Raw genomic sequence first — 72,089 nt, 5'->3', positions numbered from 1 at the left:
AAAAAGAGGAAAAGACTATCGAATTGTACTTCCTACGAAACGAACTTAGAAATTTATTCCAAATTCAATTTGTGAAACATTTGAAGTGATCACAGCGAATGTGGATACTTTCGTTTCTTCACAAATGTGCTTCTGGAACACTTATTTAAACACTGATTTTGCATATAATAATAAGATATCCACTCCGTTAACGTAGGATTTGCACATACTACATTCGTATATAGTGAGATTGAGTGTCCAATGGAGCTATTTTGGTGAAAATAAAATATTTACTGAAGGACATGAACATAAGAGTAGAGAGGGAGAATACGCTAATAGTCCAAACCTCAGGCATTGCATAAAATGGTTAAGGCCGATTGAAGAGTCAGAATGAGTAGTGAAAATCAGAGGCAATCAGTTAAGACAGAGTAAGACATCACTTTTTCTTTCAAATTTGCAATATTCGGTTGAAATAATACCATACGCATGAGATGAATTTATAAACGTAATTTGCAGAATTCATAACATCAGAATGTCGGAGGATTTTATTCAGTCACACGTAAAAAGTGTGGCTGCAAGTAAGAAGCCCATGACCGGACCATTGTCAAACTCTTGGAATGCAGACCCATAAATGATAACATTTTTTTCCGTTTTGAGAAAGAGAAAGAAGGAGTAAGAATTTTCAACAAAGAAGACGAAGACTATAGAAGATGGAAGAGTAAAGCAATGGGGGAAAAGTTTTCGACAAAACATGTAAAATTACGAGAATGCAGATGCAGTGAGATAGTAAGATCAACTACCCTGTAAACATAGATCTTCCCTTCTTACTTTCTATTAAATATTTTAATCTTCTTGTTTAGCGCACCAATTTCACCCTTCCTCTGCAAACTTTCTATATACTCGTACTGCGTCTACCACCATGCTTCTTTTACTTTTTTCGTCAGCCGTCTCAAATTATTATTTAACTCATAGTACTTCCTTTTGCCTCTTTGTTTACATTGTTCAATTTCTTCTCTCGTCTATCTCTCGAATCATCTAATCCGTGATACATGGTTTCCTTGTCCTTTTACCATTAAGGGTTTCTATCATTTCTTCTGCGCCTTTCTTTATTTTGCCCTTTCTCGATAGTACTCAGCTCTTTTACCGTCATCCATGATTTTCTCTACAGACTGCTGATACTCCTTCCTTGTCAATGCATTAAGTACGTCTAAATTCCATTCCCCAACCTGCCACACCCGCCTCTTCCTCTTGAAACGAACGCTACGCCTCATAAAAACTAAATTGTGGTCATAATCCGCATCCTCTCCCGGGAAGCTGTGCATGCAAAAATATATTCAGTAAAGGAACGAAATTCAAATCATTAGTGAACAATATTATAAAAAAATCGGTCTATTCATGATACATGCATGATATCGATAGAATATGTACGTTACCAATACAAATTATCTTATACGCTCCTAGGATCTTATTTATTTTTATCTCTAATGTTTCGAGGAAAAAACGACATTTTAAATCCATCAATGCTAAAACTAAGCCTATTCGTGACGATTCCTTACCCTCCCAGCCTATTCTAGGTGGGGTCTTACTGTCGTAATAACAGTGCTCTTTTAACCTCTCATTACATATCCGAAGTATGTTACTAATATCTCACTGCATCGCCAACAATATCCTTCTTTTTTTTCTTTTCCCAATTACTACTTCTATCACGAAATAATTTCATACGTGCATTATGCTGCGATGAACATTTATGTGGTATAATTTTTTGTGAAATAAATTGTTAAACTCTTCGTGAATCTGCAGTTAAATGAACGCGTTTAATTTATATAAACCTAAAGAGCTCTCTTTTTTTTATAGATCTGGATGATTACGTTTCTCGGCCCTTTTTGGTTTTAGGATCCTTTTCAGACCCAACAATAATGGTTGATAAGGGTTAAACCAACACTTTTTACCCTGAAAATATAACACGACTTTATTTTCCAAAGACAAGTGTTTTCGCGGATTCGAAATTTCCATGATATAAGAATTTTGAAGTAGAATATTATTTCATTTGATTGTCCTATGAAAATAATTTCAAACAACAGTAGAAATATATAATAGTATCATTCCCTCCCTAAGAGCTGCAAAAGAAGTCAGTGAAATGGACAAATATGGGTACATAAATGTTTACACTTGATTGGATATTAATCGATTAAATCCAAACATTTGTAAGCCTAAATCAACTCCGAAACGACTACTTATACTAATTATTATAATAAGCTATCTACCAGTTGGGATAAGAATTTCAGAAAGAAAGAATGTAGGGTAAACATAAGGCAATTCTAGTGATACATAGAAGTGAACATACGTGGGGATCGGGATGGTGTGGCTGCTAAGGCACTGGCTTCCCAACTCGAAGGCCTGGGTTCCAATCCGGAGGGTGGCCGGATTTGTCACTAGTATCCCGATACCTACTTGGGGGTGCTATGGGGATAGTACTTCATCTCTGTGTACTTCCTTCCTCCCGTCCAACATCCCGCTCTATCCCGTTCCTGCTCTTTCCTCGTTTGCCTAACATATCCCCTCTATTACAGTCTTCAACATCCCACTAACCCCTTTCATCGCCAACCATAACTAGTACTTCGTCATTTGTTTTCTTTTCGGTCCATTTCACTTTTCCCATTCTTCTCCATCCCCAAATTTCAAAAGCCTCCAACCTACGTCTATCCTCCTGCTTCAATGACCACGTTTCCGCGCCGTACATAACTGCGCTCATATCATAATATTAACGAGTCTTTTCTTAACATCCTTACTCCATGTCCATGTCATCAATTCTCTCCTCCTTGTGAAATCTTCTTTGCCTAGCGCAATTTTTCCCCTTATATCCCTACTACTTTGACCATGTTCGTCCAAAACACTTCCGAGATACATTCACTGTTCCACCTGCTCTCTTTTCCGCCTTCCTATTTAAACGTTTAGCTTAGCCTTTCTCTTTTTGGAATACCGCATAACTTTTGTTTTATTTACATTGATTCTCACCATTTATTGATTGCACGTGATTTCCAATTCATTCAGCAATACTTGCAACCCCTTGATTGACTGATATGATTTCTTTTATTCGAAGATAATAAAATTTTCGTCAATCAAAACAAGAATGAATCGCCAGTTTAGCTTACGAAATACATGTGCGTGTAACTGTGCTGACAGCCCTGCCCGTGAATTCTGACTCTTTGGGAGAAGGCCATCAAGATGAGTTCGCACCATCTCGTAATAAATATTAAAACGAAGAAGGCGGCCTCATAAAAGGCATACTACTTTCAAAATTAATCAAGGGAAAGGAGACCTTTGCCAAGTCGAATGACTTCCTCTTTCTTTTGAGGCAGGTTCAACAGCGATCGAAGCTGCAAGTGAGTGTGAGGGAAAGTAGGACAGTATTCATGCAAGACTCGTAAAAACTTTGCTATGGAGCGTAGCTATGTACGGCGCGGAAAATGGTCATTGAAGCAGGAGGATAGACGTAGACTGGAGGCTTTTGAAATGTGGGTGTGGAGAAGAATGGAGAAGGTGAAATGGACCGAGAAGAAAAACGAAGAAGTACTTGGTATGGTGGGCGAAGAGAGGGGTTTGTTGGGAGCAATCCAATGGAGACAGGAGAAGTGGCTGAAGGGGGTATCGACCGGCAGTGGGATGTTGAAGACTGTAATAGAGGGTAGAATGTTGGGCAAAAGAGGAAAGGTAAGGAACAGGATAGGGATGTTGGATGATATGAAGGGAGGAAGGAAGTACTCAGAGCTGAAGCGGGACCTGATATAGAGTAGGATGTTGTGTTTTGCTATGGGCTACAAATTATTTATTTAATTAGTAATTACGTCCATCCAAAAACCTACCTTAACCGGTAGATTACCTTATAATAATAATAATATACATGCAAATGCATTAGCGCATCGATGTTCATACCACTAATTAGATTGACCATCAAAAAAAATTTAACAAGTATATTTGTAACGCAAATTATTCCGTAATAAGAAGGAAAATTGGAGAAGAGGAAAGATATATAGTAAGGTGGGAGAGATTAAATATTTTTTAAAAGGACATAAAATCGGATTGAAAGTATGGGAAAATGATTCCTAGCACACAAGAAGTCCACGCGACAATTAAACAAACCTCAGTTCGCCAAAAACATAGAAAATAGCGACTGCACTTGATAGATTTTCTTAGACGATGACCAAATCAATGGTTATATGCAAAAAATGTACCAAACAAAATTTAGTGCACAGTGAGGTGGATAACTTCGTTTGTGGGTGTAATTTTCCATGTTGTTGTTTTTCATGTGGTATTGTTCCTTTTTACGGTTGGTAACCTAACACCCACCGCCACACGCCCTTGCGGCGGCTTGCGGCGTATTATGTAGATGTAGATGTTTGCTAACACACAACTTAAGGGCTCCCTAAACATAGCAAGGATTCCTCGGCGGTCAATAATGGGCAGGTCCATTTATTCACCTTGCACCGCAGTTTGACTTTCGACTCTTCTCTTACCCATGCCTTTTCAAAACCAATTCCGGATGGGCACTCGATAAGAGGGGAGAACTTCGGGAGAATAGGCCATCTTCCCTTCCTCCCCTCCCATTATGAATCTTTAATACACATGATGGAACCCAAGCTCCTGATTTCATCCTCGGTGTAAGTGCCTCGTAAATGTCCATGGGTTCTCCTGCGACCTCTGCCCCTTCAGACCCTAGCCTCAGTCAAGGCTGACCCTTGGAAGCCGAGAGCGCTGTGTGTTTTCATTGCGCGTGAGTGTAAGGGAGCGCTTTCTACCTTTGACTCTCGAATCCCTCATTCAATTACCCCTGTAATGTCCAGTCTACCTGTTTCACTGAGACTTCTAGCCTACAGTGTCATGCAACTAAAAGCTAAGAGCCAATTAATTTATCCTCAAAAGAAATTTGTGAAAGCAATAGGAAAAATATTCTTAACAGCATGCATCAACTGTAAAAAAAGGAGATAATCTGGTGTTGGGAAAAATAATCTTGTCACTGGAATGCGGTAGAAAAGTTGAAATGTCACTGTTTTTTTTTGGAAAAGGATTTTTTACGCCAGATTATGCAGTGTTCGGGCGGTGATTTGTGCCCTTGAGGAAGTCTTTCAAAAAGAAGGCAACTTTTCTCAGTATTCCGTTCAAGATCTGAATCGATTTATTTAATTACCTGGGCGTTACCCTCACTCACGACCTCTCCTGGGTGAAACACATATGGGGACTATGTGAACAGGCTAACAAAAAAATCAGGATTAGAAGAGCACTGGGTGAATGTCATGAAAAGGGCAAAGAGAAATGTTATCTGTCCGCTGGTTAGGCCTCATTTAGAATATTCTGTAAGGGATTCTCGAAGTTTGTCGTAGGAGAGCTAGATTCGTAAAAAGTTGTTATGATAAACTTAGTAGCGTATCCAAAATATTAGAGCAGCTAGACTTAGAATCACCTTATGGAGCGAAGATTAAATTACAGATTAACTATCTTGCTTAAATTGGAAGGATGTTTCATTTTTTTTAGCGATTTTGTTGGAAATGAATTATTACCCCCATCTAACTACGGCAGGAGAGATCATGTCAAAAAAAATTAGAGAGATTAAGTAGGGAACACATAGATTTAAGAGTTCATTTTGTCCACGAACGATAAGGGATCAGAATAACATTGTCCGACCGCGGTAGGGTCATATTCGGATCAAAATTAGTCTGGTGTGTATTCACCCCCTGCCACACACTCTAGCGGTGGCTTGCAGGGTACCAAAATAAATAAATGCAATTTGTAAAATTTAATGGGTTCTAAACCTATGAACTCATGGCTCTAACAAACGGGAATCAAAACTTTCCGTCCCTTACGGGTTGGGATGCGGAACAAGTTTTAAAGTATTCCCATCTAATTTCTCGTGATTGAGAGTAGATTACGAGATATATTTGAGTTTAATAGATGCCAGCATTCTTTATGAATACGAAATAATAGATGGCTGCACCGCGCCATTCCCTGGATTCTTATAGCTTATATATTCTTTTAACAAATACCTCTTTCCCTAACGCAAATATTCTACTAATCCTAAATAAAAGTGGCATTAAGGGGGTTTATTAAAATGTTCATTGTAATGAAGAATAGGACAAGAAAAAGGAAATAATATAGGCTGAACGAGATAAAAGTTCACGCGACACGCAGAATAAACCGTCCGAAACGTATTTTTAATTTTTGGATAAATTTTAATATGATCATTAAAGGAGAACAATGAAACACGTGCGACGATTTGAATTGTGATCAAGCACGCTTACGTAATGGGCACCCAGTAAAGTAATCCCATCCGACACTCCGGCGATGCGACACTCCCAGGCATCGCCAGCGTGGGAACGAGATTAGGGTTATGGCAGAAAGAGAAAGGATGAAGAGGGGAAGGAGGTGCGTGGGGCGGTCTGAGGGTACCCGGAGAGAGAACTTAAAAAAGGGCTTTTTCGTTCCATTTTCTTACCTCCCCCACCCTTTAACCTTTTGTTTTCCTTTTTTCCTTCGCTACTCCCTTCGCGCCGGGCAACCGAAAGCGTTTCTCCGAAAAGGTCGCGTCAAAGGAGCAGGGTGAAAAGGCGGGAATACGCGCACGCTATTAACTTTCCTTTGATCCGACAGAAATACGAAGGGGATGGAGGGGGGGGGGGGAAGAAGTGATGGAGAACGGGGTCGACGGCAGGCGCTCTAGCGCTAGCGAAAATTGCTGGAACCAACAATGCCGGCCTCGCACGCAGCGACCTTCGATTGTTCAGGCACGCGTCTTAAAACTTCGGTGTCACGTCATTCCGCGCCACACGCAACTACTTCGGTGTGACATCACTGAGGAGGGTCGAAAACACCATCATACGGAAAAAACAAAGAATTCCTTTTTTCTTTTGACGCGACCGCTATGAAATTCGACAATTGATACATAGCAACGAACGAAGCCAAGTTTCAAAAGCTTAGTTAGGAACATCTGCCTTTGCAAGATTCAAAGAGATAGCCAGAAATGTCGCGGTTGTGACATAGAGGAAAAGTCGGCTCACGTTCGACGATGCAACGATTTGGGACAACGGGGGAACGTGAATTGTTTTGAAAAAAAAATCATTGAATGTAAAATGAAGTGGCGAGTTTATGTTGGCGAAAATAAGTTCTCCGAGAACGTTATTTTAATGGAAATATCACTGGAAAATAGTTCCCTTATCGGCAGTGCAATAACGTCTTCCGTGAACTATCGGGTTGTTGCCAGGCAACGCTTCTAGGTAAATATGAGTTATTTTACGCGTGCATTAGGGAAATGATGCATAATTAATTCGTCGAAAATATAAAACGTCAATTTATTCTATTTGTTTGAGCGATATACGATACGTAAAACACTTTCAGTGATGAGTTCAATATTTATGTGACAAAACACCATAAAGAGACATCAAACCAATGAGAAGGCGTTTAGGAAGAAGTTAATCTTGACGATTTTAAGACGCATCTGAAAAACAATAACTAATCTCATCTACCAAATACAAAGTTTGATAAAAAAAAGACCGGACTGATTATATTCTGCGCAAACCGTTCAACGGATAGAAACGAAGCACAGTGTGCCATCTAGCGACACATCTGACGACTAAAACGAGAGGTGTTGTGCTTGTTTACGTCGAGTCGTTACGCAGCAGCAGCGGTACGTGTCTTAACCTGTTCGTCGCCGCGTGCAACGGCAGACATGAAGGAGCTAGAGGAACTATTGATGAAGCTATGAGTCGAAGCCAGTGTTTTGAGTGGTACAGTCGTTTTAAATCGGGAAGAACCTCGACAGATGAAGATTGGCGAACCTTCCACTTCGACAGACACCAACCATGTCCAATTGGTGAACGATTTGGTGGTTGCAAATCACTGTTTAACTGCTAGGGAGATAGCCGAGGAAGTGAACATTAGTTTTGGATCATGTCAGACAATTTGGACAGACATTTTGGGCATGACGCGCGTCGCATCAAAATTCATCCCGCTGATTCTGACTGATCAACAGAGACAAAAACGTGTGGACCCTGAGTTTCGTGAAACCTTCTTTTTGTTCCCAAAGTTAAAATCAACCTTGAAAGGGCGCCGATTCGACTCTATTGTGGACATTAAAACTAATTGTACGGCAGACCAGAAGAGGATCCCTAAGGTGGCTTACCAGGCAGGGTTCGAGAGCTGGAAGAAACGTTGGCAAAGGTGTGTCGTCAGCCAAGACATGTGCTTTGTGGGCAACAAGTTCGATTTAGCTGTATCCGTCGAAATAAACAAGTAAACAAGTTATAAAATCAGTCCTGTCTTTTTTTGATAACACCTTGTATGGATGTGTATGTGTATATATATATATATATATATATATATATATATATATATATATATATATATATATATATATATATATATATATATACACACATATATATATATATATATACACACACACACACACACATATATATATATATATATATATATATAATCACACACACACAACAGAACGCTCTTCAGCGACGACGCAAATATATAAAAACTACCATATCTTGATTCTGATGACGGCCGAAACGTCGAAACTACATAGGTGAGTGTCTTTTCTTCGTGTTTAAATGTTGTAAACAAAGTTTATATATAAATATATATGATTTATTTAAATCGGCATTTCAAATGTTTAAATTTAATTATAAAATAAATAAATGAATCTATAATTCAAATTCATATTTCAAACTTTAATTTGTACCCTTAACCGTCAACGTGGTTGCGAAATCTTGAAACAGGAGTAATAAAAGTCGCAGACGCCATTAGCGTGGTCTACAGCACCGAAAAGTCCTTTTTTATTTTAAATTCAAAAGCTCTAAGAAACCCACAAGAATTATTGCGTATCGATAAAAGAGTCCTTAAAATCTGTCAATCGTCTTAGGTTGACAGTAAATTACAACTTGGAGCAATTTCAAAAAGCTATTGAAACACATAAAAACATTATCAATCCAGGTTTTACGGCATTACATTGTTTTCGAGCGAAGAAAAATTATAATGAGTGTGAGCGAGATAAACTGCTCGTAAAATATGATTTTATTATCATATAAAATTAACGATACCATCTCCGACATTCACAGGACGGAATGATGAACCAGATAAAATAGAAGAATTGGAAGACTTTTTTTCACATATTTGACAACGTGTCTCAGGTAATAAAACATATTGCATCTTTTCTTTAACGGGTCTGCAAACATCTTTGCAGACCTGTTAAAAGAAAAGATGCACCAGTGAATAAGAGCAGACTTCGTTTAAAAACAAAACTACGCGAACCTAAAAAAAAACAAACAAAATATAATCACATGGCATTTAAACATATTGCAATTTTTAACGCGAATTTAAAAAAAATCTCGTAAAATAAGAGAAATTAAAGATCACTTCATGCATTGATAGATAAGTTCCCTCAGCCTGGTCATAAATAGAGCAAAATTCATAGAATTAAACACTACACTACACTATTACATACACTATTTTTTTCAAACTATAACGATGTGAAATGCATTATCAAAAATGTGTACGTTCTTCTGATTTACCTCAACAGTTCTTAGCATTCCTCAACCGTATCCAATCATGAATTCAATATACACTTTCAAACTTAATTTCCCTATTACTTTCCAAATCTACCTTTTAAAAAGTAAGAATTTTTATCTAGGCATTAAACTTTGTACAGCATAAACTAGGGCAGATAGAACGGTTCAGTATTTACGAACCGAATTAGACAAAAGGCATTTCTCAGTCAGCCAAGGGGTTGCAAGCATTGCTGAGTAAATTGGAAATCCAGTGCGACAGGTATGGGATGAGAATCAGTATTAATAAAACAAAGGTTATGCGATTTTCCAGAAAGAAAACGGCTAAGCTAAACATTAAAATAGGAGGGCAAAAACTAGAGCAGGTAGAACAGTTTACGTATCTCGGTAGTGTATTGGACCAACACGGTCAAAATAGTAGGGACGAAAGGAGAAGAATTGCGCTAGGCAAAGGGGCTTTCACAAGGAGGAGGGAGTTGATGACAGAGACTTTGAGTAGGGATATTAAGAAAAGACTCGTAAAAACTTTGATATGGAGCGTAGCTAGGAGGGTCATCCGGAAAGTAGTACCCGTTCGTGAAATAAAGACACAAAAGTAAATATTAACAAACATAAAAAATTTTATTTGAAAGAGGATACTTTAAACTACTTCTCAACATAATCTCCAAGCAAATTAAGGCATTTGTCATAACGTGTGACAAGTTTCTGTATTCCTGCTGCATAGTCCTTCGCCGCCAGCTCATTGAGATACGCGAGGGACCCACCTTGCACAAATTTTTGCATAATGCAGATGGTGTTTAACAATTTCATGAACAATTGTTCGAGAAACATTGGGAAAATGCTCACAGATGTCATCAATTGTGACGCGCCGATCGTTCCTCACGAATTCGTCAACTGAGCTCACCAGTTGGTCTGTAATGACAGACGGTCTCTCCGAACGCTCATCGTCGTGTGTGTTCCCCCTCCCCATGTTGAAGTTGCGACACCACCGCCGAACAGACGACTCGTCCATTACATTGTCTCCATACACCTCCTTTAATTGGCGATGAATATCACATGGGCGAACGTTTCTTGCATTGAGGAATTTAATCACTGCCCTCACTTCACAACTGGCGGCGTTCTCAATTTTTTTAAACATTGTAAACAATCACAGAAACAACACAGGCAATGCTAGCGTCACGCAACTTGGCTCAGAGAAGGCAGACAAGCCACTGAAGCTATCTGACCTCGTCCAGCGGCTACTCGCGTCGTCAGCACTTCATGCGGCACGAACGGGTACTACTTTCCGGATGACCCTCGTATTTACGGTGCGGAAAAGTGGTCATCGAAGCAGTAGGATAGGCGTGGACTGGAGGCTTTTGAAATGTGGGTGTGGAGAAGAATGGAGAAGGTGAAATGGACAGAGAAGAAAACAAACGAGGAAGTCCTTGGTATGGTGGGCGAAGAGAGGGGCTTGTTGGGAGCAATCCTATGGAGGCAGGAAAAGTGGATGAAGGGAGTATTGACCGGCAGTGGGATGTTGAAGACTGTAATAGAGGGGAGAATGTTATGCAAACGAGGAAAGGGAACGAACAGGATAGGGATGTTGGACGGGATGAAGGGAGGCAGAATGTACTCAGAGATGAAGAGGGACCTGATTTAGAGTAGGATGCTGGATTTTGTGTTTTGTTAGGAGACACAAAATTTTTTATTGAGTAGCTGTGTCCATCCAAAAACCTACCATAACCGGTAGATTACCTAATAATAATAATAATTGTATGCTCGTAATGCAAGGATAAATAATCGTCTGGGGCAGACGGTATTTTCAAGACTCGAAATTTTCTTCCATGGAAAAAATGGATTTATCGCGTTGTGTTCGGCTTTCTCGTATACTCCAATAACCTCGTTGGAAGAGAGAAAGAGACAAAAAAAAAGTTTCAAGTGGAATTCATGTAGACAAAAGAGTAAATACGCTGTTTTCATTGAAATCTGATGCATGTAGATAAGAACTCAGTAGACTACCGAAAACAATTTCCTTTTTCAAATTTTGATGGTGATTTTTTTTTTTTTTGAACTTTGATACTGAGCGAGGGCACTTAAATTCCACCCATAGAAGATTAGTATTTAATCAGGACCCGAAAATGTGTCGAGCACGGTTCAGTGCTTTATCAAATATCCTTTATCCTCCTAAAAGCTTCTCTTTGATGTTTCCTACACACTATCTACTAACTCTTTGCTATTGATTTTTTGAAAAAAAATGAAATACCAACATTTTTTTTTCAAAAATCATTATTCTTTTAAAATAGCACTCGAGGACGTTTATTTATTTTTTTGGCAGGGATCTTTCCATTAGTGGGTGACGAGGCGACGTAACTGTTTTTCCACAACGCAGAGGAAAATTTTAAACAAGATAATACGGCCGAAGACATCAAAAGAAGTAGCCTTATTTCACCCATACTGGGAAAAAAGAGAATTTATTGCCCCCTGACGCCACGAGTGCAATTAGGCACCTAGGATTTTTGGTTATTTTTTTCTTCAACGATAAGATCTAATCTTCTCAGACAATCGGTTCTCAGCGTGCATGTGAACCGCAATGCGCCCACTACAACAGGGAGCGAGTGACCATTACGAGTTGTTTTTCTCTTTTAAGTTAAAAAAAAAATTATCCTTAAACTTTAAAGGTTATCGAAACACGCCTCCGGTTTGGGCAGCCACACATGAACAACAGCCTATTCCCTTCCCCACACGATAAAAAACGTCGCCTCGCTACCGCAATCATTGTTAATCTTCATATAAGGGATATATCGTATTAATGAATCAAACGCAAAAATATAAACCATACTTTCCTCAGATGATAACATTTGTTGGGTCAACGACGGTATAAAAAATCGTATTAAAATTCTGTAAATGTTGGAATTTCAACTTTCAACTTTAAATCTCATTACTGTGGTGCGATGATCTTCCTTCAAATGTTTTTTCATCTAAAATTTGTCAAGAGAGATGTATTGACTATATTAAATAATATTTCCTTAAGCCGCGGCCTAAAAGAGGCCGTAAGAAGTTCAAATTATCCTTACCATTAAGAGTAATGTAGTTTTTAAAAAAGCAATTTTACTTATATTAAAGGTCCATAAACACTTAAATATTTTCCGGAATAGTAAGACCGACGTAATAATACGTACATTTAAGTTGAAATAACGCATTTCCGATCTTCATCGAGGCACTGACAATTGAACACCAAGGCTACGGCTTTTCAAATTAATAAACATCCAATGTTACGGAATTTCAACCATCACTATGAGTCGTAAAAGTTCAAACATATTCGATTCTAAAACAAGCAGTTTTAAAAATACTCCTTTTTTCACAAGGAAAATATAATTAAATTCATATACTTCATCGATTTTATGCATTGCATCAACATAAATTCAATAAGTAATTTTCAACACGCCACAGTAAATGCAATTTAAGTCGCAGAAATATGGAAAACAATCGAATAACATTTATAATTTTATTCGTATTAAAGATGTCATCGTATCAAAGATATTAAAGATATAAAAAGTAAAGGCTACATCATGCGAGGACTACAGGACGATAAGTTTGATATCTTTCTGAGTCACCTGGCATTTCCCATGTATACCTGCGTCTTTTGTGGTGTCTAAACCAAGTGTTGGTGATGACTAAGTCCTGTCTCCTGCAGAACTCCACTGCTTTCTCCCCGCGGTCATTCCTCGTTCCTAAAGCGTAGTCCACGACCTCATCACCATCTCTTCCTTCGCCTACCGTCGCATTCCAATCCCCCATCACTATCAAATGTTTCCCTGCAGGAACACACGCGATTATGTCCTCTAACTGATCGTATATCCTATCGACCTCTTCTTCCTTGTGGTTGCTCGGGGGCATGTATACCTGAATAATAACCAAGTTCGTCGGTTCTGCCTTTATCTCTAGTAGTAGTATTCTATCCGTTGCCTGCTCTATGTTGACTACGCTTCTTCCTACCTCTTCATTTAATACCATGGCAACCCCTCGCTGGCTCTCGTCCCCGCCGCTGTATATTATTCTATACTGATCACTCCAGTAGTCCCCGCTATCCTTCCATCTCACTTCGCATAGACCTAAAATATCTATTTTTCCCCTTCCCATCCCTCTCTTAACATTCTCCAATTTCCCTGTCCTCATCATTGTCCTAACATTCCACGTTCCTATTCTAACTAATTTGGTCTTCTTCTCCTGCGTCTTCTGTCCTGCTGCTGCTGGTTTTCCCTTGCAAGGGTTTCGGGGGATGACGACCGCGGAAGCCTTGCATCCCCCGCTGCCGGGCACGACACACGGCCGACTGGGCCGAGCCCCGTAGTTGCCAGGACTAAAAATCTCTGTATAGTCCATCATGTTAATCTTGGGAATGATAATTGAGGTGGTTTCCCGTTGCCTTCCTCAATAGTGTTTTTAACGTGACACCATCACTTACTGGCCGCCCCACTGGGGTCAGACGCCATTGCAGCCGCCTCACTGAGGAACAGACGCTGCGTGGACTACCTTTCGTCTGGCTCCTAACCTTCGACCTATCTGGCATGGGTGACCCTACCAGGAGCAATTTTTATTACTCCCGCCAGCACAGCTCTAGGGGTCATCGGAACGCACAAGCCCTTCCACCACGTCAAGGTTGTAGTCCGGGGAGGGATATATATATATATATATATATATATATATATATATATATATATATATATATATATATATATATATATATAATTATATAAAGGGTGCGTAGCAATAGTAATGCAATTGAATTTTCCGCGCCGCCGCTACTATTGTTCGGAGTGGGATTCAACGATTTCGTCAACCCTAAATGCATTCCTTTCTTCTCCAAAAAAATGTGCTTCATTGATACGTTACATTAAGTAAAGCGCTGATAACCACGTAAGTTAGGCGGAGGGAAGGGTACCATTTTACGGATCCTTGCTAAGAGAAACTTACCCGGAAAGGGTAAAAAAAGAGTCGGAAATGGCCTTACTTAACTTAGGGACGGTACTTACTCGTGGTAAGAGTGTCTACCATTAAATATTACCAAACCAGATACTCCTGTTTCATTCTGGTCCACTGTGTTTTGTATCCAATTTCATGACAACCTTATTGTTGCTCTAATCTTTTTGTGTTCACCACAGACACTCCGATTTTCTAAAAAATAAACAATGACTAAAATGTTACTGGCAATAACTCAAAACCAAAAATATAAAAATCCGCATAGAAACGGGAGTTGATGACAGCCAGTGAAGGCGTAAAAAAATATGGGAACGCCTTTACGTGAAACATTTTTTATGGCTTAGAAACTTGGTCGTTTTGGCAAGGGAATAAGCATACGAAAATTGGAAGCTTCTACGATATGGGTGTTGAAATGAAAGTATAATAACAAAATTCTGGGCATGGTAGGGGAAGAGAGACGGGAGAAATTCGAAGAAAGCAGGACAAATGGCCGCAGGAGATTATTTGTGAAGAAATGGGATGCCGAAGAAGAAGTTGATATATACGAGGGGAGAATGCTGAGAAAGTGGAAAAAATAATAATTTTGAATGGAATTAAGGGAGGGAGAAAATGCGTACAAAACTACAGAATAAATTATTGGCATATGCAGTATAGAGTTTAAGGAAATTTTGTTTCATGTTAGATAGATCAGTAGTGCGTAGTGCTATAAAGCACAACAGTCTATAATAACCCAATTGAAACCCTAATGATTCCAAACATTAAAGGGTTAGCTAGTTTGCGTTTGAAAAAAATGAAAAATAAATCGGGAGATGATTGAACCACATATGGCTGGAGATGATCAATGATCCACATTAATCTCTGACAAATTGCGGGTTGTTTGGTCAAAATTGATCACAGAAATGTCTTCCATAGATATCCGCTGGCGAAAGTCGGGCTGGAAAGCAAACTGGTTTCCCCGCCAGAAAGAAAAATAATTCGCGCAGCCACGGCTTTTCTCAATTATCGAGGATTATCGCAAGAAGGCGGCTTAGACCCTGACAAAAGGGGCGAAGAGAGCCTTTGACGAGATTAAAACTTGCACTGAGGTCGTTTAAAAAAATAAGCCAAGGGCTCCAGCGATCAAAAGCCCCCCCCCCCCTCGTTCGCCTAAGACGAGAGGTGCCTGTCATTTGTTCGTCTCACGCGCGCGAAACGCGTCAAACTCACGCACGAAGCCGCCGGTCGATGCCAGACGGCGGGCTTAGGTTTTTTATTATTATTTTTTTTATTTATTCACTGGCCACGCATCTCACACGTATATGCGGCACACGCATCATTCAGGGTCTCCCCTCTTTGCCGTACATTCCTCGCGCCTTTCCCGGCCCCCTCAACGAGACAGCCCCTGAAGTGCACTCTTTGGTAAAGGAGGGCGGCTCAGACGACGAGGGTAAAAGGTCGCTCCGACGCGCCAACCCAAGGAATCCGCCCCCCTTCATTAAGCGGGTTAAAAATAAGAATGGAAGTTGCAAGACGGTATTGAATTTCCGCCTATGGATCGTCTTTCCTCTTGCAAAAATGTGCAGCACCAATGGATTATAGGCCGTGGTGAATTCAATAGTGAAAAATCTTGTGACTAACGAACGATATGCGTAAACTTTACCAAGTACGACAACAATTGACATGGATAAATAAACAACCGAGAACGAGACGATTGTTGAGTAACGACGTTCTTTTCTAAAATTAAATTTCGTAAATAATTATTTATTCACAAAGAAACGCAAGGCGAAACTTGGAAGGAATCAAGCATACAATTTCAAAAAATAATTCCATATTCTGGTAAGTACCAACAACTTATCACTAAGAAAACATACATATTCATTGCATCAAGTAATCAATTAACTCTTATCATTGCCAAATGCGACATTAGAAGTACTACTATTTATCATTTAATACTACCAAGAGTGATGTGAACACATACTCCTTTATGGTAAAGACTATAAAAAAAGTAGTGAGAATTTATGGTTTACCCTATTGTGAAATGCTAGCCATTAACTTCCTAGAAGGAAATAGAATCTCACCCAATGACAACTGTACTAAAAAGGATAAAAGCATGCTATGTATCAAATGGAGAACATTCCAGAATTGCAGGTTACCACAATGCAATTAATTTTAGTTAACTTTTTGAGTTTTGGTTTCAACACAAACTTTCAAAAATCATACAAAATTTTATAAGCCACTAAGCCAAGTTAACATTCTAACAGTGCAACATAAAGAAATGCATGAAGTAATGGACTAGAGAGACTGTGACATTTTAGTTCAATTGCAATCTTTCAAATCTCAATTTGATACTTATAATCAAATATCATTATTGATCAATTTTAAAAGATAATCAATTCATCCCTATTGGTGATTCATGACAACATTAATATATCATTACCCCAGGACAAAAAAAATAAATTATCAAGTGAATTTGCAACATTTTTGATATTTAAGTTTGCCATAATTCTATTTTTTATTTCAATTTCAGGGTTTTGGATTAGGAAAACATATGCTTATAGAAAATTAAAAGTCATTAAGTAGCCACATCAGATTAAATATTTTGACATGGAACTAACCTCAATGGTATGAAAATCCTTGGAGAGTCTTGAGAGATATTATGGATCCCTTCATTAGGCATGTCAATTTTTTCTTTTCACTCCTTCAGGGGAATAAATAGACCCATCTTATGGTAGAGTTGAATTTGGTGTTCCATTGTGGGATACCTACATTAAAATTTGGTTCATATATAAAGGCAATTTATGACCCACGGCACAACTTAAGCAGTGCCATTCAGTGGTACTGTTAAGTGGTCTGAGATTTCAAAGAGTGACAAATACAATTTTTTAATTGAGAAGACTTTCTTCCAAAGCTCCCAATTACAGTCTTGGAGCACCTAAAGCATTATCACCACCTTTCTGGTTCTGTTCATACCCAAAACCTGTTCCACATTAAGACTTTGAGCTTTGAAATTTTCCTATTGATCAATTTCCATAAGATCAATTAATATTGATATTCATTAATATACCTTGTATCACTGAAAGTTTCTCTTGACCAGGGAAAATTACTTGCTTGTCTTGACCACACTTCCATTTTGGAAACTAAAATAATACTATTGAATGACCATGGTAATGTTTTGAATGCATTGAACCAGATATCCATGGCTATGTGCTTCCAAGGTAATGCCCTTTGAGGGTATGGGACGAAAGAACAGTGGAAGTCCTTTTGGTCAGCCACTCTGAGCATGGGATGGATATTTCACTCTCAAGACCTACCAGATTCTGACGAGAGAGAAACTGAAGCTTTCCCTGCCTTCAGGGAACTTCAAGAGGGAAGCAAAACACTTGAAGACATAAGATGCACTGCTCATTTTTCAGGTTAGAATTTACAAAAAATATTTGGATCACACAGAAAAGGATCAAAGTATTTTAATGCAACACTTCATACGAAGAAACTAGAATTGTTACGTTAAAAAACTAGCTACTGGATCAATGGTTATTCATCATAGAATCTCAGAAATTCACATTCATTGCTGTTAAATCATTTCTGTGGTTATTTTCACAGTAGTTATCACTTTCTTCACACAAAATCTCATCTTCACTTCATCTAGCGCATTGTCAATCCCACATTTTAAACAGGTATTATGATAGTGTCGCTTTTAACTTTTTGTCAGTATTTATTAGCCCATTCCCAAATACTAGAAATTGACATGTTTCATTCTTTCCATCTATGTGATGTCATTAGTTGATGCATCAATCTACTCTATCCACTCTTGCAATAAATCCCTTGAATGGTTTCTTAACTGAAACGTCCAGAGGCTGCACTTGAGAAGATGCATCTCTAGTTCAGTAGTAAGGCATTTTGCTGACTCCCTTCACATAAGCATTTAAGCAATTGCACACTAACAAAGACAATTTCTTCAAGAGACCACATGGATCACAGCTTCATACCCTCTCCATCCATCTATCCTTCGGGATGAACATGAATTCGAAGTGAAATTGTACATTTAGGCAGCGTTCTTCAATGGAAGATTAACAAATGAGGGAGTTTTGAACCATCAGGGCAACATGCAACACCAACAATGCAGTACATCTTCTCATTACCAGAAGTCTTTCTCGTTACTGTCTTAGCACCTTTAATGTTCAATTCTTTATTTGATGGCAGGGCAAACGTCAAGGACACAATATCCATGTTCCTTCTTTGTCGTTATGTTAAAAAAACCCCTTAAGCAAATGATGTGTTTGTTGAATCCTATAATCTCTCATTCGTTTATCTAGCGGTAGTCTCTGTGCTACTGTAGTTCTGGTATGTATGCAAAAACCAATTCTCTTCATGAATCCACCATCACATTCTAGAAAAACCATCAATAGATATTCTAATAACTAATTTTCTCAATTATTTCATTATGACAGTAATCCTGAACTTTCAATTCTTAATTATCCAGTTCTTAACACTTTCCTCAAGCTTCGGATATTAAAGATTGCATAAACGTGACGTATTTTCACTCCTATCCGCATTCACTGAACCCATCTTTGGCTTCCTCATTCTTCACTCCCCACTCTCAGTCCAAGGCAGGCCAAAACAACTTCCAGCTACCCTGTTTCTGTGATCTGCGGCATGATTCAAGACAAAAAGTTAAAATGCAATACTGTATGACAATCTTCTCTCTTTAGATCCAATGAAGTTATTCTAATATTCAATTGTTCCTGGCTCAAAGTTGTGGAAATTCATTTTAATTAAAGAAAGAATACAAAGTGGAAAGGAAAGGACAGTGGAAAGATGCTTTGTATTCTTAATTTAATTAAGTTATTCTAATTTTAACCTTTTATGCAACATATATTTTGCTATCATTATTATATCAAAATTTGTTTTATAGGCAAATATTTTTCATGCCTTCACGACGATCTCAATCTACTTGAGATTGAAAGGCCTGTAGAATCTTGACTTTAATTGAAGGGATACTAATTTAATGCCAAATGCAATTGCCATGATCAGCATTTGAAGTAAGGCAGACGATTTAAAATATAACCAAGGAAGGAAATAGGAGAATTTTTCTACTCTGGATGGAAGATCTCCTTGGTGACGGAAGAAAAGACAATGATACTGTACAAGCAAAGAAGGCTTTCTATCAGAAGAAGCAACAATACTCAAGTAGAAATAAGGAATGATTCTAAAAAATTAGAAAATTATTGGATTTATTTTCTGATGGTTTTGGAACATCTTTAACGGCGAGAGTGGAAGAAAGAGGATTGGGATTGAAGGAAATGAGGTGCCATTAAAGACTGATGCAAATTAATGGAATAAATGACCAAATGCACTGGGTGATCACTCATTAATCATCACACCGACAGAACCTCAGCTTGTGAAACAAAAGGCTACGGCCAGTTGCCATGAATCCAATGCTGTGCTGCTAAACAGGAGTGAGTGTATGAGGAAGGACATATTGAGGTGAAGACAGAGCCTGAGACTTCACACAAAGGAACATAAATTACAGGTTAGGAAATTCATGGAGGAAGAGGAAAGAGTGTTTCATCCAGTGACCCACGAATTGTGTACCCAAACTCATTAATAGTGTCAGAAACAAATTGAAGGGGGGGGGCAGTTCCTTTCCCTGTGCCGGCCATGGTTTCCGAGGGAGATCTGGTACCTGAAAAAATCACATAGCTTGGGTGGAGCTGCAGGTACCCAGAGACTTGCCCGGGAATCAAACCCAGGACCCTCCAGTCAGGAGTCCAATGCTCTACCCCCTGGACTACCGCGACCCACCCATTTTCCTGAGTATAAACCAATATTTTATTGCAATTCATAATAAAAAAATGAGGGCTGACCGGAAAGTAACTTAGCATTTCAGCTTAACGTGGTGGTGTGTAGGACTAGAGCCACCATCTTGGTGTCTAAACATCCCTAACTCAGTATGCATCCTGCTGCGGTAAGGTATAGAATGTGGTTCTTATACTTTGCTTCCTGCAAACTGTTATCACATGCACTGAAATAGAAAATCTCGCAAGTTGTGAAGTGCAATCTGAGTTTACGTTTTTACTGGCAAAACACCACGAGCCAATTGAAATTCATATGCAACTATGCCAAGTTTATGGAGACATAATACTGAGTGAAGGCGGAGTGAGGCAGTGGTGTATTTAGTATAAAAATGGCCGCAGCAATGTTCGCGACAAGAACCACAATGGTTGGCCCAGCCTTGCAGCAGATGAACTGACGGATGACCAGGGGACCAGTGTCAAAGATGACATATGTGCGATCACTCTTAAACTAACAATACCACGGACACACAACACTGTCACTCATCACTTAGTAGATACACTGCACAAATTTCCTGAAGAATATCAGCAGCTTTGAAGTTTATTGCCTGTAAAAACCTCATAACTAAAAGGATTTAACATTTGGCAGGATTTCCAATTGTTTTGTTTATTTTGACTTACTGCAGTACACAAAAAAAGTGGCGCGGCCTTTCAAACATTGCAGCTCAAGGCATACTGCCCTAGTGTGCGTGTCAATAAGGCAAAACATTCAGATCACGCAAATGGTTCACAACAAGGTCCACAGTGGTCAGCCTAGCCTTGTAAAAGATGAACTGATGTTGAAAATCAACAAAAAAATTTGTGAAAATCACCGATTTACGATTAGAGATCTCTTACTAGATGTGGCTTTTTACCTCCCAGACAATTTTTACAACCAGACAATATTTACCTAGTGTGAAGGATAGAATGAAGATCAACTTTAAAACTTACAAAGGTATTATGCAAATTTTAACGGGCCACGGGGAGTTTAGATCATACCTCAAGAAAATAGGGGAAAAAAAGGAGGGGACGTGTGAATGCATAATGGAGGAAGATACGGCAATACACAGAGTCCTTTATTGCCCAATTTATGCCGAGGAAAGATAGGCGAACTAGAAGCTATCCTTGGATACTTGCATAATATTCAACAAATTAGGCAATACTTACATGAGGAACCGATTAGGAAAATATTGGAAAGATTTATCAACAAAAGATATAATAAGAATGGGGAGAGCCAACGGAAAGGAATGGCATGTAACTCATATTTTGTGTTTTGTAAAATTAACTAAACTGTATTGGGGGTTTAAACATAAGGCAGCCCAAAAAAACTGAAATTGAAACAATAAATTGCCCAAACGGGCCCAATTATTATTATAGATGTGGCTTGCAATATAGAACTCGGACAGAGACACAGAATTGCATACTGGTGTAAACAAGTGGTTAAAATGCAAGGTAGCAAATTTCTTCAGAGTTGGAATTCAAAGCTCGCGTGTATCATTATAACAAATGCCTCAATTGGAATGGCGACAATGCAGAAAAATAATTTAAGAATGCGCATTTAAAATGCATATAATAAAACTTTTGTCTTGTCACTAGGTTCATATTTTATTTCAAAATGTAAGTTACTTTGTGGACAGCCATCTTATCAACAGTCGGCTTGAATTCAAGCATCAGAAAAAATCTTCCAATTCCATTGAATATAAATGTGATGTCCATCATTTTATGGATGAAGGGCGTTTAGACTGGCAGTGGGATGTTGAAGACTGTAATATAGGGGAGAATGTTAGGCAAACGAGGAAAGGGCAGGAACAGGATAGAGATGTTGGACGGGATGAAGGGAGGAAGAAAGAACTCAGAGATGAAGAGGGACCTGATGTAGAGTAGGATGCTGGATGTTGTGTTTTGCTAGGAGTCACAAAATATTTGTTTGGTAGTTGTGTCCATCCAAAAACCTACCTTAACCGGTAGATTACCTAATAATAATAAAATAATAAATGTATCTAATCATTTCAATACCAGTTTTTCATATTTTTCTATTCAATTCCTAGGCAACAATAAAAAAACTGGTTTTTTGTTGAACATGTGTTTGATAAAAATGTGATTGATTTTGATGCTGAACTGTTTGAATTCCAATAACGTAAACATGGATGCTTGTTCTCCAGTGATTTTACCGACATTTGGAATTGTAATTGATCTGAAAAGACACAGAAGGGCACCAAATGCAAACTTATAGTCGATTCACAGTGGTGCTTGAAAAGTAAAAATTAAACTGCTTTTGACAAGAGAAGAGCAATCACAATGTAACTTTTTGCATCACGTGTGACTAACGAGAACCAATCCTCAGAATAGGATACGCAAATGTGGAATTGCATCTTTACACAAAAAGTGAGGATGACATAAAGCAATAGCAATCATTATTTTACTCATCCAAGAGTTAAGATGTGGTTTCAAAGGAACTGAATGATGCCATTGAATTAAAACCAAGGTGGCAATGTGAAACCCCACGACTCTGCCATACTCTTTATGTGTGCTTCTGCTTTTGAATTCCTTCATAAATAAATTAATGTCTCCATGGAAATCAGTCCCAAAGACTACTTGAAATGGTCCACAACATAGGGAGATCCATTGTCCTTAATTGTCCTAAGTGAAAATGATTCGGCAATCAACATATGCACACTCTCACAGGTTTAGGCTATAAAACCAGGGCATGAAAAGTTAAATTCAAGTTAAAAAAACATCCCTATATGCCTATAATTACATCATTTCTCTAGTTAACATTGTAACAATGGTATTACAATTTATAATGTAACAATGTATTACATATTTTATGTATCCTGTGCACGCCTGGACCATTTCAGGTTGTTTTACTACTCTTTTCCAAAATTTGTCGGCAATTTTTATGTGAGGGTGGTCAGCTAAAATCTCAGGTGGTCATCAACTCATACAGATAAGGTATACTACCTACATTTAAGATAGCAAGTTATAGTATTAAACCAAAGTAACACTGGTTGCATTTTTAAAAAACTTTGGTTTCCCACTGTACAGATGTACACCAATGCTTACCTCACCTCATGAAAACAATACCAGCTTGTCAAGAAAACTATGGAAAAATACTGTGAAAAATTTAGAAATAATCTCATTTCACCATCCGAATTCCAGATGAATTCCTCTTTTGCTTTCCAAAACAAATAAAACTCTTGTATATTGACCTATTTTCTATAAGGGTCATATCAAGAGAAGTAAGTTCACCTATGCCACTGAACCAATTCAACCAGAATTCTAGAATGCAAACCAAAATAAAATAATTGCTTCTTGAAAAAAAATTGCTATATTAGTTATAAGTTAGATCAAAACTTTTATATGATCATTAACAGAAATACAGACTGAAAACACTCTTCAAACAAAGGACAAACTAAAATTATAAGACTGACTCCGAATTTTCTTTAACTCTTGAAATTGACAAAAAAATGGACACAATGGCTCAACAGTGAAAAAGGAAACAATATTATAGAATAAATTTCAAAATATATGTATATTTCGTTTTCCACATCGCACTTAAAGACTCATTTCCAGATCATACTGTCTGTTCATGCGATTGGCACTGTCAAATTCTCATACTTTAAAATACTCAAGAAGTACCTAATATGAAGTAGCACAAAAACCAGGAATTACCATATCACTTTCCATTCCCAAGGTACGGTCCATTTTCACCAGTGAGGGAGAAATGGCTACTTCATGGGTTTTTCCCAAAAAAGTCCAAGAACGACAACAGTTGTCAAGGAAGGATGGATCTCAATGTTCATAAACAGGCTGATGGAAAGCCAACTAATCAAAGTACAGGTGGCAAGCTCGATCATAGTCCCTTTTGCACAATTCTAACAGTTTCCCAACCTCCTTCGCCTTGCACTCTGCCAGATTAGTCTTGCGTTCCACCATTAGCAGCACGTTCATGTGTGCATTTAATATGCGAACTATTTGCATCACCTGTAAGGAAAATATACAATAATTAAGTTTAGTCAATGCATCGCAAGGACTACATTTCAACATCATCATATTACTTCTTAAAAATAACAGCTTGCTTAGTATCTCATGTCAATTTAAAAATGACTTTGTATTCCAAAATAAAATGGCTCCTTTTACATGATAACAAAAAATATATATTAAGAACATTATCAACTCTTGATTTGCAAAAGACATTATCAAAGTATTCATATTAAAAAAAACCATAAACACAGTAATTAACCCGAAGGTCTGTTTGGTGGGTGATGGTAGAGTTCACCCAGTACTAAGCCCAACAGCATGTGAAATTCACATGTCAGGGTAGGGGGGCCAGTTCCTTTCACTGTGCCGGTTATGGTTTCCCAGGAGGATCTGGTACCCGAAAAATCACATAGCTTGGGTGGAGCTGCAGGTGTCCAGAGTGCCTTGCCCAGGTATTGAACCCAGGACCCTCTGGACTACCGCGACCCACAATATTCATATAACAAGTAAATATTCATTTAAATAAGCCTTTGAAAACTTATTGCATAAAGGTGGTAATATGCTTAGAGAAATTACAAAACTTTACATTCTTAAGTCATTCTTTTTCCCCATATTTTCTTGAGATAAGAATCTCATTTTCTTAGATATCACATAGTTATTTCCTCACACAAAGTCCATTGTGTATGCATCTTTATTTAGGGTCGTGACTTGCTGTTATAGTGGAATTTCCTAGAAATCTGGAAATCAAGAAATGTGATTACCCTAAACACTCTGATATAAGATCATGATTATCTTGAGTAGCGTAAAGTTTCCAGTCTCATCAACATTTATGAATGTGTGACTTTCAGCAAAAAAAGAATAAGAGTGTTTTGCAAAGATGTTGAGGTGATGTCATTTGTAATTGATGAAGCGTGCTAAAATTTTAGGAATAATAATTTTTCTAGCTCTTCAAAGATACAAGTTTTAGCAATAAATGTGGTTCTGACAACAAGAGACCCCTAGCTACTTCCAGTACTATGTCCAACAACGAGGTATTTTATTCTATATGTTTTCCATTTTGACTCGTCCCCCTCTGGTACAAAGGAATGTAACTTAGGCTCCTAAATTTCTTATCCTTGCCAAACAAGACAAAATCTGCCACCCAATTCCACAATTAATTGTTCTTCAATTCCACATCCACGCCACCTACCTTCATTCCATCCAACATACTCATTCTCTTTTCCTTCTTATATATTGTCTGTCTAACATCCTCTCCTCTACATAACAGTTCAAATTAAAAGGCTAAATTTAAATTTTGCATGATGTAATGAAATCAAAGACAGCAGTGCAGTCAAAAGGAAAGTAGTCCAAAGCTGAAGAGAAATTGGTAATCCTTGCCTGAACCAAATAGTATGAACAAACCTCATCACTAGAAGGAAGATGTTCTCATTAGAAATTCCCAATGCCAACATCATTTTCCCAATCCACACGTTAAATTCCAAAATTGTTCAAAATATTTCAGTGTTTTCCACATTGTTTCTGCAAAATTTGCATAATTACTGAATTATTCCAAATCTTTTCTACAGTATAAATTTTCCCAAGTTCCCACCCTGATCTTCCCCTAGATTCAGTGAACTTACTGGTGTATGATTGCAAATATTACACAAAAATATATCTGTTAGCAAGGGAACCGATGCCCAGGTATTGCATCATGCAGTCATGAGAGAACAGAATAAGGGTTCGCCCTAATCCGTAATTTTTAGCTCCTCCTCTTTATTAGAAAAGGTGGTTTCCTGCTTATAAGAATTAATGACCATAATGTTTTTAACAGAGGTTTTTGCAGTGTTTACAATTGATATAAGGGGCTTTTGCAAGCTGCTGCATTGTCCCTAATGCTGGCACAGCTGATCCAGGAAAGCCACAACTCATGGTCACGTAGTGAGATAATCCACTTTTGGACTTTGAGAGGAATAAGAGAACATGATATCATAAACATTTTTCACCATATAATGTTAACTGTAGAAGCCTATTCTTTTTGAGAGATTTCATCTAGATGAGAAGAGAAATATTTATTTCCCAATTTACTCCTAAAGATTAAAAGTTTCGAAATATGAACATCACCTGTGTCTACTGCATGATGACATCGATATGTTGAAACATTTGTCATGTTTATATTCATAAATTATGAAACTTTTATTCAGCACTTTCATATCTTTCCACATAAACAATTCACCATATTTGTTGGACTAACATGAACACAAAATTCTTCTCCCTCAGCTTCAGCTTCTTTTTGAAAGTCGGTAATTGCCTACTCCCTTTTTCAACCATCAAATATACTTAAGGAAGTAGTGATTTGCATTCAAAAAGTTCAGATGTCTAATACTCCATATTACCATTATAACTGGAAGCAACTATTTCCCACAGTGACAGCATTGCGAAGGTTGCATTTTCCCTTATGCTTGAGTTCTGCTTTTTTTCAGTCTCATAATGTTTCATTTTTCCTAATTTTATAGAGAAGACTCACTAATATTGATTTCACTTTTTCCTAAAATTTTTTGTCTTTCATATGGCAAATGGGAGCTTTTTAAATGCTCTTTCAGTTTCATTTTCGATCATTCTCTCACATCGTTACATGGACATATTGTATCTATATTTTACTACATTTCATTTCATTCTAGCATTTGCTAGAATTATGCATATTACATTGGCAATCAAAACACCAGTATTTTTTGCCTTTGTGGATTACTTGCACAACTCTGCTCCCTCATGCCACATTTGTATTTCATTATGTCTTCAGGAAACATAACTCGTTTCACAGATTGAAATAATGCCCTATTTTGCAGAATTCATGACACAAACCAAAATAATGTTTTCATTGCTATTAAGGTACATTGTTAACCCTCTAGCAAATGCTAGTCGTCATCTTCTCAGTCGAAGTTGGGCAAAAATCTCTATCAGCAGCCTTGTTTCCATGTTATGAAGTGTAATTCATGAATTCAAGTTCAAATTCCATACTGTATGACAATTTCTCTCTAAAGATTCCATTAGGATTTTTATCATTTTAACTTTTTATGAGACCATTAATGCCTGTAATTCATTTTGATGCTATCAAAATTTTTATCAAAAGTAATGATTTACTATACCTTAATGACATTATCTTACTACTTAATGTGGAATTCCTGTAGACTCCAAGTTTATACGGAGAAATATGGATAGGGAGAAGTATGGATGAATAGGCAGAGGGCTCAGGTGTGAGTAAGGGAAGGAGAGTCCAGATGGGCAAAGCTCGGAAGAGGAGTAAGGTAGGGATATCCATTATCACCTGTCCTGTTCAATGTATATGTAGAGTGAATGATAAAGAGGGCATGGGGAGAACGAGATGGGAATGAAAGGTGGCAGCGAATTAATAAAATCAGTTAAGTTTGCTGAAGAACAATCTTTAGTTAGTCAGTCAGCCAAGGGATTGCTAGAATTTCTCAGCACATTGGAAAGTTGGTACAACAGATACGGAATGAAAATAAATGTAAATAAATCAAAGGCAATGTGGCTTACCAGGAGGAGAAAGGCTAAGTTCTACGTTAAAATATGAGGCTATACATAAACTAGAGCAGGTGGAACAGTTTACGTATCTCCGAAGTGTTTCAGAACAAAATGATCAAAGTAGTAGGAATGTAAGGAGAAGAATTGCATTAGGCAAAGAAGCTTCAACAAAGAGGAGGGAATTGATAACAGGGACTTTGAGTAAGGATATTATGAAAAGGCTCATTAAAAATTTGATATAGTGTGTAGTGTTGCACGGCATGGAAACATGGTCACTGAAGCAGAATGACAGGCATAGATTGGAGGTTTTTGAAATGTGGGTGGTACGGTATTTTGGGCGATGAGAGGGGATTGCTGGGAGAAATCATAAGGAGACAGGAAAAATTGACGCTAAACGTACTGATCGGCAGTCAAATGTTGAAGATTGTGATAGAGGGGAGAATGTTAGGCAGAAGGGAAGGGGCAGGAATAGGATAGGGATGTTGTACAAAATGAAGGAAGGTATGAGGAGATGAAGAGGGGCTTTCAGCAGATTAGGATGTTGGTTTGTGTTTTGCTTGGAGAGACAAGAGAATTATTTGGTACTTATGTCCATTCAAAACCTACCTTAACTGGTAGAAAACCTATAATAACAATTAACGGAGGGTCGACATCCCTGTTAGCCCAACTCATAATATGTTTTGTGGCAGCACCTCATGCAAGATGTAATGGAATCGTGCTACATTGCTACGTGTTACGGGAACTTTTCTAGGAAGTTCTTTCAATGAAATATTAAAACTCTGCAGCTTACTATTGACTCAAAACATTGATATTATCAAAATTTGTAATAATGGCAACTGCTTTCCATGTCTGACGTGGGAAAATTACATAAGTAAATACTTAAAAAGTATTTTTCCGGAGAATCGGCTTAGGCTTATGGGTCGGTGTAATACCCATATACCTCCAACCCATAAAAAACAGGCTTTGAGCCAGGATTTTTGAGCATATTTTGGAGTAAAAAGTGCACCTTACGGGCTGGGAAATACAGTAATTATTTCCTATTTTTATGTTATTGGACATAGCCCAGTGGGTAGAATGTTGGACTTCTGACCGGAGGCCCAGAATTCAATTCAGGGGGGATTGGGATGGTGCGGTGGCTAACTTACTGGCTTCCCACCGAGAGGGCCCGGGTTCGAATCCTAGAGGCGGCAGATATTTTTCAGTGGTATCCCAATCCCGACTTGAGGTGCTTTGTTGAGAGCACTTTGAGTGAGTACATCTGTTGGATGGGACGTTAAACTGCTGACCTGTTGGCACCTTTCAACAAGAGTTGGCTAATGCCTATGCCGGGTTTCTCTCCACCCTTACTTTCCTATCCATCCCTAATGGTGCAAATGACCTCAGCTGTTGGTCGCCTCTCCTAAAACTACTATTACTTCAATTCAGGGCTATGCCATTGATCTTCCTCAGCTCCACTCAAGATGTTCAATACTTCAGGTACCGGATTTTACTGGGATACCATAGGTGGCACAGCAAAAGGTAACCCCATACCTTGATGTTTGATTTACAAATTCAATTGGATTTAGTACTAGGCGAGCTCAACCTTCACCAATCAAACTGAACTTAAGGCTGATAACAGTGGTTTGATATCTCATAAACACTTAGACATAAACACCCAAAACAAAGTATTTTCGTTTTTAGAGAGGTAAATGGGATCTAATTATCAGGTTTCAGAAAAAGCGGTCATCCATTGACCAGATCTACCCCTTGCATTTAATGCAGATGGAATTCAAGCCAAATATGGTAACTACTCAAGAAAATACCAAATGATCATAGATCATCGAAACGCTGGTGAAACCATGTCTACTTGTAGCAAATTTAGAGTCGAGGTTATGGAGCAGTACTTACCGGATTGAACTCATCATTAGGAGGATAATTCATAGCATTCATGTGATCAACAACTTCCTTTAAATCATCTGACATAAGCTTCAACTTATAATCCAAACTCTCGGCAACCTTGTACCTGAAGATAAAAAAGAAAATTTTGATTGGAAACACAAGGAGAAATAATAGAATTGTAGAATGTACGTTTCCCTGTGCATTACTTGGAATTACTGTCTACAGTAGAGGGATTGTAGGAACTTTTCATTCAAACAAAGTCTATGTTGCAATCACAGATGAACATTTATAAGCAAAAAATTCTCCCCCAGACTGTTATGTCCAAACAACCAAAAAAAAACCTCCAAACAACCAAAAAACCAAAAAAACAACCAAATGTGCTAAACAGTCTTATGTCCAAGAAATCATTCTTAGAGATAAATTTCCAAGGTGACTTAATACAAGCCTAAAATTTCATCTGTTTCGTGGCAACTAAATGTGATTACTTGAAGAAACAGAGGGAGATGCTATGGCAGTAAATTTTAATGTAGTCATCCACTACATGTGCATTACAATGTAACAATTTCAAAGAGTCCTGGTCAAGGCAAATTATTTTTTTACACAAATTGTTGCATTGCAACTAAATATGAGATGTATAATCCTGCCTCTGCAAGCCATCCAGCAATTACACAAGAATTCAATGAATATACTGTATTTTCCCATTGATAATGTGCACCCAGAACTTTGTGGTTATCATGAATGTGTATTGATGTCACACATCTGTATATACATATATACATATATATATATATATATATATATATATATATATATATATATATATATATATATATATATATATATATATATATACACACATATATATTCATATACAAATATATTCATAATATATACAGGTATATGCGCATAAAAATTATATATAGTGTGTGTAAAAATACATCTATATTGGATGTGTTTTTGTAAAAATACATTTCTTTTTGGATTTTTTCAATTTCCATTACATAACGTGCATCGTCATTTTTTCGATCATCTGAACATTTTTGTATAGATAAAGCAAGCTTTATCGATGGGAAAATAACGTTAATTATTTAACAGATTCAGGCTCGATGTAGTTGAAGTTTGTCATTATGAGAAAAAAAAACTTGCACTTTTCCACAAATCTTTCAGTGAAAATCTGTGGAAAAGTGCAAAATTGTTTTTCTCATAATATAAATTATATTTTAAAATATATAATTGATAACAATTTTAGTAATACACACATTGGAGCTCATTGTTAGTATATTTCTCCTCAGATGTTGTTTCAATATTTTAAGCAATTTATCAAGGTTGCAATGCCATTACATTGAAATTATGTTAGTTTTGGTGTTTTTGGTCTTTTTTTTCAATTTGCTGGGAAAGAAACACAAATTTAGGCCTAATTTGTGACATTAAGGGCAGCATTAATTTGGAGTTTGGCTGGCAGTCATGCGTGCTATGAGGTGAAGCTATTGTCACAAGATCAGAAGTGATGGAGAACTGCTGTCAAAGCAACCATTCGGATGACAACTAAACAGGATGTGAAAAATCTGAAAAATACTTTGAGGGGACTTACGTGTGCTGCCTCTCAGGATCAGATGGCGGGACCGAGCCCCATTCCTTTTCAAGCCCCTTCAGCATGTAATCCAGCTCATTTTGCTGGGAGAGAATGTAATCCAACTCCAGATCCAGATGCCTCTGCTCCTTGCGAACCTTCTCAATTTTTGAATTTAGCATGTGGAGCTGCATGACATAGGAAGAGAAGGGATTTGAAATCGACTGCTTACTTCAATTCTATTTGTACATATAAATAATTAAAATTAAAAGATAAGCTCAAACAGGCACTCCTACAGGTGAAAAACTGGGACTATGGGACAATTTAAACTCGACCAAAACAGAAAACTAATTTTGATGTTATGACTGCAAATTTGTACTTTTTTATTTTGATGGGTTAAACCCTAACCTTCACACTTGTCTGACCTAAACATAACCTACTAGCATTTTGATAAACAAATGAAAACCTATGTACCATTCCACATTAATTTACTTTACATATGAGATGATAGGGGATATAAAGGCCCTACACAGGAAGGTACAAGCACTATCAGGAAGTGAAGAGGGAATATCTATTCATAATAAAAGAAAGGGAAAAAAATTAAACCAGGGAAGAGTCAAAGGAGATGGAGAGAATACATGGAGGATCTATATGGGAAGGATGTTAAGCATAAGCTTTTTAGACTTAGAAATATGATTGGACATGGATGAGGATAACTTAGGTTGAAGTATACTTCATTTTAAGATAGGAAGGACATTACGGGAATTGAAATCAAATTAAACCCAGGGGGAATAGAATATCACAGCAGAATAGTTTAAGATCTAGGAAAATACCATATGATGGCATTATACGAGGGTCATCCGGAAAGTAGTACCCGTTCGTGAAATAAAGACACAAAAGTAAATATTAACAAACATAAAAAATTTTATTTGAAAGAGGATACTTTAAACTACTTCTCAACATAATCTCCAAGCAAATTAAGGCATTTGTCATAACGTGTGACAAGTTTCTGTATTCCTGCTGCATAGTCCTTCGCCGCCAGCTCATTGAGATACGCGAGGGACCCACCTTGCACAAATTTTTGCATAATGCAGATGGTGTTTAACAATTTCATGAACAATTGTTCGAGAAACATTGGGAAAATGCTCACAGATGTCATCAATTGTGACGCGCCGATCGTTCCTCACGAATTCGTCAACTGAGCTCACCAGTTGGTCTGTAATGACAGACGGTCTCCCCGAACGCTCATCGTCGTGTGTGTTCCCCTTCCCCATGTTGAAGTTGCGACACCACCGCCGAACAGACGACTCGTCCATTACATTGTCTCCATACACCTCCTTTAATTGGCGATGAATATCACATGGGCGAACGTTTCTTGCATTGAGGAATTTAATCACTGCCCTCACTTCACAACTGGCGGCGTTCTCAATTTTTTTAAACATTGTAAACAATCACAGAAACAACACAGGCAATGCTAGCGTCACACAACTTGGCTCAGAGAAGGCAGACAAGCCACTGAAGCTATCTGACCTCGTCCAGCGGCTACTCGCGTCGTCAGCACTTCATGCGGCACGAACGGGTACTACTTTCCGGATGACCCTCGTACATCAGAACTGGCAGTGCTCTCTTTTTTGCAGTGGTTTTCTTACAGTGGAAATATTTAAATATGGTGGAAAGGTCATTGAACAATCCATATTTCTTTAAAAATATATGCATTCTACCACAGTGTGATTACATCAGTTTTATCCTTTCAACCAAATCAGACCTTTTCCATTTACCTTATCTGAATTTTCAACTATCACACGGTCCCACCCGTTCATCTCAGTCGCTTGGTGCAGAAATAATTTTTCCTGCTTCTCCAACTCCATTGCCCATTTATTGATGTTTTCCTGCAGTTTGCTGTACGTCATCACGTCTTCTTCCGTTGCCGGAGCAGGGGCAGCAACAGCAGCGGCAGGAGTTGTTGTGGCAATTGTTGTAGGCGCAACACTACAGTGGATGGATAAAATGGAAAACTTAAAACAAAAAAAAACCTAAAAGAGAACTATTGCGTGAAATAATTACACAAAACAAACTGATGGGTGAAGGTGAATGAATCATAAGTTCTGATTCAAAGACACTAGGTTAAATAACTGGCAGTGTATGCATTGTCAATTTTTCCAACGACTAAGACCCAGATAGTATGCTGGGTGATAATCTGACTGCCTGACCACAAAAAGAGGGCATAATTCTCACAGATTTGAAAACTGGGCTCAAAACCAACTTTTCATTAGGTATAGTACCAGCATATAATTAAGTACACTAAGAGGTTCATCTGGCCTGAGCCGTTGGAATGCCTTAAAAACTATAATTCCTGCTATCTAACAAAATCAAGAGATGTATTAACACTGAAACAACAGGAAAACATTCTGCCTTCCATATATATGCAGAATTTAATCACAATGATATAAATAGGTCAATGGTGGGAGGTCTCCTGGGGGTTTCTCCTATGTTTATCTTTTCAGAAGACAATTCAAAGATATGACATCAAGATTTTCAAAAGCAATCCTCTATCCTTAACACCTCCACAAGTTCGGGGCATAGTGCCCTATTCAGGGCACAGAAATTTGTAGAAGTGACCTAAAGAAAATGTATAGTATAAAAAGACTGGAACAATGGAATGGATAATTTTTTTTTAACTTCAATATCAATTTCCTCAAAGAACTAAAATAACAATATACGAGGGTCATCCGGAAAGTAGTACCCGTTCGTGAAATAAAGACACAAAAGTAAATATTAACAAACATAAAAAATTTTATTTGAAAGAGGATACTTTAAACTACTTCTCAACATAATCTCCAAGCAAATTAAGGCATTTGTCATAACGTGTGACAAGTTTCTGTATTCCTGCTGCATAGTCCTTCGCCGCCAGCTCATTGAGATACGCGAGGGACCCATCTTGCACAAATTTTTGCATAATGCAGATGGTGTTTAACAATTTCATGAACAATTGTTCGAGAAACATTGGGAAAATGCTCACAGATGTCATCAATTGTGACGCGCCGATCGTTCCTCACGAATTCGTCAACTGAGCTCACCAGTTGGTCTGTAATGACAGACGGTCTCCCCGAACGCTCATCGTCGTGTGTGTTCCCCCTCCCCATGTTGAAGTTGCGACACCACCGCCGAACAGACGACTCGTCCATTACATTGTCTCCATACACCTCCTTTAATTGGCGATGAATATCACATGGGCGAACGTTTCTTGCATTGAGGAATTTAATCACTGCCCTCACTTCACAACTGGCGGCGTTCTCAATTTTTTTAAACATTGTAAACAATCACAGAAACAACACAGGCAATGCTAGCGTCACGCAACTTGGCTCAGAGAAGGCAGACAAGCCACTGAAGCTATCTGACCTCGTCCAGCGGCTACTCGCGTCGTCAGCACTTCATGCGGCACGAACGGGTACTACTTTCCGGATGACCCTCGTATATCCTTGTATACGTGAATAAAGAGAAATAAAAGCTTGGAAAAAGGTCCAATACAACACTACACTGAATTTAGGAAAGTGGTACCATCTTTTACTGCAAATAAAACACACTGCCAATAGTTTGCACCCTCATTTCAGCGGGACATACACAAGAAAAATTGTTTCAACGGTTGGCGCAAAAGCAAGACACCCCTCCAGCTTAAGTTATTGTTCCTTTTAGTTCTTACCATTCAGAAAATCCAAATAGACGACACAATAATTAAAATAGTTACCAAAAAAATTTATTTTTGATAATTATTTCAATTTTTTAAATTAATATTTTATTATGTTCTGAAAAAAATTAATAAATGGAAAGTTACGAGTACAGTTGAACATAATACAGAACAAGGCACAGAATAGGGAGAAAAAAATCCCTATTATGAAATAAGACTCCAATCACTTTCAAAACCACAAAACTCATTGTCATAATCATTATCATTTTTCACCAGTTAGTGGATCATTTCCATGCTCATTAACATAGTGTAACAAACTTACTTTAAATTGAATTATGTAGCTTAAACTCTAGCCTCCTGCAGTTTTATTATTAGGTTAATTATTTTAATACCACCAGGCTCTTAGACTGAACTATATTGAGGATGATAGATTTTTTTACAGTCTAATGATGTGACAACAGCTTTAATTTGGGTATAAGTGTTTGTCAGATGGTTTTCAAGAAGCAAAAGTACTCCTATAGTTTACACATCTTTTATTCTGTGCATCCAGGGCCTTCCAATAGTCTGTTGAGTGTACTGCTTCACCCCAAGGAAAGAATTTGATGAGCAAATTTTCTTTGCTAAGCCTCGAGAATTTTAAGGAATTTCGTCAACATGAAATAACAGTTAATTTGTATTTACAAAAACATTCATTCTAGAAAATCTAGTTTTTCTTTATAGGCAACAAACAACAACATCTGGTATACCTGTGTAATATTGTGGCACAATGAAATCTATGTAATAAAAAATTAATTATGCGGAATATTAAGTTATGGTGTCATTTCATAAGCAATTCTGATCCATTATCCATGACACCTATCTCTGATAATAGGGCTCAAAATTTTTTTTACTGCATTAGCGATATCACTTGGGAAAAGTTAATACCCTAGCAGTTCCCACTTGGTTTTGGGTTTTGTCTTGTTGGTTGGTTTCTGAACAATTCACAAAAGTTCCATTGATCTGGGACAGCTTTGTAGGGATATTTCATGAAATGAGATGAGATTAAATTATGAATCATCAGTTCAATTCAAAATGTATGTGCAATAAATTGCAATATGCACAAGGGAAGGATTCAAGATAGCAGTGAAAGTAGGTTGGGAAAGAATAAAATCAGTTAAATTTGATGATGGTGTAGCTTTAGTTAGTCAGTCAGTCAGAGGATTGCGATCATTGAATCAGGAATTAAATCATCAGTGTTAGAAGGCTTAGGATGAAAAATCATCATATAAAAACTAAGTGATAATAGGATTATCAGGAAATAAAGTCAAGATAAACATAACACCTGGGAAACACAAACTATAACAGGTAAAACAGTTAACCTAAATGGAAAATAGTTTGAATGAGGGTAGGCAGAGTGGTGGGGACATTAGAAGAATTTTGTCAGGGCAGAAGCATTTACAAAGAGGTGAGAGTTGATGACAGGCATCTTAAAAGAATTGGCAAAGAAAACACTATTGACAAATTTGATATGAAATAGTTTTAATTGGCTTGGAAACCTTGTCTTTGAAGCAAGAGGATAGGCATAGACTGGAGGCTTTCAAGACGTGGGAGTGGAGGAGACTGGAGAAGGTATAATGGATCGAAAATTAGCTTTGAAGTACCAGGCTTAATACAGGTGGATAGATGGCTACTCAGAGAAATTCAAGGAGACACAAAAAAATTCAATGGTATTCCGAAGTCTGAAGACTTAAGATATACAGAAATGACTTGTGAAAACTTTTTTGGGGAGCATAGTTTTCTCTGGCTTGGACACTTGGTCACCGAGTCAGGAGGATGAGCATAAATTGTAGGCCTTTAAAATGTGGGTGTGGAGAATAGAAAAAAATGAAATCGACAGAAATAAAAACAAACAATGAAGTTTTTGCATGGTATAGGGAAGAGAGACAGTTGTTGTGGGAAATTTGAAGATGGCAGAACAAGTTAATGTGGTAGGCACTGAGAGGTAATAGGAGGCCAATGTTGGTTATAGAGAGTAGAAAAATGGGAAAGCAAGGCAGAGGGATGAGCTGAATAGGCATTTTTGATTGAATTAAGGGAAGTATATAGATCTATTGTAATATGTGGTACATAGTAAAGGATGCTGGGTGCCATATTAGTTAAGGCTTAATAGTACAGCAGTATCTTGTACTAGGGCCCACCAAAAACATACCCTAAAGCCAGTAAACTACTGCTAATATTGGTAAGTTTCCAGTTGAAGATAATGCACTGACCATCATCAATGCGAGAAAATGAAGAAAAAATAAATAAATAAAATAACAAGCGAACATGTGGTTTTTAAAACCATTTTAGTCAATTACAAATAAGACAAAAAATCCCTCACAAATGAATTCCAATGAAAAGTTATCAAACCTTGCACTGATTGATGTCACTGGTTGAACTGGTGTGCTAGTCACAGGGGCGACAGTCGCAGCCACTGATACTGCCGCAGTCACTGCAGGAGTGGCCAAAGGAGGTACGCTTGTCAGTGGACCAGCAAACATTGGCATGCTCATGGCAGTGGTGGTCTTGGTGACCGGGGTCAACGTCGTGGAACTGGTGGCAGTGGTCGAGGATGAAACTAAAAACTTCAGGGTGGCCAGTGGAAGGGGTGCTGGGGTCGAGAGTGTTGAGACAACAGTCGGCGCTGCTGCTGCCTGTGGCTTGGACACTGGTGCCACGCCAAAGTTTGGTACGGTCAACCCAAGGGATGGGTTAGTGACGGTAGTATTTGGAGCACTTCCGAAACTGAAGTTCAGCGTTGGCGCTGATGGTGGCACGGTGGCTTGTGTCGTTGCTGGTGCCAACTGTGGCGTTGATGTGGAGAAGCCAGGTACATTTGCGGTGGTGGTGGTGGTCCCAGCTGGAGTCCCCAGCAACGTCTGGCTCTGGGGAAGAGCTGTGGGAGCTGCAATGGGAAAGAATTTGAAGTTCAAGGTACCAATACCACATGACGTAAACCCTCAATTATTATTTGGTAGTCTACGGTTTAAGGTACAGAGTTTTGGATGGGCATGGAGTGAAAAAAACACCTACATTTCTTAGCCTTCCCAAACAAGACAAAACCTGACATTCCACACATTACCTAAAACCCATTTTTAATTCTGCATACTCTCCACCTTTCTTCATCATTCCAGACCACATGTACTCATCCTTCTCCTATTCATATCTCTCCTGCCTACAATTCCTCCTCTCTGTAACAGTCCTCAAGATTCCTTTGCCAATTTCAATATTCTATACACACCTATCCAGCCTCCTTTGGATTTCTCCCAACAATCCCCCCTCCACATGCACCATGACTAGTACTACTTTATTTATATCTCTTCCCATTCATTTTACTTTTTCAATTCTTCTCCACACTTATACATCAAAAGCCTCCAACCTATGCCAACCATTTTACTGCAACCACAATCATGTTCCTGCACTGTACAAAACTATACTCCATATCAAAGTTTTGATGAGCTTTTTCTTAATACCAACTTAACTCAACATCCCTGTCATCAATTCCCTCCTTGTGAAAGCCTCTTTGACTAATGCAATTCCTCTATCTATATAGCTACTACTTTTGCCAAATCATTTCCACGATATTCCGTTAACTCTTACACCTGTTACAGTTTTGTCATCCAATTTTAATATTTTACTTAACTGTCACCTTTCTTGAGAACCCCATTAGATTTGTTTTGCTTGGATTGACTCTCATTTACCTTATCTATAACCCTCACTAGGAATATGAAATAGCACGAAGAAATTGAGGAAAGGAAGGTATTAGGTTCCCCACCATTGGCAACACAGGCAGTCCCCTGAGTCAGCATTGAGACATCCTTGAGATTTCATTGGATTCTCATCCTTGGGATTTCATTTTAAGTTGGATTTGTACTTAATTTGAATCCCTGATGAACAATGCTTTAACCGGGTAATTTTTGAGCATTTAAGGTATATGTGACATCAGAAGCCATAGGATTTAATTGTTGGAACACACAGGTCTTCATTGTGTGTAGTTTCAGGACCAGATAAAAAATTAGCCTTGGGTTTTAATATTACTGAAAGCGAAGCTATTTAAAAAACAAAGGTGTTTTTTAAGCAAGTAATTCTCTAGCTATTGATGTGAAAGATGATTAATTTTTTTTTTACACAGCTACTCAAATGATCAGACACATGCAATGTTTCAAAAGCTTAATGTGATATACCATTATTATAATTGCATCCAATGAGCACAAATATAGGGTTATTTTTGGTGAACATTTCTGCAGAAAAAAAAACAAAATCTTATCAGCCAGAAAGAATAGTATTAATTTAATAATTTGATTTTATAGTAGCCTAATTGAGAAATGATAGTTAAAATATTTCTGTTGTGCTTCAGCATGAAATTGACAGTATAATTTCTCGGTGTTCCACCAAAAATGTAATGATCAACCACAAAAATGGTGATTTCCTAATTTCCATTCCTTTCTAATTAGGATATTATCTACATGTATGACAAAAATTTATATGGATTTCTGTTATGAAGTTTCTGAGAGTTTATATTGATGGATGTTTGAACTGGGAATCCCTAATTGACCCTTTGCATTCCAAAGTTTCTTTTGGTTCTAATGTAAGGAGAAAATACCCACACGCCATGAATCAGAACTTTGCCATAAACCTATATTATGAGCACATTTCCTCCAGATCCAAAAACAGAATTGTAGTCTGAGGTGATTCAACCCATTCTTTACTTCTATTGTAATTGCAGAATGGACAATGAGAATTGCCCCTGTAAATAAAACAAGTACCAGTAAACCACACCTTTTTAAAGGTTTCAATTTTGACCATTAGCTTGTATTTATATAACTAGTAATTTCATTTCACATTTAACCTAAGAATTTTAATGTAAGGGTTTCAAATTGATTGAATACAGTTATGACACACTGGAAATTACTTACTATAGTAGAGTTCATCTTTACTTACAAATGTTAAGCTACGGAGGATCTAAATTATTTCATCATTTTCCTCTGAAAATAAAGAACACTGTACCGTTTTCCACTTTTAAAGAAGAGATTTGCAATTACCTCAGTGTAAACTGCTTTTATACCCAGATAAAAAAATTTTGGAGGCTTGACTTAATGTTACTGGCATAAAAAATAATTGAGTTCTGACATATTCTTAATTTGGTACACCAAATTCTAGGATCAATAAAATACTAATCAGAACATTAATCACTGCTTAAGTCAATAATCCACTTTTATTTTGAAATTCGTGAACTCGGCCTCAAATGGTCCAGCAAGGAAGTGGTATAGTGAAAAAAATGAGCGGTCTTCAATGATAGCAATTTTTTTATCAAGCCCATACCTAGTTTTTTCTCCCCATGCCAAAAATTCATGCGCGAGGATAAAACTATGACCATGAATAGATACGTACCCGATGTCCCGAATGTAAATTGTCCGGTTTTAGCAATAGACGCAGTAGGAGCAGGCGCCAATGATGACAGAGGAGCTGCCGCAGATGAAACAGCTGCTGCATTGCTTCCAGCTGAGAACATGCCACCGGACCATGCTGTCCCAAACAACGTGCCAGGCTGCTGGCCTCCGAGGGTCGGGATACCCGATGGAGTGGAGGTCGCAGTCAGATTGATACTTGTTTTCACTCCGAGAGGGCTGACTCCAAAGGCTGGGGCTGCACCCAAAGGAGCTGCACCCAAAGGAGCTGCACCCAAAGGAGCTGTACTCAAAGGAGCTGCAGCTGCTGTGGTTTTCGGCGCTCCAAAGGAAAATGGTGGTGCCGCTAAACATGTTAACACGAATTTTCAATCAAACATCATACTTTGTTCATGACCCTGCTACATCACTACACGGTATGAGATCATAACATAGAGAACATGTGGCTCCTTGAACCCTTTCACGAAAAAACTAACTCATATTAGTAACAAAGACCCAGGAATTACAAAATTTAAGTAAAAATATGAAGTTCATTACAACAAAATACTTCAGGAATCGATCAGTGTAAGAAGACATACTAGAAATTGGAAAAGGAGGTACGATTGAATTAAGTTATTACTTATGATGCACTGCATTCCAATCATGATGTTATCTTACCTACTGGTGCAGTGGTATTTGGCTGGTTCAAAGTAGGGAAGCTGAAAGCGGACGACCCCGCCGGATTTGTTCCAAAGCCACTCATTTTGCTGAAAGAGAAATTAGCATTATTACAAAATGCATCATAAAAATTGATAAACAATCGAAACCCAGAGCATGAATTACAATCACGATTACTAATATGCAACTGCTTTAAACGACCACGATTTCCCTATTTCTAACTACACGTGAAGCAGTATTTTCGTTGGATTACAAAACATTTTTAAACCCTCAAGAGACTTGAGCGAAAACATATTTACTCTCTAAGTATTTAGCATCGTGATTATAAGCAGTTATTTCCATAACTCTGAAATAACAAAATTTCGAATTCAGCCTCTTGCCATTCCAAACCGACGACAGCTGATATTAGTATTAAGTAGGATTACCATTTTCTGAATGAAACGCACCACTAAGAAACAATAAAAACTGTAAGTTGAAAAGTTTTGTATCATTACTTACGCTTTTTAATAAACATGTACTTCCAATTTAACAGGTAGAGTTTCAATCTAGTTTGCCTCCAAACAAATATGTATTTCCTACGCAAAACTGACAAGTGAGTGCCACAAAAGTCTAGGATGTTGTCAGATTGACACTACGACATTTATATAAACGGTATTTCGAATTCATTTTTCAAATTAATTACGGAGTAAATTTAAAAAATATCACCATTTTATATAAAATATCGTATTAAAGTTGTACAATAAACTAATAAAATTAAAAGTCAGCGCATGGAATCCCACAATCCTTTAGCGCGGGAATTTATATTTATTTTTCTCCTAAGGCAGGGAAATTTGCATTTATGTGGTGTGTACGTATGTATGTGTAAATTAAATCTCAAATTCTACTAATAACCATATTTGAAGGCTTTCGAAATCCGTTCATTATCTTCAACCTATAAGTCAGATTTTATTCCACTCATAATTCGAGAATTGCAACAGTCACCGAAGTGCGGTTTTCACAAGACGTTTCCATATTTTGCGTTTTTTATATATTTGCCCTTTTTCCCTCAATATCGACAAAATAACCGGTATAAGCAGTTTGATCCAGTATTTTTACCATTTTAATGGTATTGAAATGGTGAACAATGTACGTAAATAGCAATGCATATATGAGTGTAAACATGGAGACGGGTTTGTTTACTGTTTCGATGCTCAAATATAAATGATGCCTTAGGTCCAACTACCACTTTTTAGTCCCGTCGTCTGCTTAAATAGAAGATGGACATAGTGATAAATGTCTTTCCTATAACTGTAGTGATTTGACCATAACATTAGTACTCTCAATTAAATAATTTGGCCCATGAAAGTAAAAAAATACTCTTTTAAAAACTATATGAAAACATCCTCATTTCATTCCGAGTTTGAGCTTCCCTTCGTCATTCACTTTATTGAAAGCTTTGCATATTGATCTTCTGATGTATGCTCCCAATGTAACAATTACCTTTGTTTTTTCACAATGTCAATAGTCCAAAAACTACTTATTTAAAACTCCTGTTATCTGGCACAGCATTGGCACATTGCCTGTTCTTTGATTTGACCTAGGTTATGACTGCTTACAGTCTGAGTTGATCACCTGTATGAGAAACGTTTAATGACACTATTAAAATTCCAAAGAAACTAGGGGAGATGCCGCAACAGTGACTTTTATCGGAGTCATCCGCTAAGATACAAAGTTTAAGATGACATCTCGATAGCTCAACTGGCTAAAACACTCGACTGGACACTGAAGGATCTGGGTTCGAATCCCTGTCAAGGCAAATGATTTTTACACTTTGAAATTGCTGCTTCGAGACACTATTGAAAGTTGTTTTTTGATCAGTATTTTATCTAAAAAAAATAGAATATTCAAGACAAATAGAAAGACTATAGTATAGAGGGACTATTTGGCAAAGAAAAGCAAGAACTACCTTTAATCCCCCAAATGCCCATTCATACTCGCAAGTATGTTTCCTACAGCTTAAGGGCTTGTCTAACTTGGAGGTGTTCCTTCCTATCTTGACTGCACATTAGTCATAAGACTTTTTATGAGGTAAGTATACCAAAAGAGAGAGATATCACAGTTTCCTGTCCCTGCCAGTCCCAATACTAAAACAAAAAAATACTGTTTCAAGCAGCACGGTTGTGTTTTTTAAATTCTGAGTAAATATGAACCTATAGAATATCATGAAAAATATTATTTATTTATATTTTTTCTATGTGATTGTCTTGTGGTTATTAAAGTGATTTTAAAAAACCTAAACTTAAAAAAACCTACATAAAAGTATGATAAACTCGCAATATGTGTCAATGTCCTGAATTCTTTCCTTATCATTGTATGGCGCCTTAAGACGAATGGATGCATGACAGAAAAGTAGGCAAGAAGGTAATTAAGTCCATTTATATCTGCTGGGTTTCCAAGCTTTAATTAGCCTCTCAGACAAGGGAATGCTGTCACTCTCTATCACAATACCACAACGTAGTTACTATCATTGAAAGAGGTAAAGAAAAAAGCAAAAGAATATAAAAGGAATGAGATTTTCAAGAAAGGCAAAGTTGTAATCATTAAAAAAAATAAAGCAATTAACAACCGGTATGGTTTGAGTTTGATAGGTGAAAAAAAGAGTTCACCTCTCATACATAGGCCTTCACCAAGGTGGGTGAAATTAACACATTAACAGGTGCATTGAAGGATCCAGGGAAATGTGGGGATTGGGGAAGCAAAACACCCCTCCCCAAATTAATTCCTTCCTCTTAAATGGCATCATCTTTTATTTATTGGGTTTCAATTATTTGTTTGAAATTACCAAGCAAGCAAAATAATTTTTTTGTCATTCTATAAATAGGTCAAGTCAATAAGTAAGTAGCTAACATCAGATTACCTTGTAACATGTTTAAAATATGTATATTTTACCTTCGAAATGTAAGATCTCCTATTTTTTTCATGGAAAATCAAATTTATTCTCAACTTTGCATACATCATTGGAAAGGTTGAGTATTTAGCTATTTTTCTACATAGTCGCCTTGAAGATCGATCACTTTTTTCATCCTTGTAAGCAGCTTTTTAATACCGGTGTCGTACTTTTCTCCCGTTGCTTTGCAAAGCCAACTGACGACTGCTTCTGCGATATAAATTCATCGCCATTTAGTGGAAGTGTACAGTGAGAAGTGTATGGGCATCAGTGGTGCAGGGAGTGTTTTGATGGCTGGAAAAACGTCCACAATGAGCAGCGGTTGGGGTGGCCAAGTTTGCCGGAATCAATGGTGGCTCCAATTGACGAGATGGTACCCAATAACCGGAGAATTACCCTTCATGAGATAAAGGAAGGCCTTAATGAAGAGAGTGGCTACTTCTCCGTGCAGAATATTGTGTCGGAGGTCCTCGGTTACAACAAGGTGTCTCACCAAAGGAGTGTGTTTGCATCATGACAATGCAAGTCCACATGTGTCACATCAAACGACCACCCTATTTAATGAATTCAGCTGGGAAATCATCGACCACCCTCCCTCCTTTCAGCCCGGACATTACCCCCAGCAACTACCACTTGTTTCCCGCTCTCAAAAAACACCTTGGAGAACAGAAATTTAAGTCAGACGAGGCAGTGCAAGAAGCAATCATCAGTTGGCTTCATGATGCAGTGGGAGAAAGGTACGATGCCGGTATTAAAAAGCTGCTTACAAGGATGAAAAAAAATGATCAATCATCAAGGGGACTATGTAGAAATGTAGCTAAATGCTCAGCCTTACCTACGATGTACATAAAGTTGAGAATGAATTTGATTTTTCATTAAAAAAAATAGGAGAATTTACTTCTTGAATCGCCCTCGTGCATATATGTTTGTTGTAAAGGCTATGTGACACCTCATGGTCAGTCAGTCAGTGCAAGATGGTGGGTATGTTGGATGAGTGTACACAAGAAGAGCAGCTGTTACAAACAACATTTGTTTCTGAACATTTGTAACATCCACCATACAGTTCACTGACAGACCACGATGATTTTCATCTGTTCGGGTCCTGAAAAGTCATTAGAGTGGCCAATATTTTGGAAATGATGATGCTTCATAGGTTACTCATTGGCTTCGACAGCAAACAAAAGACTTATGTATTGCCAGCTATTAAGGACTTGTAAAGAGATGGGATATGTGTTTCAACAGGGTGAATATGTAGAAGAGTGAAATAAATTTAGAGAAATTACTTCGAATATTATTGCCAGGACTATTGGGACCAATAACGCTAAAAGGACTAGGAAACCATGGATCACGGATGAAATGATTACAAAGATGGATGAGCGGCGAAAATGGAAGAATATAAATACAGAATTAGGCAAAATGAAGTACAAAGAATTGAACAATAAATTGAGGCGGGCAACAAACAAGGCAAAAGAAGCATGGTGGAAGACGCAGTGCGAGGATATGGAAAGTCTGCAGAGGAAGGGTGAAATCGGTGCGCTGTAGAGCAAAGTTAAATCGTTATCGGGAAGTAAGAAAGGAAGAGCTATGCTAACAGTTAGAGATAAGACGGGTAAGGTAATAGTTGACGCAGGAAAGATCCAAGAGAGATGGAAGGAGTATATAGAAGAACTGTATAGTAAGGAACTCAGACCAACAAAGTTAGACATTGAAAAAGAAAATGACGTAGAGGAAGACAGCTTAGGTCCAGACATACTAGACAATGAGATAGAAAGGGCATTAAGGGAGATGAAACTAAATAAGGCCGTGGGGGTAGATAACATTCCCGTGGAACTTTTAAAATGCTTAGGAAAATGTGGGAGGAAGAGGCTATATGGGCTGATCCGTAGCATTTATGAGGAGGGAATCTGGCCGGAAGACTTTGTGAGAGCAGTTTTAGTTCCGATTCTGAAAAAGGTAAAGGCCACGTCATGTGAGGACTATAGGACAATTAGTTTGATATCCCACGCAGCTAAAGTCGTTCTCAGGATCATAAACAAAAGGATAGAGAGTAGGGCAAATGATTACTTAGGGGATGATCAGTTTGGGTTTAGGAAGGGGAGAGGTACGCGTGATGCCATTGCAGTAATAAGATTATTAATCGAGAGGAATATAGAACACAAGCGGGAGGTATTTGCCTGTTTTGTAGATTTCGAAAAAGCGTTTGATAGAGTGAATTGGGAAAAACTAATGAGTGTGCTGAAGAAAATAGGAATAGATTGGAGGGAAAGGAGCCTAATCGGCAACCTGAACTGTCTCAGACTGCTCAGGTGCGAGTGAGAAATGGGGAGTCTGGATGGGCAGTGTTAGGAAGAGGTGTTAGGCAGGGTTGCCCATTATCACCGTTGCTGTTCAACCTGTATGCAGAGGAAATAATCACAGAGGCATGGGAAGAACTGGAGGTAGGAAAGAAAATGGGCGGGGAATTCGTAAAATCAGTTAGGTTTGCTGATGACCAAGCTTTAGTTTGTCAGTCAGCTAAGGGGTTGCAAGCATTGCTGAGTGGTTTGGAAATTCAGGACGATAGATATGGAATGAGAATCAATACAGATAAAACAAAGGTTATGCAATTTTCTAGAAAGAAAAAGGCTAAACTAGACATTAAAATAGGAGGGCAAAAACTAGAGCAGGTAGAACAGTTTAGCTATCTTGGTAGTGTTTTGGACCAATATGGTCAAAGTAGTAGGGACATTATTATTATCAGGTAATCTACCGGTTAAGGTAGGTTTTTGGATGGACATAATTACTAATTAAGTAATTTGTGACCCCTAGCAAAACAACAACATCCTACTCTACATCAGGTCCCTCTCCAGCTCTGAGTACTTTCTTCCTCCCTTCATTCCATCCGACATCCCTATCACGTTCCTTCTCTTTCCTTGTTTGCCTAACATTCTCCCCTCAATTACAGTCTTCAACATCCCGCTGCAGGTCAATACCCCCTTCAGCCACTTTTCCTGCCTCCATAGGATTTCTCCCAACAAACCCCTCTCTTCGCCCACCATACCAAGTAGGGACATAAGGAGAAGAATTGCACTAGGCAAAGAGGCTTTCACCAGGAGGAGGGAGTTGATGGCAGGGACATTGAGTAAGGATATTAAGAAAACTCGCAAAAACTTTGATATGGAGCTTAGCTATGTATGGCGCAGAAACGTGGTCATTGAAGCAGGAGGATAGATGTAGACTGGAGGCTTTTGAAATGTGGGTGTGGAGGAGAATAGAGAAGGTGAAATGGACCGAAAGGAAAACATATGAGGAAGTACTTGGTATGGTGGGAAAAGAGAGGGGTTTGTTGGGAGAAATCCTATGGAGGCAGGAAAGGTGGATTAAGGGGGTTTTGACCAACAGTGGGATGTTGAAGACTGTAATAGAGGGGAGAATGTTAGGCAAACGAGGAAAGGGAAGGAACAGGATAGGGATGTTGGATGGGATGAAGGGAGGAAGTAAGTACTCAGAAATGAAGAGGGACCTGATGTAGAATAGGTTGCTGGATTGTGTTTTGTTTTGTTAGGAGTCACAAAGTATTTATTTGGTAGTAGCCTCCATCCAAAAACCTACCTTAACCGGTAGATTACCTTATAATAACTTAAGTCCTTGTGATCAATTTCCTCCTCTTTGTGAAATTTCTTTGCCTAACACAATTCTTCTTCTTACATCCCGGCAGCATTGATCGTCTAGGCCCAACATACTGCCACGATAGGTCATATTTTAGAATAACGAGAAGATAAAAGAGACACTAAGGAAAACGTAGTGATAAGAATGGTATGGGGAAGAGAGAATTTTTCCGGAGGAATGCAAATCTTTTTGTGAATGTTCCATAGTCTCCCTTTAGTATAAGAACAACTATAAATAATGACTTACTCACGAGCAATAATCATTATCTTGTCAATTTCATTTCGGTGTTTACTTGATCTTTTTGAAGCTTTCTTTGGAGCGTTACGTTCATCTCTCATATTGATTGGAGAGAAGTTCCCCTCAAGACTGCTGAGTACATTCCAGACCTGTATCGATGGATGGGTGTATTTAATGTAAAAGCAATTGTTAAAATGTCATAGTCTTTGATCAACATTAATAATGCTTTCGGTAATCACAAAGCGATTTATTGGCTAATGATTTAAATCGCGGCTTTATTGAAAATTGTTGTTGTAATTGATTGTCAATACTTTTATGGACCTAATGCAACTGGGAATCCCAAAAATATATTAACAATGATTGGTTCACACAATGATGGTTCGTCTTATAATAACTCTTGTCGATATTCCTCATAATCCCTTACTCAAGAATGAATTCTAACGATGCATGATGAAATTGCCTCACAAATAATGGGGAGTTGAATGGATTTTGTTGGTGCAAAGACAATTCTGGGATATCAGTCAAGAAAATGGGTATATTGGACTATTTTATTGACCGACGGCACTGTAGTAAATCAACACCTTGGGAAACTCAGCGCCAAAGGTACGCTAACTATAATTGGATGCAATAAACCGTCCTTTAATCGCAATATTAAACGATCAATTGTTCGCAATTCCAAATTCGTCGCCGTACCGCCATCTTTATTGCCGCAGCAACATAGGAAGAAGTCGTGCTGCGACATTGAAGTGTTCAATTGGGTGTAATTGATGGAATACTCTGAAAAACGATGTTTCCTTTCCAATTCTGGCTAATCTTAGAGATAAAATAGAATTCCTGCAGTTTCCGTTCACTGGGGCATTAATTCATATGAAACTAAGAAAATACGTGCGCCGAAAGATGCTATTAATAAAATACGAAGGCATATCGTAAACTTTTAATTATTACTAAAAAATCGAGATAGAAGCTTAGTTTTAATTTTTATTCTTGAGACTTATCTACATAAACACCATCCAGAGTTATATTTGTACATTCTTCCGAGTGTTTATTCACCTGTCAAAGGCCGCCATTGTAGAACTGAATAGATTGAGTCGAAAACCATTTTACCACCTCTTGATTGATGTCATTTGTGTTGTCAAGTCTCCGACCCCGCAATGATTTCTCTAGTCCTTGCAATAAAAAAAAGTCTTTTGGGGCGAGATCGGGAGAATATGACGGCGGCGTGGGAAAATTTCAAAGCCTTACTTTTGAGCTTAGATTCCTCAACCGCTCCGAGGTCGCGCCCTGTTTGCTTCTGAAAAGGAGCCAGTATTCGTGGAACCCAGCGTGTTGACACCTATGACATGTGCGGTTCTTCGTGAATAATTTTCCGCGCACTGCCGTAGCTAAAATCAGTCTCATTCGTGTTCATAGGATAGTTGCCCTTGGCTCAAATAGGATATCTGTCATTCTACTTTCTTCCCTGTGGTGGCGTTGCCTGTGAGCGATGGTCTTCAACTTCTTGTTCTACTGTGAGGGATATGCGGTTAGTTTGAAAATTCTTTTTCTAACGCACAACTGAGGCGTCTGACGGGCTATCATTTCCATAAATTTCCATTACTTCACCGTGAATTTTCCGTTTCAAATGAAGGAATTTAATCACATTGCGAGAGACTATCTCCTCCACGCTGCAAGGTACTTCAATCTACCGCTTGGCGAAACAAAATAAACAAGCGTTAATGGCTGTAATTTATAATATCATTTGAACAAGAATTAATGAACACGGAGAATACATTTTATTCACATACCTCGGTCATTTATTAAATATAATTTCTTAAAAAACGATAACTCCACTAATTAAATAAAGGTTTACGCTATTCTTTACAACTGATATAGTTTCAAGTTCCGCGTGGAATTCTCTTAAGCTAACAAGTATTCTCCCATAAAGCCCAACTCCATGCCTAATATGCAAAATACGCTTAATCAAGATATTACGGTCATTTCTTAGTAATAATTACTTAAATACGATACTCCTACGCATTTTACCGCGTAGGATCACCCCGCAAGAGATTAGATGCAAATCTGTCATATCCTCTGATTGCGCCACCCGTACGTCCATTGTTTTTTTTCACGCCGGCCTCACCACTCATTTTCAGCTCCGCAACCACCAGCCTTGATAGCAGGAATTTCGCAAATGCGTTTCGTTTATAGACTATCTGTCGAACAAACAAGGAAGGAAAGGGGTTTGAGGGAAGAGGGTGGGGTGGACGGATTCTTTCCCGTAAAGAGACGCGATAGGTTTCTTAAAATTGACCGATGCACTCTTGGGGGGGGGGGGGCACACCTATGGCGATTGCCTTGACGTGACGGCGATAGCGCGGCTAATAAATTCTTCGGTGAGAGCTCTCGCCTCGTCTGTCCGAGATGCTTCTCAACTTGATTGTCGTCGCGGCTCTGGCTGCTTCTTCCGCTGGTAAGATGCCGTACTTGCCCCCACCCCCCTCAAAACTCGTAATTACCAAAAGTTCGAAGGCCATGTCCGTCGTGTGTATGGTGAAAAATTTCGTTCAATGCTGCTGCCATTCATTCAACAGTTGGTATGAAGGCACAATTGGTATTGCTGTGAAAGACGGGAGCGCCCGCGAGCTATTGCATGTCAACTTAACGACTTCGATCAATTGTCCTCAATATAATGGTGAAAAGATTTTAAATATTGATTTTGGAGTATTCATTGCTTGGTGATTTTGAGTTAAGAGCTCTATCAAAATATTTTAAGATAATAACTTTCAATATATTTTTAAATTATAACTGTGGAAGGGCATATTGATCGGCAGTGGGATGTGGAAGACTGTGATAAAGGGGAAATACACGTATTATGCAAACGAGGAAGGGGCAGGATTAGAATAGGTATGTAGGAAGAAATGAAGGGAGGGAGGAAGTTAACAAAGATGAAGAGGGACTTTGCTTTAGATTAGAATGTTGGGTTGCCTTTTGTTGGGAGAGAAAAGACAATTGTTTGGTAGCTTGTGCCCATCCAAAACCTAGCTGAAACGATAGATTAATCATAGTAATACCTCTGGATATTAGTCATGTGTATTTTAACTTGAAGCAATGCGATAAGTGAAGAGTGGAGGCTTTTGAGATGTGGGTGTGGAGGAGGATAGAAAAAGGTAAACTTGACGGAAAGGAAAATAGCTTCTAATGATGGAGAGGGAGGAGAGATAGTTCCAGAGAGAAATCAAAAGGTGACAACTAAGATGGATATCGAAAATTTAGATTGGTGATGGAATGTTGAAGAAAACTGTGATAGAAGATAGAGGGGAGGACATTATACAGGCGAGTTAGGGGAGGAAAAGGATAGATGCATGTTGGACGGGAGGAAGGAAGTATACGGAATTGAAGAACAGTTTACGTACTAAATAAATTTCACATGGGGTAGATTTTTATTGCTAGATGAGGCTGAGAAATGTAGAAGTGTTCAGTTATTGCCAATCTAAAACCTACTTTAAATGGTAAACTACCATATGATAATAATTTTCACTCGGAAATATCGAATCTTGATCAATGTATCCGAATGCTACCACGTCTTTCGGAAGTTTTCTTGTTATTATTGACGTAGTGGGTTCATCTGATCACTCTACTCGCAGTAAAGCCAATATTTAAAATTTGTTCTTTCAATACAGTTAGAACATCTGGGAAAAGAATTGTATGACCGAAGAACCTACAAGGAGTATTTTTGATTTCTCATTTCAGACTTAGGAAAGGGTATTCTTGCATTTTTATCAGTATATTGAGTTTTACGAGTATATCACGAGATGGGTTACAAATGGCCACCATACGGCATAGAAAATTTTCGAAATGATGGAATCTACCCCTCCAAGAAATAGAAATATTATTAGGAGTGAAACTATCCACGGGGTATAACCTTCTTGGGCAAAATAGGTATCATACCTATTTATCATACGAGTTTGAATAAAAATAGCCTCCGATAGATGGGATCACTGAAAGTATCCTAGACCACACCGGAAGAACAAGCATAGATGGGTAATTATTGAGTTTTCAGATAGCAAATTTCGATATTTTCTTTTATTTTTACGCTTTTTGGCATTCGAATTAGTTGAGAACGCATCTACTCCATTACTCGAAAAATGTAATAAAACCGCTCCATAATATTTTGGAATATTGAAATGCATTTTGCTTCAAAATATTTAGACGCCATTTTTACCATATTGAAACTTATTTATTGAGCTTTGTATAACCAAGGGCATTGTTGACGAACTCATCAACATAGTCAATGACAATGAGAGAGCGACGTCATTTGTCGTTGTCCAATAGGAAAAAGTTCGAACGTCACGTGATCTAAGGCCAATTGTGGTATTTTTTGTATGCTTTCTATAAAAATATACTTTTTTATCTTTTTTGAGGTTGATAGTTGATAAATATGAGTTGGTAGAGATGCTCGAAGCTTCATGAGTCAGTAATAAGAAGGTGTATCAAAGACAGCTGATAACAGGCAAGCAGTCTATTGTTCTGAAGGATATCTACGGCATTCCTCTGGTAATCAGATAGGAATCAGCAATGGAGTAATCCATCTATTTTATTCTGACATAATATCTGCAATGCCGAAATCGATAAGAATGGATTTTTTTTCTTGCAAGATAAAATGAGACCGATCGACGTAATAAAGAAAAGTAACAAAATGGAAACTCGACCTTGATATGACAATCGAATGTTATCTCATCAAATCCCTTTGATGTTTTTGGAGTGTTTATGCATTGTTGCGTATAAGTCCTACAAATATATCATCAGAATTTCTAACCCTAACTTTTTTATTATTTGCAGACGCCTTTCCAGGGCGTGCAGCTGGAGGAGCAAGGATCATTGGAGGTCACGATGCCACGAGAGGTACGGTAACGTCTTGGAGATCACTAAATCACTTAACCACACCCCCTCTCTTCTTTTCTAGCGTTCATGCGACACTTTTCTCAAGACGGCCTTCTTTTTGAACTGTTTAACACCTGCGGAAGCACTTTTTACACTCAAATCCGCCACACGTCTTATGTCTCTCTCACTCAATCAACAATGAATTTCAAATGGAGTCAAACTTCGCAAGCGGAGAAAATGTACGTTGATTACCAAGCTACGTCATTTTAAGGATTGAAAATGCATTTCACTCTAGTGGCAGCAACACGAACCATGTGCACTTTACACCGCAGTCATCTATGCGTTGTATTAATAAAAATTTTGGCGTATTTAAAACTCAATCATATTCTTTTTCTACACCCAGACCAGAGACGACAATCTTAAAAAGCCCATTGGCACTCAATATGCCATACATGCACTTTTCCTTATATCTCGACGTAACGTAACACGAATTTATCCTCCACACTCTTCTCTTCTACATCCACGTCTGAAACCCTTCAGTCTTTTTTCTTACCTCAATGACTAAGTTTCGAAGTTGATGCTCCATATAAGAATTTTCCCTAGTTTTTTCCTTCCACCTTTACCTAAGATCCATCGTCTTCCATACCATTCTCTTAACAAAGGCCTCTTTGCCTAGCGCAATGCCGCTTTTAATGCCATAACTATTACTTTGCCCGCATTATTTCAAAACACTTTCTACTGAGTTGAATTCCGATTGTTTCTTAACGGAAAAGATTTATACTTGGATTAACACAAGCTTAAAATGACCATATGGTTGCATATTCCAGCAACCATACGGACTATGTGAACCGTATTATAGGTTATACCTGCTCTGGTTTAGGCACCATTATTTAATCATTATTTTAGTCTTATAATTTCTTGAGAAAAATTTCAAACACGAATAATCACACAAAAATCGGCTAAATAACTGGTGTAGCCGTTCTTAGACCATGGGTTATATCAAAAACTTTACTGAGAGATTATTTTTATGGAAAATAATAAAAAAATTTATAACACGTTGTAAGAGGTTTAATTATGTGGAATCGTTCCACAGTGACAAATAAATATTTAATACCCCTAACTGAGAAAATTACACTTTGAAAAAGAAATTTTTATTTGAAAAAACAACATTGCAGGCAAGCATGGAGCCAGTGCCATTTTCATTGACAAAATCTCAAGATGAACGCAAAAACGAAAATATATTCAGGTAAAAATTTCGCGAACTTACGAAATATATCCAACGAAAAAAATCCGATGACCAAGGTGGGCCCCTTACAAGGTCGTCTGCTATAAACATCAGCCATCAAAGCAGATAGTTAAAGGTAAAACAGGTAGGGCAGGGTAAAATATACACTTTATTTCCATTTACCAAAGAACCTTCTGAAACTCTTCGGTATCATGACTAACCACTGAACATTGACCATGATCCATGCACTGCGGCACAACTAAAAACCCACCGAACAAAAAATGACGCATGTTGATATTTCAACACTTTTTCATTACAATAAATTACTCAACTAATACATTCTAGGTCCCTTCACTTCATCCAATACGTCCATAAATATACCAATATTACATTTAGACCACACTAAACGTTTCTTCCATTCCACATCCATTCTACCACTATTAATTCTGTCCAGCATAATAACTATCTCTTTCTTCCCCCATCTCGCCCGCCGACGCCCACTCTTCTATATTAAGGCAACATCCCACCAACAAATGAATTGCTCTTAATTTTTCTTCCCTATTTTCCATCGCTTAATGTTTTACTTTCAAACTTTTAAATTACTTTTACATGTGTAAATAAACATATTAACATTCAAAATGGATTTTAGTCTACCAGCTTTGGGTAGAGTATGATGCATCCGAGTTTCAATACACTTTTCCTGCTCTCAAGCAGACAGTGGAAGCTTCGGACTGTGCAAATTAACCAACTACTACAAGGCTTTAATATTCCACGAACAACAATTTTCGAATATTTCATGCAAATTAATGATGAATACGAGAGTGTGACTAATTTTATGCGAAACATTAATGTAACTTTTAAATAATTCATAAATAATATATTTTATCGGTTTAATTGTAACATGTGAATTATAATTTTCACGTGAATTTATGCATAAACGAGGGTTATCTGAAATATTTAAAACCAAACAAATAAACGAGACATATTTTCCTTGAAATTTATTTTTCAATATACGCGTCTTTCTCCGCAAAATAGGATTTTTTACGTATGCGATTAAATACTCGTCCGACGAAAATCTCTGATCTACAAACGAGACTTTTGTAAATTTAGGAAACAGAAAAACGTCTCTGGGGACCAGATCTGGTGAATACGGTGAGTGGTCATTTTTTTGAAGAGCAAATCGTGAATTTAAGCCATGGTGACCACCGAAGTGTGAGCAGGTGCGCTGTCCCAATGGGAAAGTCCTTTCTTCTTCTTTAAATGCGGTATTTTTTTAGCAATTTATCCCTTCAAGCTTGTCAAGTAATGATGCGAAGCACTCTCCTGCAATTGTTTTACCTTTATGAAGATAAACGATGGACACAAATCCGCGATTATACCAAAAAAAAAACAGTTGCCATCACCATTTCGGCCGATGGAACCATCTTCACCTTTTTTGGATCAGGTTCATCCTTTGCAGTCCACACTTCTTATTCTCACTGGTTCCTCGTCTCAGGAGTGTAGCAATGGATCCAAGTTTCATCTATAGTTATGAATCGACGCAAAAAATCTGACTGGCTTCGCATATCTTCCGATAAATATTATTATCATAGTACTTAATATCCACTTACTGGCTCAGGGTAAGTTTTCGATGTACCCAGGAAAATATAGTTACCATACTCTTATGCACTATCTAGACAACAGTATTCAAATCAGAGGTCGGTATGATAGGTGAGGTTAGAGGTCACCTAGTATCAAGTCCAACAGCATGTGAAATTCACGCATAAAAAATGTAATAACGGGGGCCAGTACCTTATTCCCAGGAAGATCTGGTACCCGAAAAATCGCACGGCTTGGGTGGAGCTGACGGTTAGCGCAGAGGCGTACCGAGGAATCGAACCCAGGGCCCTCCAGTCACGATCCGAGCTCTCTACTCACTGGATTACAACATCCAAACTTGTTTCGTACAATAAAAAATATATTTATACCTCAAACTCTACGTTAAAATTACTCACCCAGCTATGCATATTTTCCAGGTTCCTCCATCCCATACAAAATGCCTATCCTATATTTCTCCCTCCGCCTCGCTTTCCCAGGATTCTTATCTCTATGTATGTATATGACCGTCTTCCTCAGCATCCCATTTCCTCTCTCAACATCTCTTACGTTCGTTTGACATAGCCTCTTCGAGTTATCAACCCATCCTTTATCTAGAGAATCTGTATATACTTTCCTTTTCGACTAAAGTGACGAGGGCAACGAAATTTTTTGAGTCCCTGGGTATATTTATCATTTTTCCGAGGATTCCGTCAGCAGTCAAAATTGAATATGAATGTGGCAGTCCTGGTATCTTATCTCTTATCTGGTCCACAGGTCAGTTCCCTTACCAGATCTCCATGAAATGGTCACTATTGGGTCTCTTCAAGCAGCACATGTGCGGAGGTTCAATTCTCAACGAGAACTGGATCCTGACCGCCGGACACTGCGTCACCGAGACCCCGAAACTTGGTCATTTCTGGGTGAGTGACGACGAAGTTTTAGGAAAAGGTCGACCGATGGTAAATACCTAACGAACGCTGCTGCCTCATCGCCTGTGAACCGGGAGAGAAATAGGGAATACCCAGTACTTCTTCATTTGGTTTCCTTTCGGTCCATTTCACCTTCTCCATCGATTTCCACATCCACAATTCAAAAGCCTCAAATCTACGTCTATTATCCTGCTAAAATGATTATGTTTCTGTGACGTACAAAACTACGCTCCTTATCAAAGTTTTAACTAGCCTTTTCTTAACATCCTTAATCTATGAACCTGCCTTCAATTCTCTCCTCCGCGTGAAAGCTTCCCAGCCTAACGCCATCCACCCATCCATCCACCTTTTGCAAGTGCTCATAGTGATAAATGCATCATGTCGCATTAACTCTGACTAACGCGATCCGCCTTTCTTTCTGCCGTAAGGTTGACGCCGGTGATCTCGACTTCAACACGAATGAGGGCAGTGAGCAGACCATCAAAGTGGACAAGAGGATTACACATCCAAATTACGGCGGGTGAGCACATGTTTTCTTGTTATCAATCCTGTGTACATCAGTTGGCCTACTGTGTGGAGTTGGGTTTTGTATGGCCTAGAAAACAATTGAGCGCAATCTAATTATTACGCGTGGAATTGTCAGGAAAGGAACTTTAGCGGAGTCACCGGCTATGTTGCACTGGGGAATACGTGATATTTCACAGAAGAAAAAAATCTCCTTGACCGGGGTTCGAAATCGGAATCTCCCAGATTTTCATCCGCGTTCACTGGAGATTTAAGACCAATGTCCGACAGATGACTTCAGAGAAAATCCAAATTTATTCTTAAATTGAAAGAGTGAACTTGCCGGGTATGTTTAAGGTTGGGATCCCCTTGATTCACGAAGAGATGGGGCAAGACTTAATAGAATTTTAGAAAAATAAGAGCACAACTGAGTTTTCTTACGTTATCGAGGGAATAACACCACCATTCGATAAAATAAGAGATCAAACGATAAGTTAATGAATAAATCGCAGAACTGGATAGAGGCAATAATTATCAAAGTAACTTCCAGAAATTTATTTCACTTTTCTATGCTTACACCCTGTTGTACGTACATTCAGAGATACTTATCCCATCTCTTTACTACAAGTCCTTGATAGACGGCAGCAAATAAGTCTTTTGCTTGCTATCGCAGCCAACGAAAAACCTCAACGGCCTACGGCCACCCAAATGATTTTTATAGGGTCCCGGACAGTTGAAAATCACGTGGGGCTTAGTCGAGACTGTACGAGGTCTGTTCAAAAGGTTCCTGAACTTTTTCAATAGTTCGCCCTCAATTGGTTAATTTTTAATCCGCTTGGAGGTGTTGTGTCCGCGGAAACCCCCCAAATAACCGCCTTCGACCAATTTGTTGATATCCTGTATTGTTGATTAGTTAAAGCTGTTTATGTGAGGGGGTGTACGTGAAGTTCGGCGAAAAATCGGATCCGCGGAAAGAGCTCCTTGAAGGTGTTGTTGAAACCGCTGGGGGAACAGGCGCTGTTCTGTGAAATTCTATGTGAAACTCTGCAAATCCTTCACGTAAACTTTTGAACTGATTGCCACGGCTTATGATGAAGATGCTATGAAAAGTACCGCATGTTATGAGTGGGTTCACCAAGGGGCAGCAATCAGTGGAAGGCGATGAGCGTTCCGGAAGACCATCAACGTCAACTGATGACCCCAACATCGAGAAAGTGAACCATCCCGTTCGTGCAAATCGACGTTACACTGTCAGGGAACTTTCAAAAGAGTGTGGTGTCTCGATTAGTCAGAGATACGAAATCCCGACTAAAAAATTGAGAATGCATCGAGTCGCCGCTAAATTCATGCCTCGTCTGATGCCAGCAGACCAGAAACAACATCGAGTTCAAGTCTGTGAGAAAGAGGATGAAACTTTCTTGTCTAGGATCATAACAGGTGTTGAGTCATGGTTTTATGAATATGAACTCGAAACAAAAGTGCGATATGCAGAATGGATTGGTGAAACATCCCCCCGCCCCAAAAAAGCTCGACAAGTTCCCTCGATTGTCAAGGCGACTTTGTTTTTTTTCGATTCAGAGGTTGTGCATCACCAATATCTATCTAAAGGCCAGACAGTCAACACGGAGTATTTACTACCTGAAGGTTATGAAACACCTAAGAGAGAGAATCAGGCGAAAACGGCCCAAACGAAGGAGCGGCGAGTGATTTTTCACCACGACAACTCGCCGGTTCATTTATATCTCAGAACTCGAGAATTTTTAGCCAAAAATAAGACCAATGTGCTCCCCCCCCCCTTACTTAACTAAAAACTCTGAAACTGAAAGGAAAAAGATTAGCCTCCATTCCTGAGATCGAGAAAAATTTGACGTTTTTCAAAACGCTTCAGTAAGGCAGTAGACTTGCACAAAAAGTTCTGAAAAAAAATTATTGTATGTATATCAATGATGAGGAAGCACTCACGAGAGAAATATAACACTTTGACGGCACAATAGAACACAGAAATACCAAAAACACGTTAAGTGACACATTTAAGGTTAGGAAAATGTGGTAAGAAGAGACTATATGGACTGAATTGTAGTATCTATGACGAAGGAATCTGGTCGGCAGACTTTGTGGGATCAGTGTTAATTTCTATTCCGAAAAAGGTAATGGCCACATCATGTGAGGACTACAGAACCATTAGTTTCATTTCACATGCAGCTAAAGTTATTCTCAGGATCATCAACAAAAGGATGGCGAGCAGGGCAAATGATTACTTAGGGGATGATTAGTTTGGGTTCAGGAAGGGGAGAGACACATCTAATGTCATTTCAGTAATGAGATCACTGATCGAGAAGAATATCGAATACAATCAGAATATATTTTTCTGTTTTTTTTTTAAATTTCAAGAAATTATTTGATAGAATAGGAATTCAAGCATGTCTTGCAGAAAAAAGGAAAGATTGGAGGCATAAGAGGCTTATCTACAACTGGTACATGTCTTAGATGCTCGGGTGTGAGTAAGGGATGGAGCGTCTGGATGGGGAGTGTTAGGAAGAGGAGTAATGCAGGGTTGTCCATTACCACCGGTGCTCTTTAACAGATATATGGAGGATGTTATTAAAGAGGCATGAAAAGAACTGGAGGTAGGAATGAAAGTCGGTTGGGAATACATAAAATAAGTTAGGTTTGCTGATGACAAAGCTTTAGTTAGTCAGTCAGCCAAGGTATTGCAAGCACTGTTGAATGGATTGAAATTTCAATGCTAAATATATGGGTTGAAATAAATGTAAATAAAACGAAGGTTGCTCAGTTTTTTAGGAAGAGTCAAGCTAAGTTAAATTTTACAATAGGAGGCCAAAAACTAAGGTACCTGGAACAGTTTACCTTTCTTGGAAGTGTTCTGGACCAATGTGGTCAAAACTACTATGGACTTAAAGGGAAGAATTGCATTTGCAAAGAAGCTCTCATAGGGAGGAAACAATTGATGACAGGGATCTACATCTACATCTACATAATACCCCGCAAGCCGCCGCAAGGGCGTGTGGCAGGGGGTGTTAGGTCACCAACCGTAAAAAAGAAAAATACCACATGCAAAAAAACAACACGGAAAATTACACCCACAGCAGCGCACACACTCATGCAAAAATCCCTTCATCCAATACTCCTGCAAACACATACTATACCATAGTATACCATAAACCAACAAACAACTGCACCCCAGGATGCAGCAGCACGAAAGTCATCTAACAACACCCAAGCCAGGACACGACAAGCAAGAATGTGAAACACCACTACCACATGAAAATGCACCACGAAACACTCTACCCCCAAAGAGTCTCTAAAAGGCAGGGAATGCGACCCAACGTTGCAGGTAGCAGGAATTTGCCCCCGCGGAGAGGGACGAGGGATTGAAAGGGAAACTTAAAAACAGATGAACAGAACATGAATGAGGTCATTCGGAAAGAATGGGTTATTATAGCAAAACACATAAGGTTAGTGGAAGAGCATGCATTTAATTACAACTAATTATTTTTTAGACACTGAGGGTGGCAAGTGGAATTTTTGCTATCTATAACCCTGCAGTTGCTATCCCGTATTGTCCGTGGGAAGAAGGAGTCCTTGAGTCGGCTAGTTCTGGCATCTATTTCCCGAATTTTATATGCATGATCCAAGCGACTAATGTATGTAGGAGTACGAATAATTTGCGAGACCTCGGTGCTGAAACATGCGGATCTAAATTTATTTAATAATTTCAATCTTGCATTGAATCGGGATTTTGAGTTAGGGTGTTAAGAAAAGGCTCACTAAAACTTTGATAAGGAGCGTAGTTATGTACGGCGTGGAAACGTGGTCACTGATGCAGGATAATAGTCGTAGATTGGAGGCTTTTGAAATGTGGGTGTGGAGAAGGATGGAGATGGTGAAGTGGACAGAAAGGAAAACAAATGTGGAAGTACTGGGTAATGTTGACGAAGAAAGAGGATTTTTAGGAGAAATCATAAGGAGACAGGAAAAATTGTTGAAAAGCATATTGATTGGCAGTTGGATGTTGAAGACTGTGATCGAATGGAGGATGTTAGGCAAGCAATGAAGGGGCAGAAATAGGCTGGGGTGTTGGATGCAATGACGGGAGGAGGGAAGTGTACAGAATTGAAGAGGGACTAGCTACAGCATCTGATTTCAGGTATTGTTTTTGGTTAGGAAAGGCTGATACATTTTTCTATGCATGTGATTTTTGGTTGAATAAGTTACTCTATGAACACATTGGATGGAGTGAAGAAAGGAAGGAAGTTTGTGGAATTGAAGTTAGGTCTATTTTGTTGTTGGTTTTAAGGTTTAAATTTTGCTCAGAGAAGCAAGTAAATGTCTAGGCTGTGTCTATCCAAAATCAATGACTCAAAGGCAGAGCTATGGTGACATGAAGAATATGGTTTTGGTGGTCTCATGCCATACTAATTAGATATTAGGAATGAATTAGTTGGTAGTGCCTCGGTTCATCAAAAACATATCCTAACATTTTGGCTTCTGCTTTAAACGTAACAATGGCAGAATTCAAAGTTTTCACTAAGAAAATTCTTCTTCTGTTAAAATTGACTTACTCTGATCTCCATAAAGCAGAGCTAATAACTATTATCTCCGAAACATTCTAATGAAATGCGTCAAGTATTTCCTTTGCCACATATAATGAGTATACTAGTACAAGTTGGTAAGAGAGGAAGCAAATTCCAGGGTTTCAAAGAGATTGGGCAAAGATATGAAGTTGCTGTTGTACAAATCTGAATAAGGTAGAATAAAGTGGATGGAGGAAATAATAAAAGTCCTAATGGTTGTGTTGATGAGGCCAGATATTGAAGGGAGAATATGTTAAGTAAGTGGGTTGTACAGGAAGGAAAATAGTAGGCTTTTTAGATGACATGAAGGATGCTGGTACTAGTTGTAAAGGCATTAAGAAAGAAATCGGAAGTTCCCTCAATACTAAGAAATAACTAATCACATGGGACCACATGAAACTGAATTTCAAATAAATAGACTTTCTTAATTGATTTTAATTTCATCACCATCTGTATTATATCAACTTAACTTTCCTTCCCATTACATACTAAAATATGAACACTCATGGTCTTTTTTTGATTTTGCTTCAACCCATAACCCTCAGAATGAATTGAATCATCAATTTCCATTACATGGTTAAGTGCAATGTTATTTGCTTCCCCCAATGGATTTGCACTCGAGTGCATCTCATTCATATTACAAGGGATTGCTTAGAGCTGATAAGAATAAGTGTATATCTGGCATTGGGCGATTGTAACAAATTATCTTTATAAATATTATTCTAAACTTTACTTTAACTTTTCATTTGCAGTGGCGTGAACTTCAATGATATTGCCTTGCTACATCTTTCTTCGCCTTTGACAATGGGAGACTATGTGAAGCCAATTAGGCTGCCCCAGCCTAATGCCATACCTACTGGTAAGAGTAAAAGCCATTGAGAATTCAGTTATTTTTGCTTCCATCCACAGAAGAAAGTGGCCGTTGGTAATTTCAATCATTTTCCTTTACCATGAGTTCCATTACTATATTCACACTCCATAAACTACATCCTTAGCATAGTGGAAGAACTTGTCCATACTAATGACCCCTAGAGCATTGCTGGCAGGTTCAATGATATTTGCTAATTATATCAATGATATAAAAAGACCCAGCAAGGGTTGGCAATTACATTGAATGAAAAGGTAGGCAGAAGTGAAGTAAGCATAGCAAGTGGCAGATAGAATATTACAAGTAGAAGTAAAAGCAGAACCATCAAACTTGGTCATTGACCAAGTATACATGTCACCAAGTAATCATGAGAAGGAAGAAATCAATAGAGTATGCAATCATTTAGAGGAAATAATCGCAAATTTTGCTGGAGGGACACATCTGACAGTGATGGGGGATTGGAATGTGATAGTTGGCAAAGGAAGAGATGTGAGTGAGGTAGGGGACCGCACATTGGGATCAAGGAATTACTATGAGGAGAAAGCATTAAAGTTTTACAGGAGACATGGCATGACTCCATTAATCTTTGGATTGATATCCTGTGGTATATAATTTGTTATTCTTTGTTCTTTTCAAAATTTATGTGCAGTAAATTGCGACATCCACAAGGGAAGGGCTGGAGATAGGAGTGAAAGTAGGTGGGGATTGAGTAAAACGAGTTAAATTTGATGATAGTGTAGCTTAAGTTTGCCATTCAGCCAAAGTATTGTAATCATTGCATCAGGGATTACATTGAGGGTATTAGAAGGTTTAGGATGTGAAATTATCATAGGGAAACAGTAATATTTGGGTTCCCAGGAACTAGGAAGACTGAGCTAAACATCTCAGTTTGGGAACATTAACTATAGCAAATAAAGCAATTCAATCCTAAGATGAAGCAGTTCACATATATTGGAAGTGTTTTGGATAAGGTATGGCAGAGTAGTAGGAAAATTGAAAGATTGATTTTGTCAGGTAAAGAAACACTGACAGAGAGGAAGTAGTTAATGACCAGTATCTTTAGGTAAGTTGTAAAGAAAAGGCTAATTAATACTCTGGTAGAGAGTTTAGTTATATTTGGCTTGGAAACATTGCCATTGAAGCAAGAGGATATTCAAAGATTGGAGGCTTTTAAGATTTGGTCATTTAGGAGACTGGAGAAAGTATAGTGGTCCGAAAGGAGAATAAACTTTGAAATACCCTGCATTGTACATGAGGAAAGATGGCTGTTGAGAGAGATTCAATGAGATTTAGAGAAAGGCAATGACATGCTGAAGACTGCCATATATATGTTGAGGGGAGAGAATGGAAGGTAGTGGACGAAACATGTGAGGTAGACAGTGGCAAAGAATAGACATTAGGACAGAACTGAGTGAGATGGAGGGAAGTCTGAGATATAATGAATTATTGTATATGCAGTGTGGGTTTTATGAATATTTGGTGCCAAGTTATTTGGGGCTTAGGAGCACAATAGTTTGTAGTAAAGAGACCCAACGTAAACCTCTCTAAAGGCTCTAGATAATACTAATAATAACAAAAATTTTATCCTTATCTGGAAAACCTTTTTGAATGGAAATTCTCTTACGCATGGCAACCCCCTTTGATTTTCCTTGCCCATAAATAGTGACATTTTCTTTTTATAAATGACTATAATGGCTCTCATTTCTAATTTTTATTCTTTCTACTAATTTATTATTAATGATTTAATTATTGCCTGAAAGGTACGGTCACTCTATCCGGCTGGGGAAGCAGGAATGGACAGGACTCTACCGGCCTGAACCCTAAACTGCCAACGGTCCTGCAGACCGTTGACCTGCCGCTCATTGACTACGAGACATGCTTGGCTGACTGGGGTTCTTCCTCACCCCTTAAGGACACCAACCTCTGCACTGGGCCCCCTGATGGATCAGAGACTCCCTGCCAGGTCAGCATCACTTGTTCCATATTTATTATTATTACTCTCTCAAGGTAATACCATTGATTGATATAGGTTCTTAAGACCAGAGACCGTTTTACACGATTCTCACTTTGGGTAATAAAAATCACGATGCCCAATATGTTGGATTATAACTTTGCATCAAATCTTGGCTCTAAACCCTTATGAACAATCCAACTCTATTCTTTAATTTTAATTTTTGAGCAAACAGAAATTATTTTACATTGTTTTTAATCACTCCGATGTCGCCTGAAAAATATCATTTGCCCTAGGATAGTAATCAGTAATCTCTGAAACAGCCATGCTCATTCATGGTTGGAAGCTTTATTTAAGAATTGGATACAAAATAGAATGCATATATATGTGTATATACATATATTTTTTTAACCATTGACACGGTAATCAACCTGAAAGTCAGTTTTGTCGGGGATGGTAGAGTTCACCCAGTACTAAGCCAGATGGCATTTGAAGTTCATACATCATGAGAGGGGGGTCAGTTCCTTTACCCATGCCAGTTATGGTTTCCCAGGAAGATCTAAGGAAGTACCCAAAAAATTACATAGTTCGGATGGAGCTGAGGGTGCCAAGAGAGACTTGCCTTGGAATCGAGCCTGGGCCCTCAGCCTAATAGTCCAATGCTTAACCCCTGGACTGCAGTGGCCCCCTTATATATATACAAGTGTGTGTTGTGTCCGGCAGCCGGAGAGGCAAGGCTTCCATTGTCGTCATCTCACAAAACCTTTGCAAAGGAAAGCTTACAGCAGCAGGACAGAAGACGCAGAAGAAGGAGACCAAATTAGTTGGAATAGGAACTTGGGATGTTAGGACAATGTTGAGGACTGGAAAATTAGAGAATATTACATGAGAAATGGAAAGGGGAAATATAGATATTTTAGGTCTATGTGAGGTTAGATGTAAGGATAGCAGGGATTACTGGAGTGATAGTTATAGCATGCTGTGGAGCCGAGAGCCAATGAGGTACTGCAATAATATTGAATAAAGAGGTAGGAAGAAGCATAGTCAACATAGAGCAAGCTACAGATAGAATAATACTAGTAGAGATAAAAGCAGAACTGATGAACTTGGTTATTATTCAGGTATACATGCCACCGAGCAACCATACGGAGGAAGAGGCCGATAGGATATACGATCAGTTAGAGGACATAATCGTGTGTGTTCCAACAGGGAAACATTTAATAGTGATGGGAGAATGGAATACAATGGTAGGCAAAGGAAGAGATAGTGATGAGGTGGGGGGCTATGGTTTAGGCACGAGGAATGATCATAGGGAGAAAGCAATTGGGTTCTGTCGAAGACGGGTTCATCATCACCAACACTAAGTTACACCACAAAAGGTGTAGGTATGCATGGAAAATGCCAGGTGACTCAGAATGGTATCAGTTAGATTATATTATGCTCTGGCTAGGCACAAGTTTAGGAAGAATGTGATAAATTCTCTCAGCTTCCCCAGAGTGCATGTGGACTCTGACCACAATTCAATCGTTCTGAAGTGTAGCGCCTGATTCAAAAAGATAAGATAGGGGTGGTAGGTTAGAAAATAGAATGGGGAAGCATTAAATGGATTGACAAAGAAGGAGTATCGGCAGGCTGTAGAGAAAATCATGGATGACAGTAAAAGAGCTGAGTACTATTGAGAAAAATTGGGAATCTATTGGGAAAGGGGTATTGAAAGTCACAGAAGAAATTACAGAAACCATTAATGGTAAAAAGACGAGGAAAACATGAGTCACAGATGAGATAATTAGAAAGATAGATGAGAGATGAAATGGAATAATGTAAACACAGAGACAAAAGGAAGTACTAAGAGTTAAATAATAATTTGAGACGGATAACAAATAAAGTAAAAGTAGCATGGTGGAAGATGCAGTGGGAGGATATAAAAAGATTTCAGAGGAAGGGTGAAATTGGTGCACTAAACAAGAAGATTAAAATACTAATGGGAAGTAAGAAGGGAAGATCTATGCTAACAGTTAGAGATAAGTTGGGTAAGATAATTGCTGAAACAGAAAAGATCCAAGAAAGATGGAAGGAATATAAAGAAATACTGCATGCAAAGAACTTAGACCAACAAAGTTAGACATAGAAAAGGAACATGACGTAGAGGAAGATAGCTTAGGTCCAGGCATACTAGACAATGAGATAGAAAGGGCATTAAGGGAGATGAAACTAAATAAGGCCGTGGGGGTGGATAACATTCCCGTGGAACTTTTAAAAGGCTTAGCAAAATGTGGGAGGAAGAGGCTATATGGGCTGATCTGTAGTATTTATGAGGAAGGAATCTGGCTGGAAGACTTTGAGAGATCAGTTTTAGTTCCTATTCTGAAAAAGGTAAAGGCTACATCATGTGAGGACTACAGGACAATAAGTTTGATATCCCACGCAGCTAACGTTGTTCTCAGGATCATCAGCAAAAGGATAGAGAGTAGGGAAAATGATTACTTTGGGAATAATCAGTATGGGTTAAGGAAGGGAAGATGATGCCTCGATGGCCTGATGATGGCGTGATGCCATGGCAGTAATGAGATCACTAATCAAGGTTAATATAGAATATGATAAGGACATACGTATTTGCTTGTTTCGTAGATTTCGAAAAGGCGTTTGATAGAATGAATTGGGAAAAACTATTTGCAGAAAATAGGAATAGGTTGGAGGGACAGGAGGCTAATCTGCAGCCTGCACATTTCTCAGACTGCTCGGGGCGAGTTTGGAACGCAGAGTCCGGATGGGCAGTGTTAGGAAGAGGTGAAAAGCAGGGTTGCCCATTATCACCGTTGCTGTTCAACCTGTATGCAGAGTAAATGATTAAAGAGGCATGGGAAGAACTGGAGGTAGGAATGGTATTCAGAGGGGAATTCATGAAATCAGTTTGGTTTGCTGATGATCAAGCTCTAGTTTGTCAGTCAGCCAAGGGATTGCAAGCATTGCTGAGTGAATTGGAAATTCAGTGCAATAGATATGGGATGAAAATCAATATTAATAAAACAAAGGTTATGCGATTCTCTAGAAAGAAAAAGGCTAAGCTTAACATTCAAATAGGAGGGCAAAAACTAGAGCAGGTAGAACAGTTTACGTATCTTGGGTTTGGAGAAGAATGGAGAAGGTGAAATGGACAGAGAAGAAAACAAATGAGGAAGTACTTGGTTTGGTGGGCGAGGAGAGGGGTTTGTTGGGAGAAATCCTATGGAGGCAGGAAAAGTGGATGAAGGGGGTATTGACCGGCACCGGGATGTTGAAGACTGTGATAGAGGGGAGAATGTTAGGCAAATGAGGAAAGGGAAGGAACAGGATAGGGATGTTGGACGGGAAGAAGGGAGGAAGTACATAGAGCTCTGACCTGTTGTAGAGTAGGATGTTGCGTTTTGCAAGGGGTCACAAATTATTTAAGTAGTAATTATGTCCATCCAAAAACCTACCTTAACCGGTAGATTACCTAATAATAATGGTATGCTTACAATAATTTTACCAAATTTTATAAAAACAGTGCTGTACACAGCCACTTCACAAGAAGTTCTAATGACCTTCACATACCATATGTACGCGCTGCAAGTTCTTTGTGTGGTCCAAACTCAATGGGTTTAAAACTTTACAACATATTACCCAATGAGTTAAAGGGTACCAATAGTTTTTCCGTTTTTAAATCCACAATTAAAGCAATGTTACTCCAGAAAATGTATTACAAGGTTGTGGATTTCATTAATGATTGAGTGTAATATTGTTATAGTGAGCCCTGCTCTAGTAATTTGTATATTATTCTACTATCTTCTGACTTGTCCTATATCATGTACTTGATCGCTGGACCAATAAAATTATTATTATTAATATGCTCTGCATCCATCTTTCCTTGCTCATATGGATTTCTTCAAACAAACCTCTCTCCTCTCCCACAGTAAAATGCCTAGCACTTCTTTATTTCTTCACCTTTTCTTCCAATTTAGCCTTCAAATCACTTTCTACAGTCACATCTTAAAAGCCTCCAATCTGCATCTGTCATCTCGATTCAAGATGACAAACTCAAAACTTTAAATTAATTGAGTTTCATTTCAGAATTGACCTAACTTAGGTCTGATTGATGGCTGCTTTACTATACAGATAACAGCTATACTATACCTGTAAAAACCTCTCTCATCATTCCTTCCCCACAGGGTGACTCTGGTGGCCCCCTGGTGCAGTTCGAATCAGATGGCATCCCCACAATCGTCGGCCTTGTGTCCTGGGGACCTGTGCCTTGCTCCTCACCCAACCACCCAGCTGTTTACACCCGAGTCTCTGCTTTCCTCGACTTCATCAGTGACACCATTGCCAACAACTGAAAGAAAATTACTCTTCCACTGAAGCAGCAAACAAACTGTTCACTCTCTATAACTTAAGACTTAACATGAACCATTTGACATTAATTTGAAGTGTGTGGATTTTTCTCAGTTGTATCTGCTTGGCTATGTTTGTAGATGACTAGGTTAATAAAACTGAATTGATTGTATTGCATTTATGAAATAAATGATCATCAAATTCTTCCCAAGAGAACATGAACAACTGTAACCAGGGTATGTACATGTTTTGGCAAACCAATGAAAAATAATAATACAATAAAAATGTTCCTTGACAAAAATTTGTCAAGCAGTGGCATTTGACAATGGCAAATAAAATATATTTTTGTCAAAAGATAACCAATTGGTCTCTTATAAAACAATCAAGTTTATTTTTAAACAAGTTCATTTAAAAAAAAACTGATATGATGGTAGCAAGTGAGGGGTAGCTATCATATTAAACAAAAACGGGGAAGAAGAGTAATAATTATAGGGAAAATGACCGATGGAATACTATGAGTAGAAGTTGAAATGTATCGAACATGGCTATTGTTTAGATATGCATGCGACCAAGCAACCATAGGGAGGAAGAAGTCAATGGAGTATCTGGTCTGTAAGACGAGATAGTTATGGGTGTCCCTGGAGGGAAAAGTCAGGAAGTGATGGGGGTTTAAAATGTGACAGTAGGCAATGGAAGAGATGATAGTGAGGTGACGAAGTTCAAATTAGGAAGAAATGATTTACGAATGAAATATTAGTGAAACCAGAAATGATTCAAAAGAGATTAAAGGCAAATATGGAAAAACTGTATGGTAAAGAAATGAGGCCAGTAAGATCAGATATAGAAAGAAAATATGATGTAAATGAGAATATTTAGGTCTAGCTTGCTTAAAAATGAGATAGAAAGGGCACTGAGGGCAATGAAATCATATTAAGAGTTTGGGTTAGACAACATTCCTGTGGAACTAGTTAAAGGTTTAAGAAAATGTTGAAGTAAAACTTTTTATGGACCGTTCTTAACATTTAAGAGAGAGGAATTTTGCTGGTAGAATTTGTCATACCAGGTTTAATTCCTATCCAAAAAAGATAAAGGCTGCATTTGAGTGCAATATGTGGGTATTATAGAAAAATAAGTTTGATATCTCACGCAGCCAAAGTGGTTCTCAGGATCATCAACAAGATGATGTAGAGGGCAATTGATTACTTAGGGAATGATTAATTTGGGTTCAGAAGAGAGGCATGTTTGATACCATTACAGTAATTAGATAAGGAATATAGAATACAATCATGATGTAAAATCAATGAATGTAATGCAGAAAATAGAAGCACACGCCATCCCTAAAATTTCTGTAATTTGATCTCACACACTTGCTTTGTCAAGCATTTCTTTAAAAAAATATACCTCAGATTTTTACTGACAAAATTAAATATTTGGGATTATGACAGCTGGAACCATGTGTTTATGGGTCAAGCTTGAGTTTCAATTAAACAAAAGAAGTTTTGCAAAAATCACAATCATTTTCAATGTCAGGGTTTAGGGGCTTCAATGTTTGAATTAGAAAATATGATATTTTTTATAAAACTGGTTAAAATAATGGGCCAATGAGAGATGTACCCATTGTAAAAATTTAAAATAGTCCAGCTGATATGTGAAGGAATGAAGGGGGGGGGATCGAGATGGTGCGGGGGCTAACATACTGGCTTCCCACCCAGAGGGCCCGGGTTCAAATCCCGGCAGTGTTGAATATTTTTCAGAGGTATCTCAATCCCTACTTGAAGCGCTTTGTAGAGGGCAGTTTGAGTGAGCACGCCGTCCGTCGGATGGGAGGTTAAGCTGCAGACCCCTTGGCGCCTTTCGTTAAGAGTAGGCTAATGCTGGTTTCTCTCCACCCCTCATCCTTTCCTGTCCATCCCTAATTGCACAAATGACCTCAGCTGTTGGTCACCTCCCCTAAATACTACTACTAGGGATGAAGGGAGGGATGAAGCAGCAGTAATTGTGGTGTTGGGTACCAGATTTTGCCTAGTTATTTGAAGAAAATAAATGAAGGGAAGTTGAGGATGCATCCATCCAATATCTTTCTTTAACAGTAGACTGTCAAATAATCATCAACACAGCAATCACCCAAAAGGTTGCTTCGGTAGGTGTTGATAGATTGCACCCAATACTAAGCCTGATGACGTATGTACTTCATCCACAGGGGGGCCAGATCATTTCACAGTGCTGACTATAGTTTCCCAGGAAGTTCTTTCTGGTACCTGAAAAATATTACACAGCTTGGGTGGAGCTAGCAATCGAACGTGAGCCTCCTGGTCAGCAGTGCAATGCTCTACCCTTGGGCTACGGGAATAATTAATTTTGAAAGAATTTACCCATGTTTTCTTAATTTATCATAACCAGTTTCAAGTTGAGAATGTTATATTTATGATAGCAATGCTACGTTGAAGTTGAATGTTAATTAAAACATATGTGTGTAAATACGGATACAAGATGTTTTCCTATTATATTTATCATATATTTCATTGATATACTTTTATACTTAAGTGATAGTGGTCAGTTAGATTGGAATAATTGGAAAATTACATAAGGGATGAGAGATAACAGACGTATGTAACATAAGTATGAAACTAAGGGAGTTGGAAGGTAGGTGGATTTGTAGAAATTGTCATTTTATATTTTAACATGGATGTCAAGGATAAAATATATCCTATAAGTTAGGACTTTAAGAGTAAAGATGAGTATAGTCCACATTTCACTGAAAACCCACACGTTTCCGAAGTCTATGACTGACGAAATCATTGAATCCTAAGTGACACAATCGACCTAATTGGTCAGTCGTTTCCTCCAACAATTTCAACTAATAATACGGCTGTCCTTTTCAAATCGGTCTTTGAGCTGGACCCCCGATTCTATTCTTCCGATTTCAGATTGTTTATATCCTTGGAATGTTGAATGAAAGAGCCGGGAAATGCTGGGATAAGGAAAGTTCTGGGCATCGTGACTTAGATGTATATTCCCGAATGCATTCAAGGTACGCACTTAGCTATTTGGGTGGTACGTCCACAGACGAGGCGAAGCGAGAGGATATCTGCCTTTTGTGTTTTTAAGAATGAACTTTTCTCGTACTGAGTCTGGAGAAAACTGGCATCTCTATGAATAACAGTATAGGTAGTGGATGCATCTCACTCATATACATTCCTTCATTTAACACAATACAAGTTACGACAATATATTATGTGAATGAACATTCGAGATTTGTAAAAATACTTTATTAATCAAAAAATATGAATTGTTTCGCGTATAAATTTGGAGGCGTTCCAGTCCACAGAAATTCTTCGAAATCTAAAGAACCTGTTTCAAGTACGTATTCGCCTGTGTTCTTATC

General features: G+C 38.3%; 2 protein-coding genes across 2 annotated transcripts; one reads left to right on the top strand and one right to left on the bottom strand.

Moving 5' to 3' along the window:
• Window positions 1-23,830: 23,830 nt before the first annotated feature.
• Nup62 (Nucleoporin 62kD) lies at window positions 23,831-41,621 on the bottom strand. The gene is made up of 8 exons (XM_071597589.1): window positions 41,532-41,621; window positions 41,034-41,122; window positions 40,360-40,722; window positions 37,339-37,873; window positions 33,044-33,254; window positions 31,287-31,453; window positions 29,705-29,819; window positions 23,831-24,301 (listed from the first exon to the last, which is right to left on the bottom strand). The coding sequence occupies exons 2-8, from the start codon at window positions 41,116-41,118 to the stop codon at window positions 24,143-24,145; spliced, it is 1,635 nt and encodes a 544-aa protein (XP_071453690.1). The 5' UTR covers window positions 41,119-41,122; window positions 41,532-41,621; the 3' UTR covers window positions 23,831-24,142.
• Window positions 41,622-50,189: 8,568 nt separating this feature from the next.
• Window positions 50,190-68,709, top strand: LOC139699025 (trypsin-1-like). The gene is made up of 7 exons (XM_071598024.1): window positions 50,190-50,293; window positions 52,663-52,725; window positions 56,282-56,427; window positions 56,865-56,956; window positions 62,288-62,394; window positions 64,164-64,366; window positions 68,542-68,709. The coding sequence occupies exons 1-7, from the start codon at window positions 50,245-50,247 to the stop codon at window positions 68,707-68,709; spliced, it is 828 nt and encodes a 275-aa protein (XP_071454125.1). The 5' UTR covers window positions 50,190-50,244.
• Window positions 68,710-72,089: the final 3,380 nt, after the last annotated feature.

Source organism: Hetaerina americana, unplaced genomic scaffold, assembly GCF_022747635.1.
Source record: "Hetaerina americana unplaced genomic scaffold, ioHetAmer1.1.p SCAF_9, whole genome shotgun sequence".
NCBI lineage: Eukaryota > Metazoa > Arthropoda > Insecta > Odonata > Calopterygidae > Hetaerina > Hetaerina americana.
Note: the sequence above shows the minus strand (reverse complement) of the source record. Positions and strands in the feature narration are given on the sequence as shown.

What these genes read in the sequence shown, in the direction of transcription:
- Nup62 (XM_071597589.1), bottom strand. Translation starts at nt 41,118, where the DNA reads ATGAGTGGCTTTGGAACAAATCCGGCGGGGTCGTCCGCTTTCAGCTTC. An exon ending in AAATACCACTGCACCAGTAG is followed by an intron (nt 40,723 to 41,033) that starts GTAAGATAACAT and finishes TAACATGTTTAG; the next exon opens with CGGCACCACCATTTTCCTTT. An exon ending in ATTTACATTCGGGACATCGG is followed by an intron (nt 37,874 to 40,359) that starts GTACGTATCTAT and finishes TTCCCATTGCAG; the next exon opens with CTCCCACAGCTCTTCCCCAG.
- LOC139699025 (XM_071598024.1), top strand. Translation starts at nt 50,245, where the DNA reads ATGCTTCTCAACTTGATTGTCGTCGCGGCTCTGGCTGCTTCTTCCGCT. An exon ending in CGAAACTTGGTCATTTCTGG is followed by an intron (nt 56,428 to 56,864) that starts GTGAGTGACGAC and finishes TTCTGCCGTAAG; the next exon opens with GTTGACGCCGGTGATCTCGA. An exon ending in GATCAGAGACTCCCTGCCAG is followed by an intron (nt 64,367 to 68,541) that starts GTCAGCATCACT and finishes CCTTCCCCACAG; the next exon opens with GGTGACTCTGGTGGCCCCCT.